The 59,497-nt window shown below is 50.2% G+C and overlaps 3 protein-coding genes across 5 annotated transcripts; 2 read left to right on the forward strand and 1 right to left on the reverse strand.

Moving 5' to 3' along the window:
- Nucleotides 1-10,494: 10,494 nt before the first annotated feature.
- Nucleotides 10,495-15,024, forward strand: LOC113985314 (ribosomal oxygenase 2-like). Its single transcript, XM_039390917.1, is given in 6 exon segments — nt 10,495-10,928; nt 12,114-12,131; nt 12,134-12,235; nt 12,514-12,676; nt 13,161-13,249; nt 14,474-15,024. Coding segments are annotated over 6 exon segments (969 nt in total). The 5' UTR covers nt 10,495-10,496; the 3' UTR covers nt 14,639-15,024.
- A 1,435-nt stretch (nt 15,025-16,459) lies between these two features.
- Nucleotides 16,460-23,238, forward strand: LOC113994809 (maestro heat-like repeat-containing protein family member 7). 3 transcript variants are annotated; one of them, XM_039390918.1, is made up of 18 exons: nt 16,460-16,943; nt 17,187-17,251; nt 17,366-17,717; nt 18,061-18,207; nt 18,457-18,521; nt 18,634-18,783; nt 18,968-19,116; nt 19,386-19,533; nt 19,779-19,972; nt 20,061-20,198; nt 20,475-20,589; nt 20,761-20,898; nt 21,109-21,285; nt 21,419-21,568; nt 21,727-21,828; nt 22,215-22,317; nt 22,590-22,646; nt 22,796-23,238. In XM_039390918.1, the coding sequence occupies exons 1-18, from the start codon at nt 16,823-16,825 to the stop codon at nt 22,900-22,902; spliced, it is 2,478 nt and encodes an 825-aa protein (XP_039246852.1). In that variant the 5' UTR covers nt 16,460-16,822; the 3' UTR covers nt 22,903-23,238. The 3 variants fall into 3 exon arrangements, with proteins under 3 accessions (XP_039246852.1, XP_027590035.2, XP_027590036.2); XM_027734234.2 differs by having other exon boundaries at nt 17,366-17,713; nt 18,057-18,207; XM_027734235.2 differs by lacking the exons at nt 17,366-17,717; nt 18,061-18,207; nt 18,457-18,521.
- Nucleotides 23,239-27,243: 4,005 nt separating this feature from the next.
- Nucleotides 27,244-28,108, reverse strand: LOC113985255 (gastrula zinc finger protein XlCGF7.1-like; the record flags this gene model as incomplete). Its single annotated transcript, XM_027715895.2, has 1 exon — nt 27,244-28,108. A coding segment is annotated over one exon (816 nt), but the record flags the coding sequence as incomplete, so codon positions are not given.
- Nucleotides 28,109-59,497: the final 31,389 nt, after the last annotated feature.

Consider the following 59,497-nt stretch of genomic DNA (forward strand, 5'->3'; position numbering starts at 1 on the left):
ATAATACTTCAGTATGTAGACGACATCTTTTTGGGAACTGAAAACGAGGGACTCTGTCGTCAATTAACCATTGAACTGTTAAACATGCTGGGACAAGCAGGCTACCGAGTCTCAAAAGAAAAAGCACAACTAGTAAAACAGAAAGTTATTTATCTAGGATGTGAAATCTCCCAAGGAACCCGACATTTAGGAACAAATAGGGTTCAAGCAATATGTGCTATCCCTGTGCCCCGAAATAATCAGGAACTGAGATCTTTTTTAGGAATGGTCGGATGGTGCAGACTGTGGATTCCCAACTTTGGACTAATTGCCAGACCCTTATATGAAGCAGTAAAGGAGCCCAAGCTGACCTGGGGGACGAAGCAAGAGAAAGCGTTCCAGGAATTGAAGAGAGCCCTCCAGGAAGCACCTGCCCTGGGACTGCCGGACCCAACCAAGGAGTTTCAGCTCTATGTCTGCGAGAGACAACGAATGGCTTTAGGAGTCCTCACTCAGCGTCTAGGATCCTGGAAAAGACCTGTTGGATATTTCTCCAAACGGCTAGACGCAGTAAGTGGGGGATGGCCAGGGTGTCTCAGAGCTGTGGCAGCCACGGTTATTTTAATACAAGAAGCACGAAAATTGACTCTGGGAAAACACATGGTAGTGTACGTACCCCACATGGTCATAGCAGTTTTGGAACAAAAAGGGGGGCATTGGCTTTCATCTAGCCGTATGTTACAGTATCAAGCTTTGTTGAGAGAACAAGATGATGTTGAACTGAAAATCACTAACCATCTCAACCCAGCAGAATTCCTTAGGTCTACACAGGAAGAAGGTATTCTGGAGCATGACTGTGTAGAGACCATTGAACAAGTCTACGCGAGCAGAAGAGACTTGAAGGACGAGCCATTGGCAGATCCTGACTGGGAATTGTTCACTGATGGATCTAGCTTTGTGGAGAACGGCACCAGGTATGCTGGGTATGCAGTGGTCACTGAACAAGAAGTGATAGAAGCAAATGCACTACCCCCAGGTACGTCTGCACAAAAGGCCGAAATATGGGCATTGGTGAGAGCTTTAATATTAAGCCAAGGAAAGAGAGTTAACATATGGACTGACTCCAAATATGCTTTTGGGGTAGTTCATGTTCACGGAGCACTCTGGAAAGAGAGAGGACTTCTTACTTCTCAAGGGACAATGATTAAACATCGGGAAGAAATTTTACAATTGCTAGAGGCAATACACAAGCCCTCAGCAGTGGCAATAATGCATGTTAAAGGACATCAGAGAGATCCCGGACGAGAATTTCGAGGTAATCGACAGGCTGATCAAGCGGCTAAGCAGGCCGCAAGAGAAGTATGGACTCAGATGGTTCTTTTGCCTGTTCGAAATAATCCAGCAATACCATATATGGAAGAAAAACCACATTATTCACAGGAAGATGAAAAATTAGCTCAAATGACAAATGCAAAGAAAAATGTTAAAGGGTGGTACATTTCCCCCATAGGACAAGTGATTCTACCTGTCAGAATAATGAAAGCAGTGCTTGAAACAGAACACAATAAGTGCCACTGGGGTGCAGAAGCATTGGTAAAATTTTTGAAAAATGAGGTTCTCTCAAACCAGATGTTAACATTGGCAAAAAGGGTAAATGCAATGTGTCCTATGTGCATAAAGAATAACCCAGTAGTCAGGAAGCAGGTGCAGATGGGAAAATTACAGATAGGTCAGTTACCGGGAGATTACTGGCAAGTAGATTTTTCTGAGTTGCCTAAAGCCCAATCCTATAAGTATTTGTTAGTATATGTCTGCACCTTTTCAGGATGGCCTGAGGCTTTTCCCTGTAGGACTAATCAAGCAAAGGAAGTGGTAAAAACTCTCTTGAGGGAAATTATCCCAAGATTTGGAGTTCCCCTAGGGTTGTCCTCTGATCGAGGACCGCACTTTATAGCAGGAATAGTACAAGATGTGTCAGTTGTATTAGGGATAACATGGAATCTCCATACACCATGGAGACCACAGTCTAGTGGACAAGTTGAAAGGATGAATCAGACATTGAAAGGTCAATTGAAGAAAATTTGTCAGGAGGCAAAGATTCCGTGGCCCCAAGCAGTATCCATTGCCTTGTTGAGAATTAGAATCAAACCAAGGGAGAGAATAGGAGTAAGTCCATATGAAATATTATATGGCAAACCTTATCATGCAGCTACTTACCAAGGGGATCCTCATATAGTAGGTGATCAAGCAGTGTTTAATTATGTGTTATCTTTAAATAAGACTCTCACAGCCCTCAGAGGAGCGTTGCAGTGTAATCGACCTTTGCCCCTGGAGAATCCAGTGCATGACATTTCTCCGGGAGATCATGTCTACGTGAGAAACTGGTCGGTGGAGCCGCTGAAAGAAACATGGGACGGTCCTCGCCAGGTGATAATGACGACCTACACCGCAGTAAAAGTCGAAGGAATCGACAGCTGGATCCATTATACTCGGGTCAAGAAAGTTCCAGTTTCGTGGTCGGTAGAACCTCTCTCACCCACAAGAATGGTATTTCGAGCCAACCATTGAGGATCATAGTGTTCCTGGGGTTGATAAGTTTAGCAGAAACCACCGTGAGAATTGAGACCCCGGATCCTTATTTATTTGTACCAGAACACACTGATGTAAACTTAACTTGTCTATTTTCAGATGACCAGGGAGCTGAATTAAGAGATGTCCATGTCAAGTGGAGATGGAGAGATCAAGACCAAATTATGACAGAAGGAGTGACAACAGTTTGGGATGCTACACAACAAAAAGGTTACACCGTTCTGCAGGTACCCAAAGTGTACAAAGCTATGGAAGGGACATATATGTGTGTAGTTTGGATTTGGGAAAGTTTTGATTATGGACATATAGAAATACAGACAATAAACACGACTCAGAAGACGGTGACCAAAGTGCGAGTTTTACCCACTAGGAAACAATCAGACATGTGGGATGGTCCTCCTTTAAAAATCAATTGTACCTTCCAATTTGATGATTGTCGAAAAACAGTTAAAGTAAAGTGGTGGAAATTAAATGTGGCAAATCAATCTTGGGAATCACAAAGTCAAGGAGTTAGCTGGTGGTCAAATAGTAAAGGAGGTAAAGGGTGGCTGAATATTTCTAATCCCAGAGTAGGAAAGACAGAAGGTACATTTCTTTGTGTAGTCTCATGTGGAGAAGAAAAAGATCACGGGATAAGGACAGCAGTAGCCGTACCACATCAAGGAATAAGAGTCAGACCAGAACATAGTTTTTATTCGACCCAGGAAGGAAGAGATCTGATTCTAAGCTGCAAAATTCCAGAAGGACAGTATTTTGAATATGGGTGGTGGTTTAAGGGACAGAACTTGAAAGTTGGAAAAAGACATCAGATTGAGAAGAGAGCAGATACAATAGTTTTGAAAATCAAAGAAATTCAAAGAAGAGAAGATGAGGGCCAGTATACTTGCTGGATAAGTAGAGATGACTGGTGGGATACAGGAATTACTGTCGTCCACGTAAGAACTGAAAGAATAACCCGACAAGTAAGTAACCTGCAGATTCCAGATAGAGAAGTAGAACAAGAAAACCTAGTTGTAGGCCTAATTCGTGATTTTGGGAAAGTACAGAATGTCACAAAAATCACTGCATGTCTCCCTATGCCTCATGCTGCAGGAGACCCAATCCCATGGGGAATAATTCCAGTACCGGAAATCCCTAGAATGTTTAAGAATACTACATGGAATTGCAGATTTGTAACTAGAACATGGAATGAAATGACAGATGCATGTTTATTGAGCGACAAAGTGACTAAAAAACAATGTGAACAGATGCCTGGATATTTTCGCTGGGTAGAAAGTGGGAAAATTGGAAAGTTAGAAGGAAATTGTTTGATCTCAGGTTCAGTAACACACCCATGTTTTAAAGTACAAGTTCAAATAAAACGAGAAAAGCAAGAAGAAGTGTGTCAAAATACTACAAGTTCTACAACCATGGAAGAATGGCAAACAATTTGGGGACCCAGCTTACTAGAGACATATAGTTACATTGGAAAAGTACAGTGGTGCATTCATTGGAAAGGGAAAAAGAATCAAACTTATTCTATAGGAAATAGAGGGAATCATAATTGGAGGACAGAAACACGTACAAAAGAGGATTGGAATTGTACTCGAATATACACATGTGATACCCCAGATGATGAGATAGGTTTAATGCCAGTCAAAACACTCTTGCAGTTGGGATGTGAATGTCGGGGATATAATCATACGATTAAAGGATCTGTGAAAAACATTGATTGCCGTACCACTACAGTTAGGAGCCCAGGAAATTTAGTATGGGTAATGGGACATGGCCAGTGGGCCACCCACATACCCATAGATGGTCCGGTTGTACCTGTCACACTGGGGATACCTACTCTCTGTCCATTCTGGAAGCAAGACAAGTTAACATCAGTAGAAATACAACCACGAGGGAAAAGAGAAATTAGTAAAGACATTGATAACCTGGGGTTGGGAGATTGGCATGAACCATCAGCAGGAGTTAAATTTGGGTGGGCATTAGAGTCTCTATTTGCACCAATCTCAACATACCGGAACAGAGAAATGTTGTTTAAATTAATGGGACAAACTGAAAGGTTAGCAGCAGTCACTAAGAAGGGATTTAAAGATTTAAATTTACAATTACAAGCCACCTCTAGAATGACCATACAAAACCGCATGGCATTAGACCTAATATTACTTAAGGAACATGGAGTTTGCGGCTACCTGCATGCAAAGGACGAGCATTGTTGTGTACACATCCCAAATGTCACTCAAGAAGTTGAGAAAGATATTAGCCAATTAGAACAAATTGACGAGAATGTTCATGAATTGCAAAAAGAAGCAGAACATAATTGGATAGGACAATTATTCAGCTCCCTAGGTCTTCATGTGTCAGGATGGATATCTTCTGTTATCCAGTACGGAATATTAATTGTAATAATAATTGTCATAGCCATAACTGTTTACAAGTGTCTTTTAGGAATGATTGTAAAAGAAGGTCAACATACGAGACGCATCATGAAAGCTATAACAAGAAAAGAAATAATCTCACCGCAAAAAGAATCACCTCCTACCTACCAAGAAACTACAGCCTGAAGATTGCTGTATTTGAGCATCCTTGCAAGCAAAGCCTGAAGAATGCTCAAAAGGGGGGACATGTTGCACAGCAATTTAAATTAGTAGTAGAATGGCTAAGGCTTAGTAGAAGAGTAGGCCTAGAAAGCAACTTTGTTTGTGTGTGAAGTGGAAACCATAATCAAAGGATCTAGTCAGGCATGTATGCAACGATTTGTTACCTAGGATGTGGTTAAGGTCTGTTAAACAGTTTCTAGGGATAAGACAACTTAAGCAGATTTATGATTGGAGTAGATGATTATTAATTGTTATCAGTATGAAGTATGAGCTTGTTTGTAACTGCACCTGGTTTGCTGTGGAAACTGTAACTGGTTTGCCGTGGAAACTGCACATAAACTTGTTTGTGTATAAAAGCTGAACTGAAAATGAGGGTCTTCGGAATCCTGACTTTGGACGCTAGTCCTCAGGTTCCCGGGGCCCCGAATAAAGCACCGCATAAACCGGCACTCTGTTGGTTTGTGTTTCTTCTGGTTATGGGCAACACCATGACTGCCTGAGGCTGACTACACCTGGATCTCTCACTGGGGGTGGTAACCTTTTTGTACTTTCCTTTTCCTTATCTCTCCCTCTTCTTCTCCCCTCCCGCCTCGATTTTACCATTACTTATTGCTACAAAGAAAGCAAATTGTCTGTTTGAGACCTAACATTTGGAGTTTTGTGCCTTAATCTCGCCTTCGAAGTAATCATCTAAAGAACCACATTGCAGCCCCTGACCAATCTGTAAAACCCACCAACTGCACCTGAAACCCAAAGGTTACAGGCTTGCTTTCCTGGGAAAAAGGGCTGTTGCTCTCTTTTTTCAGCCCTGCGCTGCAATGGCCGGTCCCACCTCCCCAGAATTGAATCCAACTGAAGATTCCTGCCAGACAAAAGGTGCCACCACGGAAAACTCTTGCTGCCCAAGAAGTGCCCAGGCTGCCCCACCAACTGCACCTCAAAGCCAAAGGATCCAGACTTCTTTTCCTTAGGAAAAGAGCTGCTGTTCCCTTTTTTCTGCCCTGCTCTGCAATGGCCGGTCCCACCTCCTGGAAAATTGAATCCAAATGAAGATTCCTGCCAGACAAAAGGTGCCACCACAGAAAGCTCTTGCTGCCCACCGAGTGCCCAGGCTGCCCCACCAACTGCACATGAGAGACGGAGGGTAAGGGCTTTCTTTCCAGGGTGGAGGTAGAGTTGTGTGCTTGCAGGAGCCCTGTGCTGGAATTGGCAGTCCTTCCACCTTCCACTATCCCAGGTTGCTCAGAGCTCCATCCAACGTGGCCTTGAACACTTCCAGGGATAGGGCATCCATAAATTCTTGGGGTAACTTGTTTCAGTGCCTCACCACCCTCACAGGGAAGAATTTTTTTCGTAATATCCCATCTAAACCTGCCCTCTCTCAGTTTGAAGCCATTCCTCCTTGTGCTGTCACTACAGGCCCTTGTAAATGCTGATGAAACTTGACTGGATATTTTTACAGCAAAGGTTATAATTTTTATTTTCTTAAGGCAGTGACAGGGATGATACCGGGATCAATTACACTTCAGAAATCTGTTGCTTGTATTAGTAGTTAAAAATAACAAACGGTATTTAAACGCATTATTTCTCGTCTGGGGGGTGCTAGAGGGCTGGTTACAGCGCCCACCACCCTCCTCTGAAGCTGTGTTACCTTCCCCACTGGGATGGGAATAAATACTTTTAGCCAATTTGTCTCTCCAGATCAGCCCGGAAGTCTTTAAAAAGGTACTCAAAAGTATTTCCCCATTCCTACTGGTTTTGCAGCCGGTCAGATGTGTGGGGTTTATGTCCCACAGCAAATTAAAAACACCACAGCCATTATGTAAATGTGTATTTGTTTGAGTATTCACCCTGATGGTGTCCAGGCAGTTATGCTGAGGTACTTTGTGGATTTTTGGAACAGAAATAACATCTTTTAAGGGTGTCTGTGACCGGCTGAGGTGCAGGATGTGGCCTCTCTATTTTTAGCATCTGCTGGTACGCCCATCCTGTGAGTGTTAATTTAGGTGATGCAACCTTTTAAGTCTGAAGAACTACTTCCTTCTTCAAAGCTTGCTAATTCTCATGAAAGAAATAAAGAGAATTTCATGACAGTGACCTATTTTTCACTTTGAATATCCCAACTATTGGTGAGCATTTACATTAAAATATTTGAAGTTTAATAAGTTTTGCAAAATGTCCTGGATGTTGAGGGATGTAGTGATGAACTCAGAATTAGAAAGTGGAGATTGTCTTCTTTTTCTTTGAAGCTCACAGGCCTATGAAAAAAAAAGCTTTCTAGAGAAACTTAAATTTTTTTATCTAATTTGTACACATTTCTACAATTAGGACAGCTGCAGGTTCACCCCTGGCAAAATCTCTCTGCTGGTAACCCAGCCACATGCTGATTAATCCTTATTTCATGTTCAAGTGACCATGATATTTTGGTCAGCTGGCGACAGAGCGGTCCAGGTGGTAAAGGAACAAGGACTGAACAGTATGAGCAGCGTTTGCCTTTTTCTCTCCTCCATCCCCCTTTTCTATATATTATACTTTGCCACTTCCTCTGCTCAGCACACAGGAATTTGCTGGATGCATCCATGAATGCAGAACCCACTGGAATCAGGACATTTGTTCCAAATGATCCAGCTGGTGCCAGGGAAGCAGAAGTTCTGACTGTGTAACAACCACACTGTGAGGAGGAACAAGACTGAAACCCACTTTCCGTAAAGGGAAGGATTTGAACTGGTGCTGGAGATGTGCAAGGCTCTGTTATTCTCCCTCCTTAAGTTGTTGACAGGACACAGTCCCCTCTCTTACCTGTCATTGAAAGCTCCTTCTAGTTACACTTATGGCAGTGTCACTTTGTACCAACATCAGCCGTGCACTGTAAGGCTGCTGAGGTTTCCAAAATCCACCTTTTTTATTTCTGCTAGTTCTGCTTCGTATCCTTCAAGCCAGTACACAAGAACAAAGCTTCAGCAAAGCCTACCTAACATTTTCTTTTGTTTCTGACATCATTAGCCAACGTAAACCAAACCATTAACAGGCATCCAAAAATATTTCTGGAAGTTTTCACGTGCTCGGTGAGGATTCCAAAGTTTTCTTTGAGGGAGACTCAGGGAGACTCTAGAAGAAGATTTTTGGTCCAGAAAAAAAATAAATAACGCAGCTGAAGCCCAGGCACCGTTGTATGAAGCAGATTGATTAACCTTAGTGCTGCTGCGTTCCCACTGGAATACACACTGGAATGACCCTGGAATGCCGCCGGATTTCCTGCTGTATTCCCGCTGTGCCCGGCGCTATTCCCGCTGTGCCCGGCGCTATTCCCGCCCGGCGCTATTCCCGTGCGTGCCCGGCGCTATTCCCGCTGTGCCCGGCGCTATTCCCGCTGTGCCCGGCGCTATTCCCGCTGTGCCCGGCGCTATTCCCGCCGTGCCCGGCGGTATTCCCGCCGTGCCCGGCGCTATTCCCGCCGCTTCCCAGGGAGCTGCCGTGGTGTGGGAGGGAACAGCCCTGGCGGGGAGCAGCTGCTCCCGTGTGGGGTTCTGCGCTGGGCTTTGTCCTCCAGCCCGGCACGGAAGGAATTGGGGGTGCTGGTGGATGGAAAGTTGGGGCTGAGCTGGCGCTGAGCTCCCAGCCCAGAAATCCGGGCGTATCCTGCATCCCATTCAGCGGGCCGTGGGTGAGGGAGGGGGTTCTGCCCCTCTGCCGCGCTCTGGGGATTCTCCACCTGGAGCGCTGCATCCAGCCCTGGAGCTCCCAGCGTGAGAAGGGCACAGACCTCTTGGATCAAGTCCAGGGAAGGCCAGGAAGATGATGAGAGGGATGGAGCAGCTGCGGAGACAGGCTGGGAGAGTTGGGATGGCTCAATCTGGAGAAGTCTCTGTGGAGACCTCCTTGCAGCCTGTCAGGACTTAAGTGGTGCAAGAAAGATGGAGAGGGACTTTTTATGAGGGCCTGTAGCTGCAGGACAAGGGGCAATGGGTTTAAGCTGAACGGTTTAGGTTTAGACTAAATGTAAGGGAGAATTTTTTTCTGCTGGAGGGTGGTGAGGCATTGGCTCAGGTTGCCCCGAGAAGCTGTGGATGCCCCATCCCTGGCAGTGCTCAAGGCCTGGTTGGATCCTGTTGGATGGGGTTTGAGCAACTAGATCTTGTGGAAGGTATCCCTGCCCATGGCAGGGGGCTTGGAACAGCTGTAATAACCAGCAGAACGCTACAGAACAGCCCGTGTTGTAAATGAAGCTGCGCTCTATGAATAGTAAATATCTGAATGTAACTTCTTTAAATCAGTGTGAATGAGCTGAGAGGTTGGTACAATGGATTTAGGTCTGGAATTCAAAACTATTAATCCAGGCTTGGTTGCATCTGTGTTGCTGTCATTTGGGGATGTCAGCTTTAGATCTTGGTGCCTTCAGCAGCATCTTCAGATCTTGCTGTCAGTCAGGGACTGATTTTCAGTCTTTAATTTTTTACACGTTCCCTTGCCTCGTGCTGCAGTTGGGAATGTTCATTCTCTCAGGAAGGAGGTGATGTGAATTCCCTCCTGCAGGGCTGAGGTGACCCTCGGTTACTGCTGAGGGACAGGCTGTGCAGGAGCTGCTGATGAAACACTGCCCAGGAGTTAGTGGGCCAGCAAGGGTGTCCTGCTGCACAGAAGAACTTAGTGCTGCATGTAAATACCAGAACTGGAGTTTAAGTTTCAAAGTACGGGATCTGTGTAAATAAAAGTATCTCAACAAATTGATAGCATTTCCTATCAAATGGGTGTAGGGAGTAGAGCTGTCATTTTTACTTAGAAATTATGGCATCAGCACGTTCAAACTTCTCAGGTGTTGGCTTTCCAGACTTGCACAGTTACCTACCGTTACTTGATTTTCCCCTTAACTTTCCTGAGAATTTGGCAGCCAAACCATTTGTAGATCAACTTCTTTATTTTGGCATAATGGTACACAATCATACTATCTACCTGGGAAAACCAAAGTAAATGACTTCCAGCTTTAAAATGAAATGTCTGTGCTTGTGTGAAAGAATTCTTTTTGTTCTACATAAACAAAGTTTGACAGCTCGACAGGACTGAGAGCAGAATCTTGGCCTTTTAAACTGGTAAATTTGACAAGTTTTAAACTTGTAAATGTAGTAATTACAGAGCATCAACAGGAAGGCCTAACAATGTTCCCTGTCTTCTGTAAACTGTTAATGCTTTGGAGCAAATAGTGAGGCTCTGAAACCAGAGCTGTTCCCGGGATACTCTGATATCCCACTGGGTAGGGGAAGAGTTGTTGCTCTGGGCCCGTGAGCTCTTGAGGTTGTGTTGCTGGTTGATTGTTTTGGTCCTCTCTCCTCTTGAACGGGAACCATGCCCAAGAAAGGAGGGAAGCATGCTGAAATGGGAAAAGAAACACAGGCACAGTGTAAACGAGCAAAGCTGGAAGCAGCTTGTTCTCCCTCAGCCCTGAGTTTTGAGAACCCAGACAGCCTCTTCGGGAGCTTGATCTCCCCCATCAAAGAAGAGGTGTTTTTCAAGGAGTACTGGGAGCAAAAGCCACTGCTCGTGCAGAGCAATGATCCCCTGGTGGCTGCTTACTCCCTGTCCCTGTTCCAGCTGTCAGACTTGAAGGAGCTGTGCAGCCAGGGCCTGTACTATGGGCAAGATGGGAATATCTGCAGGTGTGTGAATGGAGAGAAGAAGGTTTTAAATAAAGAAGGCAAAGTGAATTACATGCAGCTGAAGAAGGATTTTGACCAGAAAAAGGCAACAATACAGTTTCATCAGCCTCAGAGATTTAAGGTGGGATTGTTTCACTGGATATAATTGATGCTGGCTTAATAATGTGGTGTGTTTGAGTTGCACTAGGCATGGCTTCATCTCTGTCCCCAGGGGAAGTGGTTGACATTGATGACCTGCTGAAATCTTTACATGAGCTGGATTAAAACACAGTTTATACTTTTGCACTGTCCATCATGTTTCACTGCTCTGCAGTAAGAACAAAATCTGATTCATGCTATAATATGTGTAATAATATATTCTTTTTAAAATTTTGCTCTGTCACATAAAAGTTTGGAAAAAAAAACAAATGCACAAAATTGATGATTAGGCATCTGTGCTTAAATTATCCCTTCTGCCCCACTGTTTCCTTGTGCAAACTTTGTGGCTTTTGAGCCACTTCCCTTTAATGGAGGGTAAGGTGTGAAACCATGTGAAATATTTCCAGTGTTCTTGCCAGTGAATTGCACCATGGAAAGGTACCAGCCCATTTTAGCTGAGTGTTCTCAGTCCTTGAGTTTGAGAAGGAGACAGTGGTGCTGCACAGTTGTGTAAAGGACTTGGATTCTTGGAGGTGCTTTGATTCAGGTAGCCTTGAAGGTGTCAGCACAATTTAATTGTGAGGTGGACCCAAATAAGATCCCAAATACAAGCTGAGTCCCAGGTATAGTGTTCCTGGCTGCTGTCAGCTTTAATGGCCAAGCTGCACTTGTGTGGATCTGGTACTTGGCACGTTCTGCTGTTTCCCTTCGGTGCCTTTTCTGTCACATGTGGGGTGTGGATGAGTCAAGTTTGGTTTTGAATATTCCCAAATGATTGGAGTAACTGGTGAAAGGTCTCTAACCTTTGTGTGTTCTCTCTGGTGAGAGAATGCAGGTCCTGCATGTGCTTATTGTCTTATGGTGTTTTGCTGTTTGTGGGATTATTTTCCTCTGTTCAGCCTTGTCTGTCTGGTTGTGCAGCCTAAAGATGGCACAGGGAAGAGAACAAACCCAGGTTGGGGCACCAGACTTTTTGGCTTAGCAGTGACTCTCCTGGCAGATCCCCTTTGCATCTCCAGTGCTCTCCTCAGGAGAAACACTGGTACAGAGCACCTTCCTTCCCAGCCTCTGTGTCCCTGATGTGATCATTCTTCCCAAGCCATGGGGAGGATGTGGGCTGGGCTTGCCTGAGCTCTTCAGCAAGTAACAGCATCTTTTTTTTTTACAGGAGGAGCTGTGGAAGATTTTCAGGAGAAGCTGGAGTGCTGCTTTGGGTCTCTGGTGGGGTCCAATGTTTCCATCACTCCCCAGGGATCCCAGGGCCTTCCTCCTCACTATGATGATGTTGAGGTAGGACAGCACAACCTTGCCTGGGAAACTGTGCATGGGCTTTTGCTGATGGCAGTGTCTCTTCAACTGCATTTGCTTGTCCTTTAGCATTGCAGTAGCCCCAGAGCAAGGGAAAGTGAGCTTTCATGGGGAATGTGTAAAACAAACAAAGGTGGTTGTTTTGGGACTGAGTGTTAACCTTGCAAAGATAAAAGAGGAGTGTCCAGAGTTTTACAGCATTTCTGTACTTGCTTAGGCCTGATCTGTGCAGCTTGAATTCACGTGTGGATATTTAGCAGGTGAATGCAGCTGACCCCACCAAAAAGCTGAGCAGCCTTTTGAGGAGGCTTGCAGAGCACCTGGACCACACCAGGGAACTGAGGTCGTCTGACATGAAGAAGGACTTCATTGTGCACCGGCTGCCGCCTTGCTTGGGATGTGACTCCGATTCCTTGACTCCAGGTGGGCTTTGAAGTTACTAAAACTGGCTGATGCCATGGTAGAGCTGTTGCTAACTCTGCTCCTCTTGGGACTTTTAGTATTTTGTGGTAGGCAAAGATCCCAGTCCAGCATCAGCTTCATGTGCCGTGAGGCCCCACGTGTGTGTTTGCTCCCCGTGTCCAGTGGGAGAGATGACACTCCCTTCGAGTGGAATAAAGATGAACTGGCAGCTGTGATAAACTGTATCCCGAGAGCATTTAACTGGTAGCAGTTTTCCCTGGGCTCTAGCTTGCTATTTATTATAGTTATTTGCAGACAGGAAAGGTGAGAGAATTAAAAAATCTCTTTCTCCTTGCCCCCTCCACAACCAGTTTGAGGACATGTGGGTGTTGAAACATAGCTTAACAAACAGTCCAGCCTTGAGAGAGTGGGGAGAGCACAGGGGGGCTCAGTTGAACCGTTTGTCTGGTTTTCTTCCTTTCTAAGGAGGATTTATTTCTCTTAGGTGGGAAATTGCCAAAAATAGACAGCAAAATCAGACTGCAGTTCAGAGATCACACTCTCATCTCCGTGGAACCAGATCAAGAGAATGCTGTGGGTGCAGTGAAGCCACCTCTGTACATTTGGGGTGGGCTGGGGAGTGCATGTGAGGCATGTGAGTTGTTGCTCTCCTGTGCAAAAGGTCTGTAAGGGTCATGCAGTTACACTGAGCTGGATCCTGCATCCCATTAGGGTTTGTTAGGATACTGTGGGGTTGTTTGTTGAGTGATAGGGCACATTCCAACCTTCTGGAGGGGAGGCTTCAAAACTAAATTCAGCCTATGATTCTGTATGGGAGGTACATGGCTTTTGTCTCAGGTTTGATGGGGTAGATCATTACAGCAGCTAAATGGCCTCTACAGGTCTTGATAATAGGGTTTTTTTTCTATTCTTTGTATTTAAGAACAGGAATAATTTATAAAAATAGGTTTTCTTAAGAGAGGGAATTCTGGTGGTTGCAGCTGCTGCTGTGGCTGCATTTAGTCTTCACTTCTGGGTTATCTCTGTATCCAAGCAGGTGCCAGGGGCACTACTAAGTTGTTCCACAACATTGATCCATGCATCTTGCATTATGCTGTGTTTATACTGCTTCTTATCCATGAAGGTTTTTTAGTAAAAAAAAAGGGGGCGGGACACACAGCAAAGATTATCTTGTACAGTTTGGGGTTTGTTTGGATGAATTGAATGTTTCCCAAGAAAAACACACCATAACTTTCTGATTTTTTCCTCCATCTTGCTTGTGTCCATATTGAGACTGTGTAGGTTTTGGAGACTTTTTCCCCCCAATTTTTGGGCCATCTTGCCTTCTGATGTCACACAGATCAACCCAGGATGACAGGACACATGGAAGACTTGTGTCCACAAATTCCATGTGCAACCTGCCCAGAGAGCTCTGAATTGCTTTGCACAGCTCTGACCAAGGACTGATGATGGGCATGTGATTTTTAAGAAACAGATCAGTATCAGACTGGAAATGTGTTGAGGCACACCTGTTCATTAATACTTTCCCTGAAATGGCCTGTTTTCTGTACAGCATCACTCCTGGGACTCTAGCAGGGGCAGTTTTAAGGCAGAAGATGATTGTAAATAAATTTTCAGAGGTGTTTTGGAGAGTCCCTTATTGCTGTGGGAGGTGGCTGTTGGAAAATTCATTTGGGAGGGTGACTGGCATGCTTTGTTGTAAGAGTGACTCCAGACTTAAGGAGCGTTGGCAAGTGCAGTGAGATGAGTCTGAGGCTGTGGATCACAGGTAACTGTTTCCTCCCTGCTGTCTTTTAGGATGAAATTCGCAGGGAGATGGTTTATGTGTATCATTCCTTAAGGAACAGGAGAGACACTCCCACGGTGGGGACAGATGACACTGCCAGTGAGGATGGCACGGCCCAGGTTTGTTCCTGCAGACACACCAAAAATTATCTTTCCATGGTGGGTTTTGCTGCATGAGATGAGCTTGCCCCAAATGGCAGCAGGGCCTGGGTTCTGCCGTGATCCTCAGCACCCAGAGCCTTTCTGCCCAGCCCTGCAGTGCCCAGATGAGCTGAGGCTGCACCACAGAGGCAGTTTAACAGTGGAACTGAGCAATGTGATCTCATGCTTAATTAAACACTCGAGATGTTAACAGGATTTCTGGTGCATACCTTATGGCCCAGGGAGCAAAGCTACTGGAGCAACTAAAAGCAGTTCTTACTGGTGTGTCCTTAGCATATCCTCTACTGAGGCTACTGGATAGGCCAGCAGATATTCCCTAGGGATCACTGCCATGCTAAACTGTAAGGGGGGTACTTTTGAATTAGATGATCAATGGAGCATAGAGGCGTGAGAAAGGAATCATATTAGGATGTGAAACCAGCCAGAGTATGGTACAATGTAACTTCATGGCACAGGTTAATTGTAAGGTCCATTGTGCTTTTTAGCAAGTCAGCTTGATATCCCCTATTATCAGAGCTGAGTTCTTCCTTGGTTTTGCTACATATTGCAAGATAGATACATCTACCCTTGAAACACAATGGTAGAGGTCATCCATAGGGGTGAGAAAGATGATGATGGGAGGAAGATTCTGTGGGCAGGGGTCGCTCGCCCCTTGCCCTACAGCAGGGCATGCACAGACTGTTGCTATCAGGTGATGAACAGGCGGGGTTTGGCTGCCACTCAGGCATCACCTTATACTGGGTACTGGCCCTACGTGGTGTAATGTAGAGCTGATAAAATGGGGTGTCAGGACTGCTGGGGTGAGCGATCCTCATCCTGCCATGGAGACTGTGTTGCTCCGCGGGGACGCCCGCTAAGCACGGGCACCGACCAGCTGCTGCAGATCCTGGCAGCCCTGGCCTGTCTGTGTGGGTAAGCACAGGTTATTGACAGGAAGCAATTGAGAAAGCAAATGTTTTATATCCTTTTTTAATATCCTTGTAATTCCCTTTTTACTAGTTAATACTGTATTAAAAACCACTCGTAGTATTGTTTTAATATCCTTTAAATGTTCCTTTAATTCCCTTTTTACTAGTTAATACTATAATAAAAACCATTCATAGTATTGTATGAATGCCAACTGATAAAGCAGTTATTTTGTATTCTTTTTTAGCTTTTGATTCTCTTTGCTAGTTTTTTATTCGTACTGCAATAAAAGATTTTTTGTACTGTTTGAATGTCTGTTGTACTTGTCTTTATTCCGGGCATGTATTCAAATGAACTAATACACAGGGGCACAGCTCTTTGGGGCAGTAGACGGGCAGCAGCCTTGCCAGGACTCGGGGCAGTGGCAGGTCTCCTTGGGCCAGGACTTGCCACAACTGCTGATTTGGGTGCAACCCTGGCCAAAGGGCTCCCAACAGCATTGGTGCCCTTGCCCACAGCTTCCTTCTCGGTGTCACCCCCCCATGTTTAGGATGGCCACCAGCCAGCACTTCTCCCAAAGAGGCCGTGCCAGCTTGTGTGGAAGGCCCCGTGCCCTTCCTGCTGCGACTGAGTCAGCGGCCGAGGGGGCTCCTTGTGCTGCCGTGAGCAGGCACAGGAGGGGAGTGTTTGCTCATTTCTTGAGCCGTTCCTACAGTTCAGGTCCAGCCAGATTAGATACTTCAGAGAGCGGATTCCCTCCAAGGTGGGGCAGGTTGGTGGGGCTGGGGGAGGCCCCAGGCCACGTGGCACTGTGTCCCAGGGCCCTTTGTGACACACTGGGCACGGCCGGTGGGATGGAAGGGGGCAGGGTGTCCAAGGGCCCTTTATGACCCGTGGTGACAGAGGTGCTGCTGGTGACACGGCCACAGTGTCAACAGTGCTCCTCGGAGCAGGCGACGGGACAGGACGGGACAGAGCGGTGCTGTGCGGAGCCCCCGCGCAGCCAACTCGTGCCTTGCTGACCCGGAGCGTTTTGGAGGATTTTCTCATTTCCAGGTGACCTCGAGGCATTTCCACAGGATTTGGAGACCCGGAGTTTCTCCGAGGTGTCTCTAATCCCTGTGGCAGGTGCCCTTGAGACCCTTTTGCAGGACTTGGAGACCCGGAGCTTCTCCGAGGTGTCTCCAATCCCTGCGGCAGGTGGCCTCCAGGCCATTCTGCAGGACTTAGGGCCCGGAGTTTCTCCGAGGTTCTCTTTCTCTCTTGCAGGTGCCCTGGACACCAGACTGTGGCATGGCAGGGAGACGCTTCAGCCTGCTCAGGCTGTTCCGGAGGAAGAAGGAGGAGGAAAGCCCTGGGGCTGCTCCAGCACAGCAGCCTGAAGAGGTGCAGCAGGTGCAGCCCCCGCAGGAGGGTGAGTGCTGGAGCTGGGCCACAGGGCTGGTGGCTGCAGTCCCCTTGACCTCATCCTGTCCCATCCGCTCTGGACATGCTCAGGGAAAGGGAGGGGGGCAGAGGGGCTGAACTCCTGGCAGCCGTGCTCCATCCACTGGGCATCCCGGGGCTGGCCCTGCCTGCTCCTGGAGCCCAGGCCTGGGCTGTGTTCTCCGGCCTCTCCCGCACACCCTCAGCTCTGAGCACGCTCGCTCTTTGCCAGATGCAGGCCAGGAGCGGACAGAAGAGCAGCTCCGTGCCCGTGGCCGCTTCCGCAGGGCAGCACAGGTACCTGCAGCCATCCCCGCCTGGGCTGGGCCTGCTCTCACTGCTCAGCCCAGCACCGCTGTCGCAGCCCTCCAGGGGACATCCCTCTCTTCCCTGCCCTTCTTTCTCCTGCAGACATTTATGAAATTCATGGGCAGTCGGCGTAGAAAGGCCAGGATCACACCAGCTGATGTCCAGGCCCAGCCTGACACCATCCTGACCCAGCTGACAAAGCCTGATGTCAGCACTGCATCGACTGCTGTCCCAGCAAAGTGTGACACCGCAACCAGTGATCTCACAACCCACTGGGACACCACGTCCACCGATGATGTGTCACACTGTGACTCTGTGCTGCCTGGTCTCACGGAGGAGGCCGACGCCACAACGACGGAGGGCGTGGCGAGCACTGACGCCGCGCCTGTTCAGCGCCTGGCCGATACCCCCAGCCTGGAGTTTCTTGAGGAGAGAGCTGTCTCTGCTGAAGTAAGCAGCCTGTGGTCCCCCAAGCTGGGTGCGCTGGGCCCCCTCAGCCTTTGAGGCTGGCACAGTGTGCTGGGAAGGGAAGCATTTCTCAGGGGAAGCTGGGCAAGTTGCTCACTCTGGCAGCTCTCCACCTCTCCCCTGTGCATCCTCCAGGCCAGACTGTGGGACCTGGGGACCTGGGGCTGCTCAAGGCATCTCCAGTCCCTGGGGCAGGTGCCCTTGAGGCCAGACAGTGGGACTGGATAAGGCGAGGCATTTCCCAGGCTTCTCTCTTGCAGCTGCCTTCAAGGCACGACTGCAGGACTTGGGGAGCCAAAGTTTTTCCATGGCATCTCTGCTGCAGGTAGCCATAACACCAGACGGAGACATGCAGCAGAGACCCCCCACGGTGCCCAAGCTGGCTTGGGTGAAGGAGGAGGAGAAGGAGGAAAGCCCTAGGGCTGCTCCAGCACAGCAGCCTGAAGAGGTGCAGCAGGTGCAGCCCCCGCAGGAGGGTGAGTGCTGGAGCTGGGCCACAGGGCTGGTGGCTGCAGCCCCCTTGGCCTCATCCTGTCCCATTCCCTCTGGACATGCCCAGGGAAAGGGAGGGGGGCAGAGGGGCCGGGGCTGATCTCCCGGCAGCCGTGCTCCATCCACTGGGCATCCCGGGGCTGGCCCTGCCTGCTCCTGGAGCCCAGGCCTGGGCTGTGTTCTCCGGCCTCTCCCGCACACCCTCAGCTCTGAGCACGCTCGCTCTTTGCCAGATGCAGGCCAGGAGCGGACAGAAGAGCAGCTCCGTGCCCGTGGCCGCTTCCGCAGGGCAGCACAGGTACCTGCAGCCATCCCCGCCTGGGCTGGGCCTGCTCTCACTGCTCAGCCCAGCACCGCTGTCGCAGCCCTCCAGGGGACATCCCTCTCTCTTCCTTGCCTTTCTCCTGTAGCTGGTTTGCAGATTCATCAGGTGCATTTGGCATGAAGAGGCCACTTTCATGGCCACTGGGGACACGGCAAACTCGGACCTCTTCAATGCCCAGACCAGCGCTGCCCTGCTGGATATGCTTGTGGAGAACGGTGTCTACAAAGCAAAGCAAGTAAGCAGCCTGTGGCCAGGGCTCCAGTCCCCCAGGGATGCTGTGGCCCCTCACGCCGGCTGCGCTGGGCCCCCTCAGCCTTTGAGACCAGCAGAGTGTGGTGGCAAGGGGAGCACTTCTTGGGGGAAACTGGGCAAGTTACTGGCTCTGGCAGCTCTCCAACTGTCCCCCGTGTCCCCTCCAGGTGCCGGCCATAGTCAGGTGCATCCATCAGTGGCTCATGTCCAATGTGTCTGATGAGCACAGGCTGGACAAGACTCTGGTCCTGCTGACCGAGGAACACCCCATGGACGTTGCAGTGACCCTGCTGCGCTCTGCCCCAGCCTGTGACAGGTATGGGGCCCACCTGCCTTGAGGGCTCACCTGCCTTTAGACCCCATCCCCCTGGACAGCCTGTCCCAAATGGGGTGCCAGAGACATGGAGACTTCCAGGACACTCCAGCTCCTCTCTTTGCCAGCTTTGGCATGTCAGCCTCCAATCCTGAGGCCAGCCTGCCTCCCTGCCCCACAAGGCACCGTGGCTCTGTCACCTGGGCCCCGCAGCTGCCCAGGCCACAGAGCTGTGTCCCAGACCCCCCTGAGCCAGAGTTGTGACTCCACAGAGCTGCTCGCACCATGTGGAAGACGCTCATCTCCTCCAGATGGACTAAGGAGCCGGTGCTGCAGATCCTCTTCCGTGTGCTGGAATACTGGCCAGCGCACAGGAGACGCACCTCTGATGGGGATGAGAGGGATGTCTTTGCCCTGGCTGTGAGTTTCTTGAGCTGGCCTCTGCTCGCCCCCAGGTTGCCTCTGGGACGCCTTTCCATCCTCCCTCACCACTGCTTCTCCCTGCCCCAGGCACTAGGCTGCAAGCCTGGCTTAGGGGCAGGTTCAGGGACACCAGGCTGGGGGATCCCCCTGTGTCTCCTCTGGCCTGTCCCTGCCACGCTTGGGCCCTGCCACATGGACATCTGGGCCCTGAGAGCTGTCTCTGGGTGCTTTGTCTTTGGCAGGCAACTGTGGCACTCTGGGAGATCCTCCAGCTGTCCCACTCCTGGTGCCCAGGGGGAGTGAAGGACAATTTCCCACGCCTCCTTCTGACTCTGCTCTTCCAAGTTTTCATCAGCACAGAGGAGATGTCAGAGGAGGTCGAGACCTTCTGGAGGCGATGCCGGGAGCAGCGCAGCCTTCCCCCCAACCCCAACAGGTGCTCCATCCCAGTCCCCTCCCCCTGCCATGCCCTCAGGGCTTGGGCCAGGGCTCTGTGCCTGACCTGGGCTGTGCTCTGCACACAGGTTTGCAGTGCAGACTGTTAAAGCCCTGCTGCGCCAGCTGCTGGGTGAGGACGTGTTGATGGCGATCGGTCGCAAGTGTGGCTGGGACATGCTCCTCAAGGCTGACAGCCACCACTATGCAGTGGGTCTGCTGGCCAGGTGAGAGCCCTTTCTCCCCACTGCCCCACACCCCCACAGGTCATTTCTGCCCTGTGCACAGGCCACCCCACACAGTACCCGTGTGCTGGGCCAGAGGGCCTTGGCAGCCAGGGATGGTAAAGGCGGAGAGGGGCGGCTGCACAGGAGGAGCCACCTCCCAAAGTGCCCACGTCCTCTCCTGGGCTGGTGGCCAAAGACCAGGCCTGTGTGAGTCAGTCCCAGGAGAGCTTTGCCCACCTGGCTCAGGGTCTCTGGCACCTTTATTCCCCCTTGCAGGGAGCTGTGCCGTGTCTCCTGCTCCTTCTGCCGCAGCATCGCCGTCAGCCTGCTCCCGCGGCTCAGCAGGGGAGAGCCCCTGTGGGAACTGCCTGCCCTGGCGTTCCTGGTGGAGGTGAGCCTGATGGCAAGCGCTGCCTGGCCCAGCTGCCTCCCCCTCTCTGCCCTCTCACAGCCGCAGCCGCCCGGGACGGTGCCTGCACCCTGTGCTGCTGCCTGGGCCCAGCCCCGGGCGGGTCCGGGCTCCTGCCGGCCGGGCACCTCATCACTGCTCCCTGCCTTTCAGGTCCTGCACTGCCTGAACCCCAGACAATGTGGGCCCAGCGTCCTGCAGATTATTTCCAGGCACCTGCGCAGTCAGTGCCCGGAGAGGCGTCGCCTGGCGCTCCGAGGCCTGGTGGTGCTCAGCAGGGATCCCGCAATGGTGAGCAGGGGGCAGGGGCTGAAGCCGGGCCGGCAGCGTGCGGCTGTGCAAGGCAGTAGCTTGGCCTTGGCTGGCCTTTGGCAGCTGTGGCAGCTGCTCCCAGCTCTCCTCCTCCCCGTTCAGCTGCCCGACTCCTTTGGGACGCACCTTTGGCCTCTGGGCCCCGCGGCAGCAGCGTGGGGCTGCACCACAGCATTGTGTTCCACACAGGCTAAGAGCATGCGGAGCCTGAGTGAAAGCCTCCTGGAGCTACTGCAGGATGCAGACACAGACGCAGTTCAGATGACCCTCTCCGCGTTCATCAACGTGCTGCACTTCCAAATCGTCAAAATATCCACCCCTACTGCCCTGAAGTTGCTTGAGGCGCTGCGGCCACTCTTTGACAACGTAAGGCTCTGTGCCCCTCATCGTGGGCACTGAGTGCTGCCAGGAAACTTTGGGCCCAGTGTCTTTTCAGGCCTGTGCCCCGGTGGGCCTGGAGAAGCCAGTGCTGAGGTCTTTTCCTCTTCCTTTGCACCAGGAGCACAGCCAGCTGCAGCAGCTCTCCATGCTCCTCTTCTGGGAGCTGATGGAGGCGACAGAGAGGAGCAAGAGCCTAAAGCCACACGTGTACCTGAGTCTGGTGCCATTCTACTTCAACTGGCACAATGAGAACCAGCGTGTGGCAGAGGTGAGGACTCGTGGGCTCTGGTGTCCCCATGGCAGGAGGCTGTTGTGCCTCCTGCCCTGGCCCATGGTCACCTGCAGCCTCCTCCTGGCCTTGGCACAGGGATGTGGGTGCTGTGCCCTGGGCTGCGGTGCCATGGCCCGCTCTCTGTTGCTGTGCAGGCCTCTTGGAGAGCACTGTTTGGTGCAGCCAGGTTCCTGAAGTGGAGAGATCTTGAGGACTTGGTGACCATGGAGCAGCCGTGGAGGTTTCCCGAGTGCCTGGTAAGGATGGCCCCAAAGCCCCAGCCCCTGATGCCCAATGTGTGGGGCTGGTAGGTTGCCTGTGTCCACTGCTGCACCCACAGACACCAGCCTGTGCCCCACACACTGCTCCCTTCCCTGGGGCATGCGGGCTCTTTTCCAGGCTCCCTTGCCCCCGCAGCCAGGCTGCCATGGAGCCCCGGTCCAGCTGGGCTGTGGGGTAGGGCCGCCCCACAGCTCCCCAGGAGCACCCAGCCCTCTGCTCCCTCCAAACCCAGCCCCAGCAGCTGCTGGTCAGGCCTCAGGGTTCTGTGGGCAGGGGAGCCCCATGCTGGGGGCAGGCAGCGCCCGGCCAAGGGGCAGAGCCTGAGCCGAGCCTTCCCTCCATGCCCTGGCGCTCTTTGCAGCTGGAAAAGGACAGGAGCCGAGTGGGCCAGTACGTGCGCCAGGCCCTGCCGTTCCTGGAGAGCCCAGAGAAGCCCCTGCGAAAGCTGGCCATCAAGTTTCTGGGTGAGCCACAAGGCCGGGGTCCCTCCCCGCCCCGCTGCAGCTCGGCCCCAGCCCCGGCTGCTGCAGCGGCAGCAGGATGCGGCCCAGGGCATGTGGAGCCCCGAGTGGCCCCGAGCGCCTGCTGCCGCCCTGTGCCAGCCCAGCCCTGGGGCGTCCCCATGCGGGAAGGCCCCGGGCTCAGCCCTGCCAGGGCAGGAGGCCGTGTGGCCGGGCTGGCAGCGCCGCTGCGGGGGACCTGTGCCTCTGGGGCCTGACAGGCTCTGTGTTCCCAGGGATCGCCGCCAGGTCCATGAAGCAGGAGCAGCCAGAGCTGCAGCTCATCTGCCAGGGTGAGCGAGAGCACTTTCCAGCTGATCCCCTTGGGCCCTGCTCCCTCCTGGCCATGGCAAGAGCTGGCTGGGATGGCCCTGGCAGGAGGGGCTCCTCGCATCCCCACACCGCTGGCCTCTCACCTTGGCTCTCTTCCTTTCTCTTCCAGCCCTTCAAGACATCACTGATGACAGCCCTGCCGTCTCAAACCTGGCCCAGGAAACGCTCCAAATCATCAGAGCTGTACGGAGAACTTCATTCTTCCATTTCTGGTAGTCTCCGTTGCTGCCTCTTCCAGCCCATAGAGGCGTGACAGAAGATATCAGACTCGCCATGGCAGGCCTGGCAATTCAACACTGCTACGTGCCAAGAGCTGTACAGATGGCTCCCTACTGCAGATTCCAGCAGCTCCAAGACTGGCTGTGCAGGGCGTGGCAGGCCCGGCCTTTTCCGCAGGGCAGTGTCTGCCTGTGCTGCTGCAGCTCTGTGGAGAACTGATGCAGGAAGCTCCATCTCCTGGGGCCACCTGAGCCTGTGGGGAAGATGCCTCTTCCCTGCAAGCACCTCCTTTGAGCTCAGCATGGGAACATTACATCCATGTTATCACATACAGAAGCCCAGGAGGTTTTTTTGGTGCCCAGTGTGCACAGGGCCTTGGAGAAGAGGGGAAAAGGGCTCCTTGTGCTCAGCAACACTTGCCCCGCTGTGCAACGTGCCAGCAAAAGTGGGCAGAAGCCCCTTGGCCTTTGATGGCTCTTCTGGAGCCTCAACGCTTGCAGCAGAGTGGAGGGCAGAGGCTGGAGCTGTGGGGAACCCTGAGCACCTTGTCCTTGGAGATGGCCACAAGCCCTCCCCAGCCAGGAAGCAGCGTCTGTGTCCTGCCTGTGTGTCACTGGCTGGATTGCTCCGGGCTCCCAAGTGCCTCTGGAGCAGCTCCTCTGGAGCTCCTTCAGGGCTGCACCACTGCTGGGCAGGTTGGCGGGGCTGGGGGAGACCCGCAGGGGAGGGGGCGCTGGGAGGCCAGGAAGGGGTGAGGGGCTGTGGAGGCCCTGATGGGACAAGGAAGAGGGAAGCCTTGAAGGGAATCTGTGAGGGGGTGGGTGGCAGAAGGCTGTGAGGGGACAGACTGGGCGCAGGCCCCAAGGGGCAGGGTGAAGGGAAAAGCCCCCAGGACTTGGGGGGGCAGAGGCCATAAGCAGCCCCCAGGCAGCCACCTCCTTCCCTGCCAGCCGGCTGCTCTGCTGCTTTCCTGAGGCCTCTTCCAGCCCTGTGGCAGAAGCCCTGGAGGCCAGGCCTCAGCAGCAGGGTGGGCACACCCCCAAGGGGGCCAGGCTGGCCTGGCTGGGGACAAGGAGGGCAAGGGGGCCCTGCCGGGGCACGTCCGCCGGGTGCTGCCGGCGAGGGGCAGTGGCACAGGCAGGGCTGGCGGCCAGCCCGGGCCCCCGTGGCTGCCCAGGCCATGGGGCTGTGGCCAACACCCCCCTGAGCCAGAGCTCTGGGCCCACAGAGCTGCTGCCACCACGGGCAGGGCGCTGGGCTCCTCGGGCAGGGCTGCGCACTCGCTGCTGCCCAAGCGGCTCCGCGCCCCACAGACAACAGCACCAGAGGCTGCCCAGGAGCAGCAGCACCCACAACGCCTGGGCCTCCTCACCCAGGCACCCACACCCGCCAGGACACCAAAAGTGGGCAGACTGTGGGCACAATTGCACCCGCTTTGGCAAAAGGCTTCAGGGCAAGTGGCCACCACAGCTTTCCAGTGACTCCCCAGCCTCACAGCAACCCTTGGCAGCTTCAGCTGCAGCCTGTCATCCTGACTGACTTCAATGGCCCTGCTTGAGGCTGGACACGCCTTCCACACTCAGGTGTCCTTAGAGACTCTGCTGGGACACCAGCCTCTGGCTGCAGCTGCTCAACCTCTCCTCCACACAGGCACCTTCAAAACACAGGCATGGGCTTCTAAACTCTACGTCCAACACTTGAGGGCAACAAAGGAAGAAGCAGCAGAAGCTGAAGCAAAGCAGGACCTCGTGTGGCGGAGCTTCAGGGATGGAGGGAAGTAAGCACTGTGGTGTCTGCTGAAGAGATGGCCCAGTTCACCAGCTCACACTTTGCTGCTGGACATTCCTCCCTTGGTCCTGCTGGAGCCCATTCCCTACCAGTGCATGGCCCTGCCTTGTTCCTGGATCCAATCTCCGGGACCCCTGGCAACAAGTGGGCCCTGTGTCCACCTGAGAGCAGAAACTGCCAGAACGTCTCTGCTTCCAGCACTTCTCTTGGCTGCTCCTGCAGGCGGGTGGCACCTTCAGGGGAGACACAGAACAGCTTCTCATCCCAGACTTCTCCCTGTCCCCTGCACTTCCCTAATGGACTGGACATCAGCTGCTGGCCACAGCTGAGCCCACAGACACTGGAGTGTTGAACATGCGAGACTGGGCTGATTTTTTTTCCAGAAGGCAAGAAAACAAGCAAAAAGAACACAAGGAAGCTTGAGAGTCTCTCTGTCTAATCTACTTGTCCTCTGAAACTCAGCAGCTGATGGTGGCTTTGTGCTGCTGCTAATCACTTCCACCCAAAAATCATGCCAGGAAGGAGCAACAGCTTCTGCCTTCTGACAGATGCCAAGTCTTGCCACCAATTGCTCCAGCTGCTGCTCCCAACAGCCACCTGCAAGAGGGCAGACCTCAGTGCCCCTTGGCTTTGGCTGCCCTCTGGAAGAGAAGTACCCTGAGGACACAGCTCTTTGGGGCAGGAGACGGGCAGCACCCTTGCAAGGACTTGGGGTGGTGGCAGGTCTCCTCCGGCCAGGACTTGCCAGAGGCTGTCCCTCAAGAATCCTGGGAGCAGGCAGGGAATGCTGAGCAGAGCAAGCCCTGCCCGGATGTCCCATCAGGAAGACACTGTTCTATGGGGAATTCACTGGGTGTACCAACTCTTCCTGACTGGCTTAATGACTCAGCCATGGTGTGTCCTTGTCACTCAGATCCTTTCTTGGCCGCACCTGACGTTGTGATTCGTGTGACTGACAATACCTTTAACATCCCTGTAAATATTCCTTGTTATTTTAGTTGTATCACAGATCAAAACGTGTCTACCCTCCATTTATTATTAATAATTCCCATGGGCAGAAGAGCCAAACTGGGGCTCCCAGTGAACCGAAGCAGAAGCTGGGAGGATGATGCAGGATACAGTGAATTAAGGAAACTGTGAAATGCAGAAATCCTCAGTGGATGGCTGATTGCTTGGATCATCTCTGCAGCAATCCCGGCAGCTGCCGCAGCCACGGCTCCTGCTGCACTGGCCATTCAGTGCAGGCCATGCCTGCAGTGCCAGTGTATGGGCACTGTGGCAGCACCAGGAGCAGGGGTTCAGAATCTGTCTGGTTTCAATATTTCAAGTCCTCTGGAAGCACATGGGACAAGCCCCAAGACAAGAAGCCCGGGTCCTGGCCCTCTTGGCCGTGAACTCTGCGTGTCCAAACAAAACAGGGGCAGAGGTGGGACCAAGCGGAGTCACTCTGCACCTGCCCTGAGTTCATGGGAATGCAAAGGGAGGATGGACCTTGGCTGAGTGCTTGGAGAGAGAGAAGGTTGTTTCTCCAAGTGGAAATGCACTTGAACCAGCCTGAATGACCAGCCTGTTTTCCTCTGGAGGCTGAACACAGCCAGCACATGAGGGGAGGGGAATGTGTGGGGTCAGGGCACTGCTTTGGGGCCATGCTGGGAATTCTGGTGCACTAAAAGACAAACACCAAGCGCTGCTCACAAGAGAAGAGGAATAAAAGGGGACACTGAAAAACGTTGACAGGCAAGTCCTGCAATGGAACTCTGTGTCTGCAGCCTCATTTTCTCTTTCAGGAACCAAAGGAGAGGGGGCAAAAAGTAGGGGTTGGGACTCCAAAACTGTTTAGAAGGAAATTGGGGATTGATGGGAATATGGGAAAGTGGGAGGAACAGGGAGAAGGCTGGAAAAGGGGGGTGGTCTGGTGGGTCCAACAGTCCCATGGGGGTCATTGGGCACAGGCAGGTTGGCAAAGGGGGTGACCCCCCTGAGCTCTCAACTTCCTGGGGGGTGCTGGGGGCTGCTGGATCCAATCTCAGCCTTGGATCATGCCAACAGCTTCAGTTTAGAGGAATTAGAGAGGTGTGACTGAAACACTTTTGTCCCACATGTTTAATGATGGCAAATCAGATCTATTGATAGAAATGAATTTATTTAGGGTTACAAGTGATCAGACAAAAGATCTTCATCAGAATTATTTACTGCACAATAGAAACACTAAAACTACCAGGAGTACAGGATAAGATAGGACAGTGCTCTACACTAAAGCAATTGTTGAAGCAATTCTACTCAAGCTGGCACAAAAGCAATAATTCTTAATTAGAGATGGATGGAACTCCCCCAGACCAATGCTCGTGGGGAGATCTCTGCTCTCAACCTCCAGGACTGACCTTGGGGGGTCCCCAGCCAAGGCAGGAATCTCGACACACCCCCCAAGAAGGGTTCTGCTGGAAGAAGCTGCCCCTGTGAAAGGGGACTGGCCCTTTGTGGTCAAAAGGGATGGAGTGACAGTCACTGGACTCCAGGGGTTGCCTCACCATCAGGGGCTTCATTCGGGGTGGAAGCAGCGGCCGAAGCTCTTCCCGCAGTCGGGGCACTGGGGCTTCCCTTACTGGTGGGTCCGTTGGTGTTGGGTCAAGGTAGAGCTCTTGGTGAAGCTCTTCCCACACTCCCCACACTTGTAGGGCCTCTCCCCTGTGTGGATGCGCCTGTGGGTGACAAGATGGGAGTTCTGGTTGAAGCCCTTCCCGCAGTCGGTGCAGCGGAAGGGCCTCTCATCCATGTGCGTCCGCTGGTGCCTGTAGAGATTCCCGCTGGTTGGAAACCTCTTCCCACAATCCAGGCACTTGTAGGGCCGTTCCCCAGTGTGGATGCGATGGTGTTTGCGGACGTTGGATCTCTGCCTGAAGCTCTTCCCACATTCCCTACACGTGTAAGGACATTCTCCAGTGTGGGTGTGCTGGTGGGAACGAAGGTGAAAGCTCCGGTTGAAGCTCTTCCCACATTGCTCACACGTGTAGGGCCGTTCCCCAGTGTGGATGCGCTGGTGGGTGCGGAGGTGGTTGCTCTCGCTGAACCTCTTCCCACATTCCTCACATGTGTAGGGACGTGCCCCAGTGTGCATGTCCTGGTGTCGGAGCAGGTGAGAGCTCTTCCTGAAGCTCTTCCCACATTCCAAGCACTTGAAGGGCTTCTCCCTGCTGGGAGGCTGCTCAGGGACCACCAGGTCAGAGCTCCCCCTCAAGCTCCAGCCGCCTTCCCGGCACAGGCTGGCTCTTTCCTCCTCAGAGCACCCTGGGATGGCTTTGGAGCCCCTCCTGTGGGGGGATCTCCGGCCCTTTTCCTCCCCGCTGCCTTCCTGCGCCGGGGAGCCCTTCAAAACGGCCTCTCCCACCAGGGTCTCACGGGGGGATTTGTCCTCCGGGCTCTCCGTCCTCACCTCGGGGCCTGGGGCAGGAAGCAAGAAGGACAGGCAGGGGATTTGCCTCCGGCCCACAGGGAAGGCCAAGGACATCCCCCCAACTCCGGCCCCGGCAGGACGGCGGCGCCAGCGGGGTTGTCCTGCAGCCGGGGCCATGCTCGGCTGACAGAGCCAGCACAACACCCGCCCAAAGGGACACTGACTTCCTCCTCACCTGCCTGGGGGGACCAAGGCATCTTCCTCTTCCTCCCAGCCTCCTCCTCCATCCGCCCAAGCTTTGGGAAGGACAAATCCTGATGGGGGGGAAAACAAGGGCTGAGCGCGTTGGCTTGGGGGTTCCTCCTGCCCAAGTCCATCTCTAGAACTCACCAGGCATCCTGTGACCATAAAAACCTCCAAAACACCAAGATTCAGCCCAGAAAAACCCAAACCTCTGAGATTCAGGCAAAAACCCTCTCAAAACATGCAAGAAGACCCTCGCCCACCCAAACTGCAAAAAGTTGAGATTCAGCCAGAAAATACTTTAAAATATGAAGGTTAACCCAAAGAAATTCTCCCAGGAGTTCCCCCTCTCTGGTCTGTCGCCTCTGGGGTTGGGAACAGCTTCCCTCTCTGCGATGCTGGGGGTCCCACTCAGGGATGCTGGCAGCATTGGGGGTTCCAAGGGTCCCTTCTCCTCTGACTCTCGCCTTCGGGATGCCAAGTTCCCAGACATTCCCCCTCTCCAGGTTCTCCACTCTGTTGTCCCAGGGATCCCAGGGGTCCCCACTGTCCAGGCTTCCCCTTCTCCATGCCCCCTGTTTCAGGCTCCCGGGGGTCCCAGGGCTCCTCCCTCTCCGTGCTCCCCCCTCCAGGCTGCCGGGGGTCCCCCAGTTCCGCCATCGCCCCGCTCCGCCCTCCACACTCGGCATCTCCTGGGATCCACACCCACTCCCAGCACTCCTGGGGGGCCCAAACCCGCTGTGTCCCCCCCGCCGGCACCGGGCTGACAATGGAGCCGGCGGGGCCTGACCCAGAAACACCAACCCCCACCGTGGGGGGGACCCGCATCCCCCCACCCATCGCCGGGGCTCTGCCACCAACCCAGTGAGTCAAGCTCAACAGAGGAGATTGTGCCCCATGGATGGGATTGCAGAGGGTGCCTCAGGTCCCCAGCAGGAATCAACAACCAGGAACAGGCAAAAAAAGGCCCCCGTGAAGATTTCGGGGGCAGTGTCCTGTAGGGAGGGGACAGTGTCACCCCACCAGGGCGGGGCTGGCAAGTGGGAGGCTGCTCCAGGGCTCTGCAAGAGGCCTCGTGCTCTGCTCGGCCCCAGCACTGGCTGGTACCAACACCCCCGGCTGCCCCCGGCCCTGGGCAGCTCTGCTGCCACAGGCTGTGCCCTCACCGTGGCCCTGCAATGGCCCTGCCTGTCCCTCACCCGGGGCCCTGCCCGTGGCCCTGTCCCTTGGCTCTCTCTCTGCCAGCTCAGTGTGGGGCACACGGGCTGGGGGTCCCTCCCAAGCCCCCCGGGCAGCCGGCGTTGGCTGGGGGGATGTGAGGGCTGGGCCTGCTCAGCACAGCCCCGGCCTCGTGCCCAGCGCCTCTTTCCTGACCCACACAAGAGCTTCCCGGCCCCCCCAGGGCTCCCCTGCTGCTGCCTCTGCTCCTGGCCCTGCCTTTGCTGCTCCCTTGGCTGGGGCAGCGGCTGCAGGGGGGGATGGCAGCAGCTTCAGCTCCACGGCACTTCCTGGGGGGAGCTCAGCCCGGGGGGACGGGCAGGGACCTGATGGGGATGGACAGGGGCCCAGCAGGGACAGACAGGGCCTGCAGGGGAAGGCACAGGGACAACCTGGCCCCCCACACTGCCAGGGCTGTCTCTGCTCCTCCTTGCAGGCTCCGTGGCCAGGCACAGTTTGTGTTCCTGGGTGCCCACCATCTCAGCACTTGGAGATGCTCAAATCAGCGCCCGCAGCTCTGCAGCAAAGCCCCAGCTCACCTGGCACACAGGGGATGGACACAGCACCTTCTCAGGGCTCTCACAGCTTCTTGTCTTCCCCACCACGGGGCTCTCCTTCCTCAGCAGCACCTCTGCCTTGCACTTATTCTCAGCCTCACCTCAGGGACAGCTCTGGGCTCACCTCCGCGCCACTTCTCAGCCTCACCTCAGGGCCTGGGCTCAAGGACAGGAACCTGCAGGGAGGGGACATCAGGTGCAAGCTGAGGGCTGCCTGCTTGCACTGGCCTCTGGGCTTCTTTCTCCTTCTACAACCAACCCACAACTCAGCCTGCTTTTCTAACACCACACATTTACAGACTAACCTTGGAGATAGATATGGACAGACATCTCTATCACCCTGGGGATAGAGCCTCAAGCATGTGCTGCCATAGGAATGGCAATCACAGAATCACAGAATCAGCCACGTTGGAAAAGACCTCCGAGATCATCAAGTCCAACCCTGGATCCAACCCTGTCGTGCTTCCCAGACCATGGCACTGAGGCCACATCCACTCTCACCTTCAACACCTCCAGGGACGCTGACTCCACCCCCTCCCTGCCCAGCCCATTCCAAGCCCTGATGACTCTCTTGGGAAAAAATTGCTTCCCAATATCCAACCTAAACCTCCCCTGGCACAGCTCCAGACCCAGCCCTCTTGTCCTACTGCTGCTTCCTGGCACAACAGCCCCACCCCCACCTGGCTCCAACCTCCTGGCAGGGACTTGCAGACAGTCAGGAGGTCTCCCCTGAGCCTCCTCTTCTCCAGCCTCAACACCCCCAGCTCCCTCAGCCTCTCCTCACACCACTTGGGCTCCACTCCCTTCCCCAGCCTCGCTGCTCTTCTCTGCACCTGCTCCAGCCCCTCCAGGGCCTTCCTCAACTCAGGGGCCCAGAGCTGGACACAGCACTCCAGGGGTGGCCTCACCAGCGCTCACTCCAGACCAACAATCACTTCCCTGCTCCTGCTGACACACTCTTCCTCACACAGCCCACCAGCCATTGGCCCTCTTGGCCACCTGGCCACACTCTGCCTCCTCTTCAGCTGCCTGTCCATCCCCACTCCCAGCTCCCTTTCTGCCTGCCTGCTCTCCAGACACTCTGGCCCCAGCCCGGGGGGCTGACGGGGCTTCTTGTGCCCAAAGGGCAGGACCTGGCCCTTGGCCTGCTGGAACCTCATCCCCTTGCAATCAGCCCATGGATCCAGCTGGGCCAGGTCCCTCTGCAGAGCCCTCCTGCCTTCCAGCACATCAACACACCCCAGCTTGGGGTCACCTGCACATTTGCTGATGAAATGCCTGGTTCTGCAGGAGCTGCAGATGCTCAAGGGGCAGCAGGACCAAGTCAGGGGCCTGGGGGGGCCTGGGGGGCTTTGAGGTCCAGGAAGGTCCTGGGGGAGCTGGGGAGGGGCTTTGGGGATTGGGGGTACAAACCAAGACAGACCAGTACAAACCAGCACAGACCAGGACAGACCAGTACCTCCTCACTGCTCCCCACATCTCTCCTGGAGCTGGGCCACGTTGTCCTGGGACACCTGAGCCCCCCTCCAGTGCCCCCAGCACAGCCCAGTGCCCTCCCAGTACAGCCCACTGTGTTCCTGTCCCAGGGTGCCCCCCTCTTTGTGGGGGAGTTGGAAGAGATTTGAGGGGGGGACTGGTGGAGATTTGGGGAGATCTGGGGGGGGCAGTTGGATGGGGATTTGGGGGGTTTTGAGGGGCTTTGGGTGAATTTGGGGGAGTTAAAATGGTCTTGGAGGCACTGGGGGGTTAAAAGTATCTGGGGAAAGGGGATTAAATTTAAAAAAGGGGAGTTGGGGGAAATCTGGTGGGGTTAAAGGGGCCTAGAGGGGGAGAGGAGGGCCTACACCAAGAGCAGGTGAGTCCTGAGACCCACCTCGTGTCCCCAAGACTTTTTCGGTGTCCTCAGTTCCCCCCTGGTTTCCCCAGTTCCACTGTCCTCAAACCCCATCCCTGATGTCCCCAACCCTCCATCTCACCCCAGGAGCCCCCCTGGACCCTCTGACCACAAAAACACCCCCCCTATGTTCACAGAAAGGCCAAGGGCATCTGGGGACACACTGGGGACAGTTGGGGGGCTTTGGGGGGCACTGGGTGATTACTGGGAGATACTGGGAAACACTGGGGGGAACCAGGGGGCACTGGGAGGGACTGGGGGGTTACTGGGGGATTACCAGGACACACGGGGGGACACTGGCAGGTTACTGGGCCATACTGGGGGTTACTGGGTGCTCACTGCAGGATCACTGGGCCATACTGGGGGGCAGTAGGAGGTCACTGGGACACACTGGGTGGTCACTGAGGGGGTTACTGGGCTCTATTGAGGGTCACTGGGGTATACTGGGGCACTGGGATCCCCTTACCCAGATGTGGTACATCTCCCTCCCTAGATTTTTGGGGACACCCACAGGATCCCTCTCCTGAGGGCTGGGGGACCCCCTGAGCCCCACTGTTGGGCTTTAGGGGACCCTCGGGCCCCCCTCCCTGTGGGGTCTCTGTGTGCTGAGCTTTGGGGGTCTCTGGGGCTCAGGGGGGGAATTGGGATCCCCTTTCCCTGGGGTCGGTCCACTGACATAGAGACCCCATAAAATCTCCTCAAAACCCCTGAAATTCCCTCAGAAATCCACCTCTGGACCCTTCCAAACCTCCTCAAGGGCCCCACAAATCCCCTCAGAGACCTAATTCCCCCTACCAAGACCCCCTAGACCCTCTCAGTGACCTGCAAAACCCACCTGGGACCCCCCAGACCCTTTCAGAGACCTCAAAAACTCCCTCAGGGACCCTCAAAACCCTCTGGGACTTCTGAAATCCCCCTAGAAACCTCTAAAACTCCTTCAAAGACACCCCCCAAGCCCCTCAGGACCTCTCAATTTCTCTCGGGGACTCTCAAACTCCCTCAGCAATTCCCAAACCGCTTCAGGGACCTTCAACCTCCCCCTAAGTCCCCTCAGGACACCAAACCCTCTCACAGACCCCCCAAAACCTCCTCAGGGACCCCTAAAAGCCTCTAAGGGACCACAAAACTACAGAACAGTAAAAGAGCTTTCTGTAAAGGAAGGGAGCAAAGAATCTGAGGAAACCAAGGAAAAACTGAAGCAAAGCAATAAAATCATCCTGGCCCTTGCAGTTTTTCCTTCACCTTTTTCTCTCTTTTCCTTTTTTTTAGGGTTCTTTTTTTGGTTGGGAGGTTTTGAATTTTTTTTTCCGAGGGACTTTTTCAGGAATCGAATCACCCTTCCGGGTTCTTGGGAGGCGTCCGGGCCCCGCGGCCCCCGAGAGGGTCCTCCGAACCCTCCGCGCTAAACCCTCCCGAGCCCTCCAGCCTTTCCCCCCACAGCCGCGCTCCCCGCAGCCCCCGAGGGGATCCCCAGACCCCGCTCTCCCGCACCCCCCGCCTGCACTCAGAGCTCACCGACCGACCCGCCGCCATCACCGATTCCCGGCAGCCAACGCGGCAGGGGCGGGGCTGCGGGGGCGTGGCCGCGCGCTGATTGGCTGCGGCGGCGTTCTCGGAACGCGGTGCGCGCGCAGCCGGGAATCGGTGCTGGCGGCGGGGCCTGCGGTTCGCTCTGAGTGCTGTGAGTCCCCCTGGGGGGGCTCGGGAGGGTTTAGCGGGGGGGTTCGGGGATAACCGAGGAGGTTTTGAGGGGTCCCTGAGGGAGTTCGGTGTCCTGAGGGGACTCAGGGGGTGGTTGAAGGTTCCTGAAGGGGTTTGGGGGTCTCTGAGGGGGTTTTGGTTTCTGAGGAGATTTGGGGGGTGCCAGGTCGCCTTTGGGGGTCTCTGAGGAGGTTTGGGGGTTCTGAGGGGCTTTGCGGGACCTCTTAGGCAGTTTTGGGGTCTCTAGGGGGTTTACGGGGTCTTAGACGGTTTTGAGGGTCTCTGAGGGGGATTGGGGGGTCCCTAAAGGGGACTGGGGGGTCCCAGGTGGGTTTTGCGGGTCACTGAGAGGGTTTAGAGGGTGCTGGGGAGGGATGAGGTCTCTGAGGGCATTTGAGGGGACCTTGAGAAGGTTTTGATGTGTCGAGGGGGGGATTTCGGGGGCTTTGAGGGCATTTTGGGGGGTCCCCTAAAGCCCAGCAGTGGGTCCAGGGGGTCCCCCAGCCCCAAAGAGGAGGGGTCCTAGGGATGGCCCCCAAAATCCGGGGGGGAAATGTACCACATCCGGGTAAGGGGATCCCTAGACCCCAGTATATCCCAGTGACTTTCCAGTGACCCCTTCAGTGACCAGCCAGTGTGTCCCAGTGACCTCCCACTGCCCCCCCGGATGGCCCAGTGATCCTGCAGTGAGCACCCAGTAACCCCCAGTATGGCCCAGTAACCTCCCAGTGTCTCCCCGTGTGTCCTGGTAATCCCCCAGTAACTCCCCAGTTCTCTGCCAGTGTCCCTCAGTTCCCCCCAGTGTGTCCTGGTAATCCCCCAGTAATCACCCAGGGCCCTGCAAAGCCCCCCAACTGTCCCCAATGTTTCCCCAGATGCCCTTGGCCTTTCTGTGAGTGTGGTGGGGTCGTTTTTGTGGTCAGAGGGTCCAGGGGGGGCTCCTGGGGTGAGATGCAGGGTTGGGGACATCAGGGATGGGGTTTGGGGACAGTGGGGAGGGGTTTGTGGACAGTGGAATTGGGGGTGCCTAGGGGGGAATTAGGGCTATGGGAAGTCCTTGGGAACATTGGAGACACCAGGGGGGCCTCGGGGTGTCAAGGGAGGAACTGGGGACACCAAGAGGGTCTTGGGGACACCAGGGGGGGGTCTCAAGACTCACCTGCTCTTGGTGCAGCCCCTCCTCTGCCCGCCCAGGCCTCATTAACCCCTCCCAAATGTCTCCTAACCTCCATTTTCCCTTTAATCCCCTCCCCCCATAGGTACCTCTGACCCCCCAATATCCCCAAGACCTCTTTTAACTTCCCTAAAGGCACTCAAAACCCTCAAATCCCCATCCAAACTCCTCAGATCCCCCAAAATCTCCCACAGCCCCCCCTCAAATCACTTCCAACCCCCCCAAAGAGGGTTCACCCAGCACCCTGGAACAGGAACACAGTGGGCTGTACTGGGGGCACTGGGCTGTACTGGGAGGGCACTGGGGGGGGCTCAGGTGTCCCACAACAAGGTGGCCCAGCTCCAGGAGAAATCTGGGAAGCAGTGAGGAGGTACTGGTCTGTGCTGGTCTGTACTGGTCTGTCCTGGTTTGTACCCCCAATGCCCAAAGCCCCTCCCCAGCTCCCCCAGGACCCTCCTGGACCTCAAAGCCCCCCAGGCCCCCCTCAGGCCCCTGACTTGGTCCTGCTGCCCCTTGAGCATCTCCAGCTCCTGCAGAACCAGGCATTTCTTTGCTCCCCACAGGGTCCTTCCCACACCCAGAATGGAATCTGGAGGCAGCAGGATGTGCACAGGGCTCCCATTTCCTGCAGTGCAAAGGGGCTGCAGGGAATGATTCCCCTGCTCTTGCAAATCTGCCAAAACCTGCAGGGCACAGAAGGGGGAGCTTCAGGAATTTGCTGGCCTTGGGAGTGGAGCTCACAGGGTATTGAGAGGAACATATCCCTCAAATACAATCTCTGTGCATACACAATATCTGTCTGGACAGCCACATAAAGCAATAATCAGATATATTCTGTATCATATATATGGCACATATTCTACAGAATCCATCCTTAGCTATTGTATGATACATCTATAAGATATTACAAATAATAAGCAGTAATAGAACAAGTGTCCTCCTTAGGGACACACACTTCAGAAGGGAACTTGCACTTGACCCCCTCCCATCTTCAGCTTCAAGCCACCCGGTGCCACAGAGGGGGACAGAGCTCCTGTGGAACATTCTATTTCCACTGACACAGAGCAAGGAATAAACCCAAACTATTGCCTGGGTTTGTTCCCTGGGGGTCTCTGCAGCAGCAAGCACAGCCCCACACTGACTGCTCTGGGCTGTGCAGGCATTTGTGGTTCTGCCTGTCTCCCACACACACAAAACAGTCTGGTTAGTGCTGCCCTCAGGAAACCCCCCAACCTTAAATTCAGGCCCCATCATGTAGTCATGAAAGAAGTTGTCAGTGAATTTGCCAGAAAGCATGAAAAATAGAAGAGCACACAGTTATACACAAATACAGGTAATTACTTTTCTGACCACACATTCCAGATTAATTTGGTGCAGTGATATCATCATGGCTAGGCTTCGCGAACGAAGATTTGGGAAGGCTCTATCCACATTTGCTGCAGGCACGCTGGTGGCTTATGAGGCCAATACGTGACAGACAAATCCGATTGCAAAAGGCACAGCAGAAAGACTCCTTAGATGGTGTATTCTGCAATATACGGTTCTTTCTGCGTTGCCTTTTTTCTTCGAGGGTGATCCTGCGTGTGTTCTCAAAGGAGACAGCTGCGTTATAGATGGTGTGTCTCCAGGCCTCCCGATTTGAGGCCAGAGTAGACCAGTTATGGTGATCAATATGGCCAAGGCTGAGATGTTGTTTCAGGGAGTCCTTGTATCTTTTCTTCGGGGCTCCTCTCATGCGGCAGCCAGTGGCAAGTTCACCGTAAAGCAAGATCTTAGGGAGGCGGTGGTCCTTCATCCTGGAGACGTGCCCTGCCCAACGCAGCTGTGTTCTCATCAGCATGGCCTCGATACTTGTGATAGCTGCTTGCTCTAGAACAGATGTATTGGTCACATAGTCTGACCAGTGGATGTTTAGAATTGTACGGAGGCAGCGTTGATGGAAGCGTTCTAAGAGACGCAGGTGGTGGCGGTAGATGACCCATGATTCAGATCCATATAAGAGAGTAGACAACACTATGGCTTTGTAAACACTGATCTTGGTGCTTTTCTTCAAGTGTTTATTACGCCATACTCTTTTATGGAGTTTTCCAAAAGCACTATATGCCTTTGCTAATCTGTTGTCTATCTCTCCGTCAATCTTACCATCTGAGGAGATGAGGCTACCGAGGTAATTAAACTGTTGGACTGATTTGAGCTCTGATTGACCAATGGTGATGTGGGGATGATGGGGGACATCCTGAGGTGCAGGCTGATGGAGGACCTCTGTCTTCTTTAAGCTGACCTCCAGCCCAAAGAGCTCAGCAGCATCTGCAAAGCAGGATGTTAAACGCTGCAGAGCTGCTTCTGTGTGGGCAACAAGGGCGGCGTCATCAGCATAAAGCAGCTCCCGGACAAGATGGTTTAAGGTCTTGGTGTGGGCCTTCAGTCGCCTTAGATTGAATAGACTTCCATCAGTACGGTATCGAATGTAGATACCGTCCTGATCATTGAGGTCTGCTGTGGCCCTTTGGAGCATCATGCTAAAGAAGACGGTGAATAGGGTAGGAGCGAGAACGCAGCCTTGTTTCACACCATTCTTAATTAAAAAGGGCTCAGAAAGTGCATTGCCATATCTGACTTGGCCATGCTGATCCTCATGGAGTGAGATAATCATTTTGAGGAATTTAGGGGGACAACCTAAACGTTCCAAAATCTGCCACAGACCTTTTCTGCTCACAGTGTCAAAAGCCTTGGTGAGGTCGACAAAGGTTACATAGAGACCTTTGTTCTGTTCCCTACACTTCTCTTGCAGTTGTCTGAGGACAAATACCATGTCTGTGGTGCTCCTGTTGGCTCTGAAACCACACTGACTTTCAGGAAGGATACCTTCTGCTATAGTGGGTATTAGTCTGTTCAAGAGTATTCTTGCCAGGATTTTGCCAGCAATGGAGAGCAGAGTAATACCACGATAGTTTGAGCAGTCAGATTTAATTCCTTTCTTCTTATACAAGGTGATGATGACTGCATCACGAAGGTCAGATGGTAGTTCGCCGAGTTCCCAACAGCGCACCACGAACTCATGGAATTTGGTGTGGAGTGCAGGGCCCCCATGTTTCCAGATTTCAGGTGGAATTCCATCAATCCCAGCTGCCTTGCCGATTTTCACCTGCTGTATGGCCTTGAGGGTTTCTCCTAAAGTGGGGGCAGTATCCAATTCATATTTTACTGGTTGTTGTGTGATGGACTGAATTGCTGAGTCTTGGACTGTGCGGTTGGTACTGAATAGAGTCTGAAAGTGTTCAGACCATCGATTCAGAATGGAGGTTTTATCTGTCAGAAGTGTTTGACCATCAGCGCTGAGTAGAGGGCTTTGTACCTGGTATGTAGGCCCGTATGCTGTTTTCAAGGCCTCATAGAAACCTCTGTGATCACCTGTGTCTGCACATAATTGAGTTTTTTCAGCTAGATCAATCCACCATTTGTTCTGGATGTCACGGAGTTTCTGTTGGAGTTTGCTGCACGCAAGACGAAAGGCTGTTTTTCTTGCGTGACAGGATGGCAGTGCAAGGTGTGCTTGGTGGGCGGTTCTCTTCTTCCTCAACAAGTCTTGGATTTCTTGGTTGTTTTCGTCAAACCAATCCTTGTTCTTCTTGAGGGAGAACCCTAAGGATTCTTCGGAGGATTGCAGGATGCTGTTTTTAATATGATGCCAGATTGTTTCAGGAGAGGAATCTGCAGAAACTGTGGGAATGTTATCGAGCTTAGTTTGAAGGTTTGCCTGGAAACTGTCTCTTACTGTGGCTGATTGGAGATTGTTAACTTGGAGTTTTCTCCTTGGGATGCTGCCCCTTTTTGGTTTGATTTTGATCTTGAAATTGAGTTTACAGCGCACCAGCCGATGGTCTGTTTGGCATTCTGCGCTGGGCATCACGGGGGTATGGTGGACATCGCGGACATCTCTCCGTCGCACCAGGACATAATCGATGAGGTGCCAATGCTTAGAACGGGGGTGCATCCAGGTTGTCTTCAGACTATCTTTCTGCTGAAAGATAGTATTAGTGATGGTGAGTTGTTGCTCTGCACAGAATTCTAGCAGAAGTCGACCATTATCATTGCAGTTTCCAACACCATGCTTGCCTAATACACCTTTCCAAACTTCAAAATTCTTGCCTACTCTGGCGTTGAAATCACCAAGGATAATGATCTTATCGTCTGCAGGGACCTTTTGGGTAAGGAGGCGCAGGTCAGTGTAAAATTTATCTTTTTCAGCAGGGTCAGCTTGGAGAGTTGGGGCATATATACTAAAGATGACAACATGTTGCTTGTTGTTTAGTGGAAGGCGTAGGGAGATAATGCGGTCAGAGTGACCTGTCGGCAGATTTTCGAGTTTAGGAACAATAGAGTTTTTGATCATGAAGCCGACTCCTGAGAGGTGTTTTTCGGTTCTGGGCTTGCCTGACCAAAAGAGTGTGTAACCGGCACCATGTTCTCTGAGGCTGCCTTCTTCATGAAGGCGAACTTCACTGAGAGCGGCAATGTCGATGTTGAGACGAGCCAGCTCATGGGCAATTAGGGCAGACCGACGCTCAGGACGTCCGCTATCTGCAGAATCGAGCATGGTTCTGATGTTCCAACATGCTAGAGTTAATTTAGGTACACCTTTGGAGGCAGGTGCGTGCCTTTGACTTTTCTTTGTGCGACCGCATTGGAGGAAGATGCCCGTTGGCCTGCGGTTAACCAACCGGGTGAAAGTGGAGATGAGCTTTGTTTAGGCCACCTTTTCTAGGCCCCTCTCCGAGTGGAGCAAGCAGTGCTGTCCTTGGAAAGGCTGCTTGGTCGTTCAGGGTGCTGCCTCAAGAGACTGTCATCTCCGGTCAGTCTCAAATGACCAATATCCTGACCCGCCTGCATGCAGGGTTGAGTCTGCGGCTCCCAGTGCATCTTTCACCTGCCGTTTCGACCCTCGCCCGTCGCTACAGGACTTTTTGCATGTGGGTAAAGCCTTCAAGCCTGCGCAATGGATTTTTTAGGTGAGATGCAGTATGCGCGGAACTGAACCCACCCTTTAATCCCGAGGTTCATCTGCCAGGGCCGAGCGAGCTTGGACGGTGGCAGTGAGGTCCTCAGGACGTAGGTTTGATTAGAGTGACCTTCTCTTAGATGGATGGCCTTACAGGGCTAAGCGAGCTCCATCAGCCCGGGTTTGGAATTAGAGTTGACCTTCTCCTAGGATGACTGCCAGAAGGCTAATGAGCTCATCCTGCCCACAGATTTATTGTATCCGACCCTGTAGTTTTGACCTGTCTGGCATGGGTGACCCTACTGAAGGCATGTACCATCGCCAGCGTAGCTCGCAACCACATAGGGGTATACAGATGCATTCTTACTATTAAAAATGATTAGGCCAAGTCTTACACTACCTAAGTTTCTGCCATCTGTCTATATTCAATCCCAGGGAAGCACCCAGGAACAGCCCTTTGTCCTGACCAACCTTACAGTATGTAACAGATAAATCCAGGACATACCAAACCTGGGCAGTAGCCACGGGTGAACCAAAAACAAACAAACGAGCGAAACTGTTCTGGCCACCGTACCCATCTAGGGCTCGAGGCCCTCTCTAGGCCCCAGTCCGACCAAGAACTCCAAGCCCCAGAGGAAATTATTAACCACTCTGATCTTGTCCTCCCCCCACCGTGTTTCCTCATATCTTCCCACGCACTACTTACCTGACCACCCTCCAGTCCGAGGACCCCCACAGCCTGCCTGGTACCCCACCCCCTTCCCCAAACCAGACCGGCAAACCTCTGTGTATTCCGAGGCTTCAATTCTCCTCTCTCTCCTTTCTCACGAGGGCACAAGGTCACGCCGGCGAGGCTCCCTCTCTCCTTTCCCGCTGGGGGGGGAGGGGACCGGGGGCGGCCCCGCGCGGGACCCCGGGGCGGCCCCGCGCGGTACGGGCCCTGGGGGCCCCGCCGGACCGGGGGCGGCCCCGCGCGGGACCCCGGGGCGGCCCCGCGCGGGACCCCGGGGCGGCCCCGAGGCCGCGAGAACCGCGGGGGCAGCCCCCGAGGCCGCGCGAGAACCGCGGGGGCAGCCCCCGAGGCCGCGCGAGACCCGCGGGGGCAACCCCCGAGGCCGCGCGAGAGCCGCGGGGGCAACCCCCGAGGCCGCGCGAGAACCGCGGGGGCAACCCCCGAGGCCGCGCGAGAACCGCGGGGGCAACCCCCGAGGCCGCGCGAGAGCCGCGGGGGCAACCCCCGAGGCCGCGCGAGAACCGCGGGGGCAACCCCCGAGGCCGCGCGAGAACCGCGGGGGCAACCCCCGAGGCCGCGCGAGAACCCAAGTGTAACATAGGTGTAAATATATTGATATATATCACTTTAGCTGTCTCTCTCTCGTTTTGGGTTTTTCTTGGTTGTTTTTTCTCCCTCTTCTCCCTGAGGTTTGGGGAGGGTTGGGAACTCTTGTGGTAGGGTTTGGAGACTTGGCAGGGAGCCAGCTTCAAACCATATCAATACAATCTTAGCTATCTCTACCATGACATAAAAGTATTTACAATGGATCAAATCTCTTCTCCCCTCCAAATAAAAGTCCAGGAGGGAAGAAGGAAATGATCTTTTCCGCTTTCAGAGCAGCATTCTCTTCAGAGTAGCAGTCAATCTCCCTCTCTTCCATGCAGCAGCTGTAGCTGGATCTCTGCCAGGATGCACAAGGAGGTATCCAAGCCCTTGTGGCCCATCGTCTAAAGTGAGGGTCTTCTCTTCCGTGGGCTGCGTTTCCCAGGACAAGGGTGCTTCAACCACGTCATGTTACAAAGCGCAGGGGTCTTCGTGACGGTCCTTATCTTCAGGAGATTCAAGTTCCCTACAGAGCTCTTAGGCTCTGATCTCAGGCTTCTAGCTTAGCTTAGCAGCAGTGGCGAGGGGGGCCAAGGTCATTCCCTCTGCATTCTTTCTCCGTCCTGGTCCAGCTTTCCAGGATGCTTTGAGCTTCTCAGCTCCTCTCTGCAGTGTATGCTGCACTTCACCCCTCCCTTCTAAGAGGTGAGGGGTCTCCAAGGAGTTTGGGGGGTTTTTGGTTTCAGTTCTTACCCAAACTCTGTCTCTCTGCTGCTGGCTCTCTCTCTCTCCCTCTCCTTGCAGGAGTTCTCTCTGCGTCTCTTCATGCTTGTTTGCTGCTTGTTCTCTCTTACCTCTTGGCTCTCTGCCACAGTCTCTGGACGCTGCTTCTGCTGCTGCTCTGTCTCTGCTCACTCACGGTGGAGAAAACTTCTTTAGCTTTCTAGCCACAGGTACTTAGCCCAGTTTTACACTGCTCCAAGTCCCTGTAGCCCCTCTGCCGGGGGCTGGGGGGGCCAGAGCCACCCAGAGGGCTCCTGCTGTTTCTCCTCGTGGCTCTACAACATGGCTACTTCTTCAACAACAACCACAACTACCTTCTTTTCCGTTCTGCTTGTGATATATTTATATTTTGCAGAAGCGCTCATTGGTTCAAACTTCAAGGGAAGGGTCACCACCCCCTGGGGTTTTACCATTTTATAACTTCAGGGGGAAAACTGTTTCCCCCCACCACAGGGAGGGATGCAGCAATTACTTTCGGTTCCTACCTTTCCCCCTGGCTATGCCTGGCTTAGGTGCAGCATTCATCCCTAGACGCAGCAGCTGTCCTGACCTCAAGCCATGCACCTGCATGCCCTTTCAGGGTGTTCCTCAGTGACAGTGCTCACATCCTGCACACACAGAGCACAATTGGGCTCTATGCTACCCCAGAGAATTTTGAAAGCTCTTTGCCAGCTGATGGTTGCAGATTAGCTGAGCTGCTTTGGCAACAGCTGGAGGTGGGGAGAACATGGCTGGGTGGTTTCCAGGACTTACAAGACTCCTGGCCCTGGGAAGGGTTTGAGCTCTGGCTCTGCTGCCTCCTCTACCACAGAGAGTTATTGCAAAGGTTTGAAATCGGTGTCATAAAAAATGTTCAGGCTTGGGAAAGAGTTTTGAGGTCAGACCTGAAAGGAGGGATAATGCCCTTTTCCCAAGACTGTTGCTTTCCCACAAGTGCCTTTAGATAACTATTTGATGCTGATGCTGATAAAATAATCAAGGTGTTAAAGGCAGGCGGCATTTGAGGATAAACCTGTCAGCTGATCTGTGAAGTGACTTCAGTTGAAAGCTGTGTCAGGGTGGGGTGAGCTGTACAAACCATGCTCCAGAGCCAGCAAAACCCACCTTTTTGACATAGAGAAGTGTTAGAGTGATTCACAGGATCAGAAGTAGGTTGTGGCCTGAGAATCACTTTTTTAAGCAAAGCTCTCAAAATGTGAGCTTGCTTCATGGAAAATCAGTGTGGATTGGTTTTTCACCCCTTCAAAACAGCTCATGATTTGATCTATTAATACCTGTGTGATTACAGGAAGAACAGTACTCTGGTTGGGGCTGCAGGAGCACTGGGCAGGGGTATCACCCCTTCCCTCAGTCAGTGCAGCCCAGCCAGCCTTCCCACTGTGGGGCACTGCCAGTACCCACTGTTGCCCTCCCCAAATTTGCTGAGGGTGTACTGCATCCCAGTGTCCAGGGCACAGGTATACTTTACTATTGCTAATCTTGACATTTGTTCTTTTATTTTTTATGTATTTTTTACTTTTAAAACCACCTAAATCACCTAAATATTTAAAAATACAAGTAAAGCTTATTAAAAAAAAAAAAAAGCTTAAAATTAAAGGCTATATCAAACTTTGATAGCTTCCCTGCAAGATATTTTTAAGTACTCAGTTTTAAGTCTCAGAGGCTTTCATTAAAATTTTGAGATAATAACATATCTCCGTGGTGGGTACTTCTTTATCTGTAGTACCCAGTGTAACTAAGCATGGGATAAAATTTTTATTATCACTATCTGTTGTGGGTTTACTTGTTTTTTCCCCCTGGAGCTGAAGATGGTTAGTTCCAGCAGTGGCTGCAGGTGAGGGGGTGGCCAGGGCTGGGACCAGGCCCCTGGGCAAGGCGTGCAGCAAAGTGCAGAAGAAATTCCAGCCACAGAGACCACGTCGCAGCCTGTGGTGGTTTGGAGCTGGCTCCTTCCTAGGTCTCCAAACCCCGCTGCAAGAGCTCCCCCCAAAAAACCAAGGGAAAAGAAAAAAAACCAAGAGAACCAAAATAAGAAAGAGCTAAAGCAGTATATAAATATATTTACGCTTATATTACATTTATATACAATTACAAAAACTATCTACACATAAGGAAAAAAAAACCCCTGACACCTGAAAACAGAAAAGGAAAAGGGACAAAACAAACAAAAAACCAAAACTGGTATACACACTCAGTGAAGAACTAGTCAAAGAAAATCTTAATACTTTCCTTGAGATAGCACAATCGTGCCCAATGCTGCTGCCAAGATACCGGACCCTGGATCGGCAGAAAAAACAGGCCTCGTAGGCCCAACCAGGCCTCAGCTCCCCCACAACAAGGGAGACTGGCTGGGGGAGTCTGCTGTCTCCTAACCTCATGGAAAAAGAGAAAGAGGCTTCTCTCTCTGTCTAGTTATATGTTTGATTACATAAAGGAATAGGATGGAACACTTCCTTCCTTCCTTCCTTCCTTCCTGGTTGCCAGGAAGGAAGGCCTAGACTCAAAACCATTACATAGCCAAGCTCATGTTGGAGCAGGTGAATGCATGAAGGAGACAGTCATCCATGGGAGGCCTAAGAGGGAGTAAAGTCCTTTGGAGAATTTGCAACTTGGAGAGAGAGAGAGAAGCCACGCTGAAGCAGGTTATTCTGGGTAGGACTTTAATGAAAACCATCGGGGTATAGAGACTGAGCCGAACCCCAGAACCTGCAACCTGAGGGAAGTGAGACCCGATGTGGAGGGGTCCCCCGAGAACTAGACTCAGAGCTTTAGCTTCCCTGTAACCCGTGGTGAAGATCATGGTTAAGTAGGTTTGTCCCCCTGCAGCCCATGAAGGACCAGTGGGGGCAGAGACCCTCTGCACCCCAATGGAGAGAGACTTTAGCTATTGTCCTGAGAGTAAAGAAGAGACTTCTCCTCCTGCGCTGATGCAGGGGGGCCGAGGGGTGATTAGAAATTATATTTAAGACTGTTTATTTTATCAACATTCTTTGCAGCTTCTTTTTCACCTATTAAAACAAGTAAATCCTTGGAAATACATAGGATCATCGGAACTTCATCACAGGGAAAGTTGTTTAAAATTGTCTTATTTTATTATTCTTTAGTTCCTATCCTGTTAGCAATAAATTTTGATATCTTTCCTCATGTTGAATCTGTCTTGCCTATGTGAACCTCTCTCACCTTTTAGCAATTCTGTGGGTGGGTTGAAAATCCAGCCAGAGTAAACCCACGACAGAGTGGATGCAGTAAGGAGACAGTCACCCGTGGGAGGCCGAAAAGGGAGTGAAGTCATTCGGAGAATTTGCAGCTCTGAGAGAGAGAGAGAAGCCACACAGCAGGTTAGAGTACAGCCTAAAGACAACCAGGGGAGGTGGAGTCCCAGAGTAAAATGCTGAGACTTGCTGTCGGTTGTTGCTGGTGATATTCAAACGCAGAATGAAAGACAAAATGTGAAATGGTATTTTTGACAAAAAAATAAACCAGACATAATAAAACAAACCCAAGCAAAACATGAAAAAAGTCAATATTGGTTATCATTGAATCATGCAATCATAGAATATCCTGAGTTGGAAGGGACCCACAGGGATCATTGAGTCCAAATCCTGGCCCTGCACAGGACATCCCGAAGAGTCACATCATGTGCCTGAGAGCACTGTCCAAACGCTTCTTGAACTTGGGCTTGGTGCTGTGACCACTTCCTTGGGTGAGTTTTTGCTCAACAAAATACCAGATGTGGTATAAATATTATGTTCAACTTCAGATAACTGGAAGGGCAAATTTTTCAGGAATGTTTGAGATAGAGAGCCTGGATATGATGACAGAAAAGATCCTTTGTACTTCTGTTACAGCAGCTTTTCTTGGGTCATTTCTAGCCACAGCTGGAACGTTTGGATGTGAGAAATATTTCTTGTACCACCATTCCTGGGCCATCAGCTCAGGCTTCACTTCAACAAAGCACATGCCTGGCTTAATTTCTCATTTCTGATACGTGAGGTATCTGACTGCTGGCTGGGAAGTGCCTCAGCCCCGGGCCTGCCTTAGTCCTGTAATCAGTGGTGTTATTCTTGGCCACACAGAGGGGAAAATCCCATGTCTCTGTTTGGATTGTGGGAGAGGAAACTGTGAGCAAATGAAACCTTCCTGTTCAAGGGGGACCGGAGACATCCCATGCTCCTCACCCTCCATCCTGGAGCAACCAGACAGCCCACAGCTTCAGGGTGACAGGTTGTGCTATCAAAACAAGAGCTACTACTTGTCATTTATCTCTCCAGCATATTTTTAAGCTTCAGCCACAGTTAGTGTTCCACACTGTCTGGCTTTTAATCTGCATTTTTTGTCCTCTCACAGGTGAGTGACAGAGGCCTCTACAAGCAAAAAGAAACACTGATTGCTTTGGTCTCTTCTGCTGAGCAGTTACCTTTTAGCTTTGATTCCTTTTACTTTTTCAAAAACAGGTTCTTTTGCAGTTTTTTTTTTAGTTTGCACTGCACATTGGTCAGTCTAGTCTTCGCCAGATATATCCTTCCATCCCTCCTTCTCTCTCTTCAGCCTCTAGGCTTCACTGTCAATACAAAGCCATAGGAATTGACTTATCAAAATATACCTTCCCAACTTTTGGTAAGACAGAGAATGATCCAAGAAGTTTTTCCAAGCTTTACAAATAAGATGTAGTATGTTCAGTATGTCATTTCTACATGTGATTGCACAGATTTTCTGCTTTATCATGCAACCAAGTAAGAACATTTAAAGTTCCTAATAAAATGCCTCTAATAAAAACAGAGAACATTTCTGGAAGTTTGAAATAGAATCATACCTACTGTTACTGGTCAGTATTAGTTTGTCTGAAGGGGGAAGTGTTTGACCACTGATTAGGGCTATTCTTAGTGCTAGTTCTTACTCAAGCTTGTAGTCAGTCAGGTAGAGGTGGGTAAGCACCAGTAAAGAGTTCCAGCAGATAACACAGAATTCATTCACAACTGTTATTGTTTCCAGTAGCACTCACTACTTCATGGCAAAAAGAAACAAGGCTGAGTGACAGTTTTCATTTCCTGGCAGCGTGCAGGATAAGCTTATTTGAAAACAAACATATTTTTCTAATCCTTGGCTAAGAAAACTTGATATCTATTCCTACGCATGATGTGATTTCTCCAGCAGGCTTTCCTACATATGTTGCAGCCAGACCTGTTACTGCACATATTGTTGTAAATAGATGGTAGTGGTCTGGCTCTGTTTCTCTTTCCTTTTTATTTTTTCCTTGTTTCCCTCCACTCCCCTAGCCCCCCCCTCCCCTTTCCTCTAGTTTATATCTTGCCTGCCTATATAATAGCAAACTGATGCATGGACAAAAGAGGGTATATATATGTTTCAACATCATCCATTTTATTTTGGCACTCCTTTTTGGATCCCCAGGGAAATTTGCTGTGTGATGACACCTGTCTGCACCTGAGAGATGTTGTATTTTCTAGCACTGACCTGGAAGCACCAGGCAATCTGAAAAAGAATTCCTCCTCACTGCCTTCCATGACTAAAACTTTCATTTTCATAGTATGACATCAGAACATGTTTTACTCACAACTGGAAGATATCACTATGTGGATGAAAGCAATTTTTTTTCCTTTCCTCCTGAGAGCTGGGCTAAAATACCAAAACCAATGAAAAGCTACATTTAGAAAATAAGGAAATTTTTTCTTTTTGCAACAGCCTGTTCACCCAGCTTAATACATAAACCTGTGATAGATAGGAGGTTTTGTTTCAGATGCATGATTGCACCAGTAACATATGGCAATTTCTTAGTCTACTAGAAATGTCACAATTATTTCTTTTCTTTGTAGAACAGACCATCTTCCTCTGTCAACATGTTCCTCATTGACTATTTTATTAGCTTATGTTATTGTTACTTTGTACTTGATTGCTTTATAAGAAGCACATTTACTATCTGACTACTTTAGAAATGTAATTTCTATATTTTATTTTTTCTAATTTCTGTTTTAACATATATTTTAACATATATTATAATTATTCGTATAAATATATGACATATTATAATAATATAAGTAGAAGAAATTATATATTTCTTACATTTATAATTTCTAAGAAAAATGCATTAGACTTGCAAGATGTGAGTACATGTGGTCATCCATGAACAGCACGAACAAAGGCAGTCAACAGTGAACTTTTACACAGAGTAAGAACCTTTTACACAGAGTAAGACAGCTGATAGACCAACACTTCTGTGGCATTTGCCACAACGTGCTTAAGACTTGACTTTAGCTGCTATTGCTTTGGTGGAGAATGGGTCAGATGGCTTTTTCCATCCTGACTATGAGAAACATTTGTAAAAAAGTATTCTGGAATTCCACTTCTCTGGCCTAGACCTGAGGCAAGGTCCCAGCTACTGTCTCATGGGTTGGTTTGGGCAGGTCAGTGGTACAGCACAGAGCAGGATGTCAAAGGCAGGCCTGTAGATGATCAGGTAAGTTTCCCTGCATGCTGGAGCTGATAGGAGACAGCACTGGCAGGTACTGGGGGTTAGGCCAGGCAGCAGTGCTAAACATTTCTAAATAAAATGCAGTTTTTTATCTGGAGTGTGTCCATCATGAGATGTACTTAATGAATGAGTAACAGTGCTCTCTGCACTTTCGACTAGGTCATCAAGCAGTTTCTGGTGCAACCAGGACAGCAGTATTTAAGAGCTGTTGCCATTGAGTTATCATGCAATGCATACTGGTAGCTGGGTGGTCCCATTTCAGCCAGAACACTCTAAGAATTTGAGGATTTGTGGGATGCCTGTGCGTGTATGTAAATGCCCTTCTCTAATTCTAACCATTCCCCCTTCCCCCTTCTCCACCCACCAAAGTTATTTATGGCAGCTGTTAGCACAGAAAGGGACCACTTCATGAGCTGAAAGCACTGTGTGTATATTCAATATATATATGCAGACCTCTCTTCTGCATACTCAGGATTTTGGAGGTCCTACATCCCCAAAATACTTGTGGGGTTTCTATAATGGAAAATGAAGCATGGCTAAACTGGCACAGGCTTATACTGAATATTGCTATGTTACGTGGCAGTTACTGGTGCCACACGTGTGGGTCAGTCTGTCATGCCTGACTATGGGCTATGGGTTGTTCCTTCTGTGTGCAGTGTTGTAGTGGTTTGAACCAGGTTTTCCCCCTGAAGCTAAGAAAATGGTAAAACCCCGGGGGGTGGTGACCCCTGGAAGTTTTGAAGTTCTGTCCAATCTGTGCTCCTGTGAAATGTAAACATACCACAAGCAAACGGAAGAGAAAGTTAGTTGTAGTTTGGCTGTAGAAGTGGTAGCCATGTTCTGAGGCCACGAGGAGCAGAGGGTAGAAGCCCCCTGGGGGGCGCTTTGGCCCCCAGCCCCCAGTGGGGGCCTGTGGGGACCTGGAACAGCATAAAGCTGGGCTAGGTGCCTGCAGGTGAGAGCTAAGAAAGTTTTCTCCACTGTAAGGGAGCAGAGACAGAGCAGCAGCAGAAGCAGCGTACAGAGACTATGGCTAAGAGCCAGGACAGATAAGAACTGAACCAAACAGCAAACGGCATGCACCGCAGAGAGGACTCTTGGAAGGAGAGCCAAGAAAAGAGAGTCAGCAGCAGAGCTACAGAGTTTTGGGGGTAAGAACTGAACCAGACCCCCCAAAACTCCTTTGAGACCTCCGAGAAAGGAGGGAGATGGACTCCTATTAAGGAGAGGAGTCTTGGACATGCAGCACTAGAGAGAGGAGCTGAGAAGCTCAAAAGCGTCCTGAAGCTGGACCGGGATGGAGAGGAAATGCAGAGGGGGGTGACCTTGGCCTTTCCCCCCCTCCTCGCCACTGCTGCCAAGGCGGCAGCCTGAAACAGAGCACAGGAGCTCTGGTAGAACTCTTGAGGCAAAGGCTTGCAACTGAATGCTGCCCAAGATGTTCTGACTCAGGGGTGAACTCCCCTGAGGAAGAGACTTTCACAAAGATGCCCCTGCACTTTGTGATATGCCTGTGGTGAAGCGAGTTTAGTCCCTGATGGCAGTCCACAGGTGAGACCTTCGCTTGGAGTCGAAGGAGAGCCAAGAGGGGTGAAAGGAGACCCCCTTGTGTCTTGAAAGACCCTCGTTTGGAGACGACGGATCAAGGGACTTGGAGACCTCCTTGTGTGTATTGAAAAGAAATCCAGCTATCAGCTGCTGCATGTGAAGAGGACAGATGACTGCTGCCTTAGAGACATTGCTGCTCTGAAGAAGGGATCTGTCCTTCTTCCCTCCTGGACTTTTATTTGGAGGGGAGAAGAGATCTGATCCATTGTAAATACTTATGTCATGGTAGAGATAGTTGTGATCGTGTGTATAATGTATTATAATATTTATTTGTACAGTCATTGTAATATATTCCCTTTCCCCCATTCTGAGTCTCGTGTTTTGTCTGGAAAAAACCCACATCTTATACTAGGTTGAGATGGGGCAGGGGGCTTAGACTAGGGAATTAGATTTTGGGGATCTCAAACCATGACAAGTGGTTATCCCCTAACAACTAGCATCCTAAGCTGTCATATGTTCTGAAAACACATTTCAATGAAAACATGGAAAAAGCTGTGTCCTTCCATGGATAATGAAAAATTTAAACATAGACTAAAGGAACCTCTAGACTGGCAATTGCATCAGCAGCTGCTGACCCTTCCAAAGCAGAAGCCTTCAGATCAGTTCTTCAAGATAGGGATATGCCTTGCATTGTAGCTATTTGTGGTTCCAGGGAATGGGAGCAAAACTGTGACAAGTGAGCATATGATGTATGCAGGATTCCTTTGTTCTTGATTTTTTTTCTTATGAAAAAATAAATATAGAGACTGAAAGAATATGCATTTCCATTAAAGAGTAGAAGCACAAAACCTGATGGCCAGTGTGATTGTGTGTAAGAGAGGGAATCAGCACTGCTTTTGTCTTCTTTGGTAGTAAGCCATTCCATGAATTTTAACAGAAGTTAAGTATACCTAGAGTCTTGGTCTAAGGCGGCTCATCAAAGCTGACTATGGACTGTGGTGCTGTCAGATGCCCAGTGCCTCTACTGCCTCTTTGCTTAACAGAGGACAACCCCATCCTTGGCTGTTCCCTGAGGGGGATCGTCGTAGTTTCCTAATGGTGCCTGTGCCCTTTCCTCATCTCTCTGGGAGCTAAAGCTTGTATGAGCATCTGTGAATTTCCCCCCTGCAGACAGCTGTGCTCGGGAATGTCTTGGGCCATCCTCCCCTGGCTTCAGTTGCTGCCTGTTACTCTTTGCCCACAGCATTTGGAGGCTCCTGCACTGTGTTTCTCACTCCCAAAGTGGTCACAGAGGCGATGCTCCCGTAGTCCAGGTTCCCTCACCAGGAATGGCCCTTTCCACAGGAAGGGTAGGCAAGGCCCAACCACAACCTGTGCCGGAGCAGCCACACCAGGCAGAGCCGGCGTCGTGTGCCAGTGCTGCTGCAAGGATGTGGGTGGAGTGAGAGGCTGTGGCTTGCCCAGGGAAAGTCCTGAGCCCCACGGGGGCACCTAACACATGTAACTGATGGCTTGGGCTGTAGGCAAACATAGTGCTGTGGGATGGAGGATCCATTCAGAGCGCAGAACTGCCTGGGAAGGAAATGCTGGAGCTGCAGTGCCTGGGCATGGGGCTGATGTTCTGCGGGAAAACCTGCTCATCACTGTGATCTCTGGGGGTCATTGTGAAGGCTGCCAGCTGGGCTAAGCTGCCACTTCCCCAGCCTCACTTGTTTGCTGTGAGGGTGATGCGGAGTGCTATTGCTACATGTAAACAATGCCTGGATTCCCAAAATCACAAATGTATTGGATTAATTAATTTGTAGAGCATCTTCTTGTGCCACCCTATAAGGGCTGGGAGAAACCAATAACTTGCTGATATCAGCCAAGGTTTGCCCCCTGTGTGTGAAACCAATATATATGGGTATTAACAGCGAGTACCAAGGAGGAGGGCAGTCAGGCAGGAAAGTCTGCCCGGGGGTAAGGAGAGAGCAGTTACAAAGGGGTGTTTGGTCTGGGTAGCACCCGGGGTCCCCAGTTCCTGCTGTTGGTGACTACATGACCAGCTCAGGCACCTGGAACGTGCTGGAGGTTTCTGGAAAAGAAAAGCTGTCAGGGTTACAGGGATGTTACCAAGGCATGTTTAGTAGTAATGCATAAGGACTGGTCCCTTTATAGTTTGTTACTGTAAGCAAATTTTATCTTCCTATGTGTTTCCCCTTGAAATCACCAAGTCAGACAAGAAAATAAAGCAGTTTGTAGTTCACAACTGCAAACGTGTAAATGTTACTGAAAAACCAGCACATGGTGGGGGCTGTCGCCGGTGGAGGACTGTCAGTCTCCCCTGACCTGGGCGTAGTCGCCTGCCTTTCTCAGCATTGTTCCTCCTGCACTTTGAGCTGGGGGGGAGGGGAATTCTCACCCTGCAGCTCCCACTGCCCGCAGCCCCCCGCTTGCCCCTCCTACCCCACCCTCTGCGCGAGGCTGGCTGCCTTCGGTCAAAAAATCTGCTGGGCTTGGCACAAACGCCTTCTAATGCAAATATCAGAGGACTATAGAAAGCCTCTCTTCATGTCGGTTCTTCTGAGCCTCGCTTTCAAAGTGCTGACTGTGTTGGTTCTTATCGTAAGTCAGTCTCAGCAATTAACTTTCTTTTGATCACTTGGGCGTGTGCTTTTTTTTTCTTTTTAAGTGCACTTTTAATAGCAGATGAATGTAGTGACCAAATACACAACCATGGGATTTTTAATTCAAAGAATATGCTACTTAAGCAGATGTTATCAAGCTTCTCCATACAAAAATATAGTTTTAAATTACAATTTTATAGATGAGAATAGTAATGAGGATTGCTACCTTGAAATAGGCAATTTAGGTGTGTAAGAACATGCAAAAATTGGCATGCAGATTTTAAATATGGTATGTTAAAGTCTGATGTAGTTTACTATGCTGTTTCACATTAACAGCTGTATGAGTGATTGATGAACTTTTTTACCTACACAGGTATGGTACTTGGATGCTGGTGCCCCAAATGTGTAGCTAAGTAAGTGTAGGCCAGTTCTGCACCTTGTTTCTAAAGACTTTTACTCCTGGCAGCCCTGTGCAGCCATCAGTCTCTGCTATTGAGTCCAAACAAATACAAAAGAGTTTTTTACTCATTAGGAGACAGATGCTCAGTGAGACTCACTCCCTGAGCTTTTGTGTCCTGGATTTTTCTTTCTCCCTTTTGACAGCACTGCACATCACAGAATGCTGCTGTACTACTCCAAAGGCATTCTGCTCCATGGATTACTGAGTAAAATGTGAGTGAATCTATAAACAAAATTAAAGCTTTTGTTTTAATGTGAAGTTTATCTCTTGCTAATAATGTTTGCCTTTTGCAAACTCAGCAGACTAGAGCATGTCTCACTGCTCACAGTAGTCAGGATTGTCAGTGGTTTGTTTTGTTGAGCAACATTACATTTCTGAGGTTAGCCCTCATGAGTAGCAAGACAGGTTTTTTTGCTGCAACCATGAATATTGAAAAAAAAATCCTTCTCAATTTGGTGATTTAGATCACAACCTTGTTGCAGCATGCATGCAGGCTACATGTTTAAAATAGCATGTGGCAGATGTGTTGCTATAAAATTTTTGAAGAAGAGGTGACCAGAATGCTCAGCTTTTCATGCTGTCAGTGACAGTGCAAGGATAGCACTTGCATTTGCTTGTACCTACCCCAGTTGGAATTCTTGAATACATTCGCTTGATGATGTTTTTGATATGTAGATTAGTATTTTTGTTATTTGATAAAGACTATACATAGTTCAGACTCATATAATTAAAAACTAGGGTTATTTATGTATAGTACTTCCAGTGTCTTCCTTTGAGACCCTTAGGGTAAACTTGGGCAGGTATGATCCACAATTGTTGAGGTTCAACCCAGACATAGTTCCTCACTCTGGTGCTGCTCACTGCAAAAGGAGGTTTCTGTCATGCAAAACTCAAGGTTTCCTTGGTGTAGGTTCTCTCTCACAAGCATGTAGTTTGTAGCCATCCTCAGAAAATTACCTCTCTTGCTTTGGGTAGCTATACAAATCTCAAAATCTAATTTCATAGGTGGTGGCGTCTCACAAGTGTTTTCTTACATTGTGGTAAATGCAATTTAACTTAAGACCAGAAGAACTTCTATATGAATCAATTGAAGGTCCAGCCAACCCAGTGTCCTGGGTTACAAGCAGTTACAAGCAGTGGCTTGCAAAAAGCGCTTAAAGAGAAGGATGAGGAACAGAGTTGTAGGAAGCGATTATACACACCTCCAGTAACTGATAGTTTAAGAATTTTGTGTGTTAAAGTTTGGATCTGGATAATTGTATCTAATAGCCACCAGTAGGTTTATCCTCTACAAAATCCCCCCCTTTGTCTAAATTCCTTTTATGCTGTGGCCTCCACAGCTTCCTGTGGTAATGAGTTCCGCACTCCAATTAAGAAGCTATGTGGAAAAAGCATTTCCTTTCCTTTAAACTGGATAATTTCTTTAAGTGCCTCCTTATCTTAGTATTGTGAGAAGTCACGAAAAATCATTATCTACAAACCTTTCTTTGTGTCATTTATCATTTTGTAGTCTTCTACCATATTCCCTTCATATTTTGTTTTTATAATATTTTATTTGATTTTCCTGTCTTTTGAGCTTTGCCAAATAGTTCTCTTGAAGAAACCTTAGACTAACTTGCTTTAATCAGAATAACAAATTATAATGGTCAAATGAAAAAAAAAATTAATTTAGTCTCTTCTTTTATAGAAACTCTTCCAAACTTGTCATCATCCTGGACTCTGTGTAGCTTTTTTGGTTCTACATGTACAATGAGGTGGGTTGGTATGAACATTGAGCTCTGATGTTTTTTGTGTACCAGCTTTCCTACATGGTTTTAGCTATCATAGTTTAACATTATGCATATCTACATAAGGTTATGTATTCATTCACGTATTTTACACTCACTAGAATTTCATTCTTTTCTTTCTTCAGGTCACTCTGCTGTTCTCTGCTTTGATATTCTTCAGCACATCTCCACAAGCAGTTTTAAGCTGGGTAAGCTTATTTCAAATCACTTTGATTATTTTGAACAATTCAGGTCAAAAAGACTGTAAATTGGCCTCTCTACTGTTTTGCTGAATGTATCTGGGCAGTAGTAACATGTATGATTTAAATCATTAGTTGTTGCCTTTTTGATACATCCTTCAGATGTAGATTTACGTGAAGACTGTGAAGTCTGTGCTTGAACAATGCAATCATCTGCAACTTGCCGGCATTGTTCAACCAGGTCTTAATACCAGCTACTCCTTGAGCGAGTCAGAGAAACCATATGAATGTGACTTTCCTCTTACCAGGCAATCCAAGTGCAGACAGGGAAAGAGTATGGTGTCTTAAGTAAGAAAAGTGTCTTATAATCTGTATTAGTTCCCCTAGCATAGAGGAGGCACGCCTCTGCTGTTCTTCTTTAAACTGGTTTTGTAGTCACCTTTCATGTGAAAAGGGTTGTTTTCCATAGCTGGGTTAGACTGTGTATCATTAGAAGTTGATGTATATACAACTGGCCAGCCAAAGAGGAGGAGCTGCAACATAGCATGATGACTCTGGCTTTTTCATTTGCTTGTTTACAACTAACTTTTACAACCCATCATTGTGTTTGTGGTTGAATTTGGAGAGTATGGGTTTTAAGTTACTTACATTTATTCATGTGGATGAGAGGGTACAGAGGGCATGTCCTTTTCTGTAAAACGTTACGTTATCCTGGAATGGGTAAAAGGAGTTCTGTCAATATTAATGCACCTATCTTTGCTCTCCAGAGGCTTGCATGCCTAATACATCGTTAAATCTAGTGAGAGAGAGGTACTGGCTTCTCTCTTTTTGAGAGCAGCATATAAGAGAAGTGATTCTGAACTGTCAGAATCATTCTGTGACAGCATGTACTGTTAGAAGTTACTATCTTTCAGCATTAAAAGCAATATAGAAAGTACAGCAGCCTGAAGAAAAGGTATTTCAAGATCTTTTTCCTTCTAGTGGATAATATTTACTTTGTTTTAGTTGAGCAGGTTTTTAGAGATCATTATGTTTAATTACAATGAATGTAACTCTTGTACTAACAAGGCTTTCGGATTGAAAAAAAAAAAAAAGAACATTTACATTTTTTACCATGACAGATTATAAGTGAGTTCACTTATGTATAAAAGTGGAGGATCAAAATCTTTCAGATCATTTTTCTGTTCCAGGCGTATGTTAAATACTGAGAAATATAGGTCTGTAAGCTAAAGAAAACAGTATCAAACACGATGTTTGAAAAATCCAGGGCACAGCTCTTTTTAAGGGAATGATTACAATTATTTACTAAGACCATGACAGAAATATTGTGACTTATGTAGTACTGGTGGACATCACAGAAAAAGGTGATTTTTGCAAAAGAGATTTTAATGAAATCAGAGTGGTACAGATTGCATTACTTTCTGCTAGGCAGGTTTTCTAGCTGGCCTGTCCAGTACGTGCATAATTTGCTTCCAGTTTTTACCTTCTAGAGAAACCTGTTGTTCACTCCTTCTATGATCCTAAGTGTATCTGCACTCCTGGAACTACTAGTTGCTAAGAATAACAAGAGAAAACAGAGCCAAAGGGCATGATGTGTTAATTGTTTGCAGAATGTTCCCAGTGCAAATTTCCTTACTTTCTCCATGAGCTGGAGCTTTTTGTTAAATCAATGGAAATTCTCCTTGCTATTTCCATAAAATGCAGGTCCTTTATCTGAACTGAAACTCCTTTGTGGTTGCAAGGTGTGGGTGGCAGAATGCTGAAATGCCTTTCAACTAATCTTCTCAGAATTCTGTTTATGGCATAATGCAATCGACACAGTTTTGGCATTATACTGTCAGCACAGCTGTCATGTGGGAAATCTCTTTCTAGAAATATATTTATGGGAATGGCATAGAGATAGCCCACTGGTGCTTCTGTGATCTGAGGTCTCCTTTCTGTTAGCCATGGGCCTGCTGATGAAAAAGATGACAAGAGAATAAAGGTGTGAGAAGTAAAATCTTTCAAATCAATGGTAATAGGGGCCCTGCCAGCTCCAGAGGGAGGATTGTTTATTTTACATAATTAGAAGAGATGAAGATGATGACAAATGGAAGGATTTTAATGGGAGGGAAAAACAATTGTTTTTACCAACTGTAAAGTTCAACTTAAAGGTCACCTCACTGATGAAATGTCTTCCTTGTAGTTTCTATCAAAGTCGAAAATTTATTTCTTCTAGTATTTTGCGTATGCTCCTTGGGCTCTCTAAAGCTGACAATATAATAGTGTTATCAATGAGAACTCTGCAGAGTCCCAACTCTGTTAATTTTACTCAGTATAAGAAAAAAGAAATTGCTTCTTGAGCCCATTCCTGAGTTTCATTTAGTCTGGTCCAGGCCCTCATTGTCAATGATGAGTGCCAGAGGCTCTGAAAGAAGTTGGCCTCAGTGAGAGATTTGAGCTAACTTCCCTCTCCCAACAGTTAAACCTTGAATGTGGAATCATAACATTTTATATAAGTTATAAAAATAAGTGCATTTTTAAAAACCATGGGTTTAGGTTTTTAATGTTTAGTTTGCTAAATACAGCCTGAAAATTTAGGATTTATCAAGCAAGTGCTTGCCAGTGAATTGTATTCCCACCCCTCACCTTTCAGTACACAGGAGTAGAGGACCTATAACAGACCACCCATTGGAGATTCAACCAAGTGATGTAAAACGTGGCACAAGGAACTCAAACTCCATTCCGAGGCCATGACCTGTTTAGGGTGTGCTTTGAAATATGGCACATTTTAAGGCAATCTCATGTTGTATACATGTCATTAGTAAAGTGACTTCAGGCTCTTGGAAGTCATCAAGTTTGATGCCACGTCATTCAAGGGTTTTATTACTGTTTCCTAAATGTTATTACTGTTTCCTGTACACTTTTTGCTACTGTCTCTTAAAGCTTATTATTTAAAAGAAACCTTAAGCCTTACTTATTTTCTAAGTCAGCTTGAACTTCAGGTACCAACAATAAAAACACACCAGAAATGCAAATCTTGACAAACACTATTGGCTGTCTCTGTCAGCTCCATGCTCTTTGCCAGTGCTGCCTCAGTCAAGGACAGCTATTCGAACAGGTCTCTATGCTGAAATATCTGGACTCTGTGAGCCTCACTGTTTGCCTATCTCACATGCACGCTCATCCTGATTACAGCGAAGGCATCCTTTTTGTCACGCGTGCATCAAACCCTTCTCCTTACGTCTTTGCTGGCGTGAAACAACTGCCATTATCTGATTCTTCCAGGGAAATGAAGTTGAGGTGCAAGAGGGCAGCAGTCATAGCCATTGACAGGCCTGACAAGAAAATGTCTTAATGCAAACAGGAAATAAAACTGCATCTGTTAACATTCCTGAGGAAAAGAGTGTGTTGAGAAAATAGGGCTCAGAGGCAAGGCTCAGAGGCTAAGTAAATATTTTGTGGAATGGAGATGGGGATAGGGGGCTGGGGGTGGAGGGGACACAAAAGAATTGAGTTGCCTACACTTAGAGTATGAAATGAGGAATTTTTTTCTGTCTGCAACTGGGTTATATTTCTTTCTTTCTTCTGTATCTTCTTCTCCCAGATAAGGTGTTGGTCATATGGCTTCAAAGATTTTAGTGCACTCAACAGCAAGCCTGTGTTGGTGGTCTTGGTTTTCCATGGATTATTTACAATTTTGTGTAATCACAGTGGTTGATGGAGTGAGGAAGATGGGAGAGAGAGGTGGTACATATATATTGCAATGTTGAAACTAAGTAAGGTATGACATAACTTCAAGTCAGTCAAGCAGGAATTCCCATTCTAGCTTGGGAAGGCCTAGTTTTGGTCCTTGTACGATCCTGCATTGAGATAGGTTTACTGGAACAAGAAGAAGGATAATTTAAAAATCAAATGTTCCTGTTACCTACAGTGTCTTTGTGCTGCACAGGTTTAACCAAGCTATGTTGACGTTACAGGTCAGTCAGTGCCCATCCTGGAATGAAAGTCTGGCAGCCCCTCTTAAGAATTAGCATTTCCTCATTGGGGATGAGAGACAAGGGTCATAAAGTAAAATGGACTTGCCTGTATAGTTTATCTTATTTTCCTCTGTTATGTTTGTATGTATGTGTGGTACTGTTTATTTTGCAGGTGTGTCACACTGAAAGTTGAAAATTATTTGAACTGTGGGTTAGCCTATTTGCATTGGTGTCTTTTAATTTGTGATCTTCAGTTACCTTTGCAAGTAGGTAGATTCTGAGGTCTTAAAGATCTTTAGAAATTTTTTCAAGTTCTCTTCTTTATTCCTGTTCAATAACCAAGACATATTTAGGAGTCAAAACCCTAAAATGTCTTGTTGTTCTACACTGCTTATTTGGTACCTTGTCAGTTTGGTGTGTTTTTAAAATCTTTATGCCAATATGCTCTGCCAGCTACAAAATTGTTGGCATTCATTTAGTGAACGCTGACGAATTTTCTG

This window comes from Pipra filicauda, unplaced genomic scaffold, assembly GCF_003945595.2.
Source record: "Pipra filicauda isolate LSUMZ 115617 unplaced genomic scaffold, ASM394559v2 scaffold887_size59506_pilon, whole genome shotgun sequence".
In the NCBI taxonomy this organism is placed as follows: Eukaryota; Metazoa; Chordata; class Aves; order Passeriformes; family Pipridae; genus Pipra; species Pipra filicauda.

Bases quoted from the DNA above. Each gene is read 5' to 3' on its own strand.
- LOC113994809 (XM_039390918.1), top strand. From the start codon at position 16,823: ATGGCAGGGAGACGCTTCAGCCTGCTCAGGCTGTTCCGGAGGAAGAAG. The intron at 17,252-17,365 runs GTACCTGCAGCC...TTTCTCCTGCAG, and splicing joins GCTTCCGCAGGGCAGCACAG to ACATTTATGAAATTCATGGG. The intron at 19,534-19,778 runs GTGAGTTTCTTG...TGTCTTTGGCAG, and splicing joins GGGATGTCTTTGCCCTGGCT to GCAACTGTGGCACTCTGGGA.